Below are 72,089 nucleotides of genomic sequence, written 5' to 3'. Positions count from 1 at the left end.
AAGAAGGCAGCATGTCGAAGAGGTGAGAAGAGTACTTTAAGTCATTCAATGCAAGACGTTTTTTCACATTGGGAGAGCCAGCATATTTTTGCCATTTTGACCCATTTTTGAAGGCCTGCAGAAAACTTTGTTCTTTTTACCTATATAGGCATACAACATATCAAAGGAAAGGTTAGACCTTAATCTTTCAGTTAAAAAAAAGTTACGCTTCTAGCTTTTACCATTGTTTAGTAAACAACAGTTTAACATTGCTGAGTTTCTTAAAAGAAATACTGAGAAAGAAGAGAGAAGGGGAATGAATGTTAGGTGGAGTTGAGTGTTTCCTTGACTCTCGGAACCTCCCACTAGAAGTATATGGAGTCGGCATATAGATAAATAGATATACTTGTGATATTTTCACTATATAAACAGTGTTTTCTATAAACACAAGGGCAGTTTGCTTGCAAAAGAACATTTTATTGCAAGAACACTGAACTGCTGCATAAACAATGCATGGACTTTCTTCATAGCGATGACATTTCCTCCGGCAACTTTGCTGCAGACGTGCATATAACGTCTTCCCGCTCTGACCAGACGATGATGATGGGACTTTGTTATCTTTTTTTTAAATGAATCATCTCTGTTGAAGAGTTCACTGCCTATTACTAGTTGACTTGCCACTCTCACCACACTGCTGAACTACTCGACATAAGGGGGATACAGGAAGCAGCATTAGGAAGTTGGGCTTTCTCGATGTGTGGACAAAGATCTAAACAAAGCCACCCCTGGCATCCAATGGTGATTTATTATGCTGGAAATCATTTCCAGAGGCTTGATACTTACCGATGAGCAAAATATATTCGTTATAAAATATAAAACAAGAAAAACTTATTTTCACATTTTGTCACTCAGGAACAATACTTCTAAAGAGATATTTATACGTTAAATGAGTTAAGCATTGCACATATCCGATATACAAAGTAATGTAAGTTAAGATGTATTATGTTTACATTTATTGGGATCCACAACGGTCACCGAAATGAGGACAAACCAAACCTCGAAGGCTGCTAAACGGATTTAAGCATAAAACAACTGCATATGCCTCTCCTTAGTGAGTGCTGCAATTAGAATCTGAAGGTCTGTCTGAAGGACACTTTGATCCTCTCCGGGGAAAGAAGAGGTCGACTAGGTAACCTGCCAAGTATGAAATGGCCACTCAACCTCTAGAGCCACGCCGCTCATTAAGCTCTCCGCCGGAGTCGCCCCCTGCCGGGCAAAAACTCAAGATTGAGACCCCCTTTCCCCTAGCTATCCTTTAGTGATGTCTTGGGCTAATTCCGTTGGCCTCATTAGCAGCGTTAATAAGTCATTAGGCTTTCCGTCTCCCAGTTCCGTTACCTTTGAATCTTCGGCAATATAAGGGGTGCTAATTGGTTTCCTCTCTGCGTAATTCCCTAAATCCCTGCCCTCCCCCTTTCTAAAATTGCCGGACACATTGTCACTGACACGAGAGGCTAAACGCAAGTACTAAACGCAGGCCAGGGTGATGATAGGGGCAGTAATGACTGCCACGATAAAACACTGCCTCCCCACCTAACAGCGCCTGATTTCCCAGTCGGGTAGCGTGGGGCTGGGTAGGGGTTGGCGTCGGGGTTACTCATCCATGTGAGGATGACCTTTAATCTCACAACAAGCTAGCACACGCCACTCTCCCCGCAAGCCCTCATTAGTTCCCGAAGCCGGTAGCTGACGTGAAATTCGGCACGGCTGCTGGCTAGGAACGTTTGCAAGGTCAATTACCTTGGACAGGTTTGAGGAATTTGGAATTTAGAAGAAGTCATCCAACTCGCAACAAACTATGAGAATGTGGGTGAGTGGGTATAGTTAAGTACGGTGGTTCTTAACTGGTCTAACTTGAGGACCCACTCTTCAACCTTGGACAATCTGCGACCCAAATCAAGAAAACAGTTTCGCTTCTCAAATTGATCCAATAAAATAATTGTGCAATTTAAAGCAGATACGGTGAAGTGTATTCACCTGTTTTCAAAAAAACAAAATGATCAGCAAAACCAAAACGACTTAAAGTACTGGATATACTCGCATGTAAGCCTACATTGTATACAAGCTACCCAGTAAAACTGCTTTAAAATAGCCACCAATAACAAGAAATTCAAAATATTTTTAAAACATAGAACTAAACATCAATAATTATTGATACGTTTTCAATAAATAAATGAATTAAATGACTTTATTGTCACTATACAAGTATAATGGAATTGGAGGGCTTCTCATTTCAGTGCAATATATATATATATATATATATATAAGGCTGTGCAAAAGGATAAAAATTAATTTTAAAAACTGTGTTGATGATATATGATAAATAGATTAATATGTTGGTAAAAAAAATATAACATTTTTAAACTTTTTTGTATCTTCTAGCAGCGCTTTATTAGCAGACACTCATACACCATTTTCATATTTTTAATGATTTCCTTCTTTGACACGATCGTTGTCATGTTTTCAACTTAACTTCCCCCTTATCACTAACTTTCTTAGGACCTAATATTATTGGCAGAAAAGGGCAATAAAAACCAACAAAATCACAATAAAATGAGATGTGGTCCCTTTCAAACACACCGATTGACTGAAGAGGAAAAACAGATTGAGAAGGGCATGGTTGCCATGAGTGCTATTTGTAAGAGAAATTTTGGTCTAAATGTGCCTATTATACTTTATTCTATACACTTATACCCAATATATACTTTTTATACTCTTACTTGTATTTGTCTATATTGCGATAGCGTTCAATAAGTGTGTGGATTTACGATGGTGTACAGAGGCATGCACCTCCAAGGTCAAAAGATGGTTTTGACTCCCACATTCCGTCTTTCCTACAGAGATGCTTTTTGCGGTTTTGGGAGAGTTTGCTTCCCACTTTCCAAGTCTGCTCGAGAGGCACACTAAGACGCATTGTGTTTACAAAGTTTCACTATCCTTATTACTCATTTATTATACTCTAGCGACCAACATTATACACTGCATTTAAATATGTGATTCCTGTCTAAACCAACCAGATTCATTTCCTGTGTTCATATAAACCAATCATATTTGTAGTTTCCTTCTCGTGTTTTACAATAAATGAGCCTCGGGAAAAAAGAGGAGCGTGTTTTTCCTTGAGCCGATCCTGGAAGCACGCACCTCCAATGAAAGGGGCTATCAAAAACCTTAGTTTCCGACTAAGAATATGTTATTTTCTTCTTTCTACTACAATCTCAAGTTTTAACCTATTGACCCTCCTTTTTTTCTGTGGGTGGCGGGCATTTGCCACAGAAAATGGATCCACGACCCAATTTTGAGTCCCGACCTACCCGTTGAGAAACATTAGTTTAGTAGACAGTCAAGATAAGGAGAAAAGATATAAATGGATTTTGAACTTGCATACTTGTTAACGTCAGCCAATTGCTCCCCGTATTAATGGTTGCAATTCCCCTTTTTAAGCTGTAATAAACCTTACAAACACTAGCTGGCACCTATTTACTCACATACCCCGAACAATATTAGCAATCTAGGATGATGTGGTCATCTGCTACCAGTGACAGAGACTATCCAGATGAGAGCCAAAATGGGCAAGATAAGATCTGTAAGAAATATTTTTTTTTCTCGTTGAAAAGCTATTATACGGACACAATAATAATAATAATAATAATATGAACCTATCAAAAAATGGAAAAAATATTTGCTAGGTATGAACTTGCAAGGAGAATAGAAGAAGACCAAACCTACGATACGAATTTCAAACCTGTTTTAAAAGCCCTTTCCAGAGCTTTTTCTTTTTTTATCAAACTCCCAGGTTGCAAAGCAAATCCACCCTAAAGGATTTGGGTAACAAGGAGTTGCTGAATTGGCCAACAGTGACAGTTTATACTAGTCTAAACAACAAACAACAGTCAGCTATAATAGTCAAAATAATGAGCTGGAATCCTATACAGTCTCATTTGCAGGTACAATATTAAAAATAGAATAATCTTATTAGTGGTAATCAATATGTGTTAGAGTCTGAGACACCACTTACCACCAGAGGGCCCCAACCCTTGTTTGAACTAGGCACAGTTACTGTCTTTGTATCCGCATTCATGTCAGGTGAGTTTGTTTGTTTCCAGTTACTTTGTTCCCTGTGTTAATTAATCAAATTCCTATTTTGGTGTTTCTAGTTTTGGCATTTGATTTTGTTTCTGATTTCTTGTTTGAAAATTTCAGGTGGCTTGCGCCCACTTGTTTGTTGCTTTGTTACTGATATGATCATGAATCTTGTGTCACCTTAAAAAAAATACATCTTTATCGTATTTAGCTGACCAATCTTTGTGAGTATTCTGCGATGGGAAAATGCCTTCTCTTTTTGCCTTTCCTATCCTCTCCTGGGAAAACTCAATAACCTCCAAACAATAGGACTCAGATAAGAAAAGAGCAAGACCCCGATACAGTGAGGATTTGTGATATTTGTTGTGGGACACGTGAGTCAGCCCTGATAAAAATTCCATGGTAGGTGCAAGTATCGACGGAACTGGTTCAATGGCGAATGGCTGTTCAAATCCGCTGTTTGCAGCCGCCCCGGGTAACCGTCAGTTGTGGCGGAGGAACACGGAAATGACTCAGATAAGCGAGGTCTACGAGGCCAAGAAGAATTTTAATCACTTAAGAACATGTGTTTTGGTGATACTGTCATGTTCCCGCAGCAGAGCTAGTTAGCGTAACAGCAAAATTGTGCAAGGACTCCGCGGGGAGGCCTATACAAATAGGAGTGTTGTTTATTCATGAGCTCGTCCAAGAAAAGGATATCCATTGCTAATATCTTCGCAGTCTGGCGCACTGCCGGACAGTATTTGCACGCGTTTTCTGTTTTTGACAATGCTGCCAGTCAATCAAATCTCTCTTGGCCTATTTATTATTCAAGATACAGCTGCTACGAGGAGCGTTGTCAATGGTAAACAGAGCTAGCAAAAAGTTAGGTTGCTAACTGCCGACCTGAAGAGGAATTTTTTATATCGCTAATGCTGACACGAATAGTGAAGGGCATCGGCACACAATAGGCACTCATTATAAACAATTCTTTCTCGGGGTTTTACAATTTAACAGGGTTCTTCAGTGCTTAAAATCCTTGAAAATGTTTATACTTCAATGTGTGTTCAAGGATTGAAAAGTGCATGTCTTTTTAAATTAAGTAATTGTAAACGCTTGAAATTGTTGTCATGCCGAAACTGCTCTCTGGTGGCTTCAATTTGTTATTCTATCTTTTAATCCCTCGTATAAACGGCAGCTGCCATTAGTTTGTACGGTATTGTCCTATTAAGCGCCATCAGCCCCTACAGATCCTGCCCAAGAGGACGAGTGCATGCTTCACCTAAAAAAGGGCACTGTTGTGTATTAGTGCAAGGATTACGTATCAATTATGGATATTTATTATGAGCAATGTAAAAAATAAATGTAGCATTTTCACACTGATATTATAAAGGGATGAACTTCCTGCAACTGAAAATGTAAGCTACATATTACATTTTTATCCAACACCCATATAGGGAGAGATTTGTCTCAAAAACAAATATATTTGCAGTTTAATTAACATCACCAAACCGTATGCCTTCATAAATGCACATGCAAGATGAATAAATCCATATCGCATGCTGGTTTAAGATCAGGTAACTGTGCAATTGTGTAATTGTAATCCTGTGCAGTCCTTTGAGACATTTTTGTGATTAAGCCCTATATAAATAAATGTGACTTGACTTGAATACATACTTATGGCTTTGAAAAAAACATGATTCACACTAGGCGCATGTGTGTCAAATATCCATACACCTGTCTCAAATCATCCCCACCTTACATAAGGATATTTTAGACAGCATATGAGGTCAGGGCAGTTTTCATTTCCACCACCACGTCAGGTTTAAGTATAGTCAATTCGTGTTTATTTGTGACGCCCTTAATCACAAAGAGTCTCAAAGGGCTGCACAGAGCACAGATTATTGCAAACCACAGACTATCATGACACCATCCCCTGATCTAAGACCTACATGAGGGCAAAGAAAAACTCAAAAACCTCAACGTGAGGAAAATGAAGAAACTTTGACATGGGATGACCAGGCTGCAATGGATGTTGCAATAACAAATAATATACATATATTGTCAACAAAAAGTATAGGTTATTCATATGCTATAGAATAGAAGGGTGTTTTAAGCCTAGAGTTAAACATTTCAACTGAGGTTGTAGATCGAATCTCAGGGGGAAAAGCATTCCACTGCACCGGGGCCCGAATGGAGAACGCTCTCGAACCTGTGGATCTCTTCTTGGCTCTTGGGATCACTAGTAGACCAGAATTTTTAGAGCCAAGGCTCCGGACTGGAACATAGGGGGAAATTAAATCTGAAAGATATGAGGGAGCAGGTCCATGCATTATTTTGTATACTACCAACAGGCTTGTTTGTGTTTGTTTCTGGTTTCGTTGTTACTTTGCTTCTTGCATTTTCTATTTCTTGTTTCGTTCTTTGTTTCTGATTTAAACTTTGTCAGGTTTGGTTTCGTAGGGACAATCCGTTGTTTTGTTTGTTTGTCACTTTGTACCTTGTTTCGTCATTAAATGCTAAACCTAGCTTTGAGCACCCCTGCTTTAGTTCCATGGGTCTATATCCCCCACTAAACTTACCAATATTTGCATAATTGTGGGAAGGAACATTACACGTTCTGTGCTTAAGGTTAAAAAAAAGTTTAAATCCCTAGGTGAACCAGTTTTTTGCCAAGTGATGCCTTCTAAATGTCGGACTGTAGTGTTAAGTATCCGATGGTGAAGTTTGAAATGCAAGTGAAACTTCTTCTTCAACTCTTGAGAAATCCTATCCCAGGTTATCATAAAACGGTTACAGCCTCCCTTGTGTCTCACATCAATGGCCTTTGAGCTCAAAAATATTTATTGTCACTTCTTCAATGTCTTTTCTTTGCGTTTTGAATTGACAAGAAACTCAGGTACTGGTCCTTCTCCTCCCCGAAGACCTCATCTATCACCACAGAGACAGGAAATAGATAGAAACCAGGTTGGGATGAATGACAGACAAGTATGCTGGGTAATCTGACATTGTCATAGGCGTACGAGTCCCTCAAAGTCACTTCGGCTTGTTTTGTTCGCCGCAACGCTGGCGCTTAATGCTGTAATTACCATCTCGTATGAATCTATTTGTCTCTCCATTAAGAGGAGGTGGGGGAGGACGCTCTGAGAAAACAGACTGGATAATGAGAGCGGAGACCATTAAAAAGCTTGAGGCTCCGAACATGATGAATTATACAGCCGGAGTAAGACGTACTTAAAATCTGGCTGCTGCCCGCTCATTACTACTGGTACACTTCGGCGTGTAATGCATGCTTAATGGGAGGTTTGGGACTGTCTTGAGTTAATGTGTGCGCGCGTGTGTTTTCACATTTGAAAGTAACCTCTTTGAAAGAACAAAAAAAAACATATTTGGATGTAAATGCTCTTAGCGCAGCGAGCCAAGTGGCCCAGGGTTCATTTATCATCGGGAACACATGGCAGAATATCAATTTGCGGAGGAGCAAAAGGGACGCTCGGCTCAGGCGACGGCTCGCCTTGTTCCGATACCACCAAACAAATGAAGAGAAATGAGCCTCTCATCAAATATTATCAGCCACTCCGAGGAGAAACGTACCAATTGCCGACGCGTAGGGCGCACCTTTAGCGTAGCCGATGCCGGTTCAATATCTCATTAGGTTGAGCGCAAAGTAGCTCGAGCGCAGACGCGTCCGGGCGAACGTACCGGGGTTGACGCGAGTCAAAAGACCGGCCGCTTCTTCTCAATATTAAGTATCGATTGCGGAGGATGGTTCCAAACCGGGCCTTATTAAAAGTGCATCAGGGAGCCAGACAAAGAGAGAATCAAAATTAGGAAGGGATAATGAAACAAAAGCTGTAGATACTGTACATACCTCGACATGTGTGAAACAGGGTTGGGAGGGTTGCTGTAAAAATATAATCTGATACAGTTGCTGGTTACCTCTTTTAAATTAGTTATGTAATCTGTGTACCAGGTAAGGAAACAGGAATTAGAACCCAATCGCGTAATGTTACTCTCAGTTTATTGGGGAGAGGAGAAATGAGCGCATACTCGATCCGGGGATCGATGGTCGCGGAAGTAGCTTGAAATCAGAACTAAGGAGTGGTCAAAATCAAACAGATCGGGCCGAAAATAAAACAGGATCAAACACAGGCAAAAAAGGAGGACTTGGCATATCACACAGAGTCTAGGAGGAGTTTTGGAGACGCTCCGACCCCAGGCAACTCGCAAGACCGCGTTTAAGTAGTCCAGCAGCAATCTGTCAACGCGTTTCAGCTGGTGTCAGTGGGCGGGGCCAATTGGGCGCCGTGGCAACCGTGACCGAACCTGGCGCCACACGGCGGGGACCAATTGGGCGCCATGGCATCCATGACAATCTGAATACTATTATATGTGACCTGATCTACCAAAATGAGTCCCTGTGAGGAAAATATCAAATTGGGGTTTGTTTGGTATCAATGGAAACTAGAGGTAAGCTCTTGGCCCTGGGCCAGATCCCAACCCAAACCTGGCTCGAAGTCTGGCCTTAAAATGTCAATCATTAAGTCTGGCTGGGTGGGTTTCTCGCCCTCTGTTTTTTCTTTTCTTTTTTTTTCTTCCCTTTGTGGACGATCCACACAGCATGCACTCATTTTTACTCAAGTATTTTTTCAGGTAAAGAAAACGCTTATTTAAGTTACTTAGTTTAACTCAAAGTCACTACATCCAAATCCTCCTTTGTGTTGAGATAAAAGACGCACGGCTTCCTCCCTCCACCTCTCTCACGTCAGACGCCATTTTTGCTTCTTACAAATCGCTTAGAAGCTTTACAAACTTTCTACTTTTTGGCCAAATGTTTCACTATTTTCAGCAGGTAATATGCTGAATTAGATTTTCTTTTCGATGTCGTTTTCTTCAGTTTCACTTTCGTTTGGCGCCAAACCATTCATATAGGCGCTGCGCTTGCAGTGCACACTTGATTTGAGGGACCCTGCCCCAAGCAAACCCCAAGCTGAGCAGTTCAGCCGAAAAGCAGAATCGGGTGGTGAAATACGCATGGCTGGAGTAAAGCTTCGTGTTTACGTTAGCAGCAAATTAAAGCTTCGGGATTATTTCGGCCTTGTTTATCTAACCAAGTTAATCCGACGGGTTTGGGTTTATATAAGCGCGACTCGGGTTGGGTCGGACTGTATTATTTAAGCCAGATCTTACCTCTAAGGGAAAGTAAAATAAATAGAGCTTTAAAGTGATACCATCGTCAAAGCTTTATGATCGACTATTTTAAAGATATGGCTATTTGATTTGCGGTCTTCCATCCAGCCTTTTCTGGTCAAAAAACTGAGAAAATTAGGTTTAAAGTTGTCATTCGAATATTTTTACAGTTAAAGGGCAAGTCTGATTTTAGAGTTTAATTTTATCAAAGGCATTTGTAAACATTAAAAAAGAATTAGACCGGACTGAAAGACATTTTTAGCACATATTTATTTGAATACACATTAAGAATATTTATTTTGTTTTATAAAGTATTGATTGCTAATCACTGTTTTTTTTACCCTTTTTATGTGTATTATTAATGGAATAATGGTAAATACATTTATTATTCCTTTACTACAATGTTAGAATTAGAAGTGGAATTATAATTGTCGTAACTATATAGGATTCCTACAGTTGAGTAAAATGCTGCAAAGTGTTTTATCACCTTGTGAACCACTCAACCATTCGCCTGAGAAAAGAAGCTACTGCATTGAAGGAGAAATAAAATACAAACAAAAAGAAAAGTGCTTTTACCACTGTGCGACAGACATGTAATCAGTACCACTTGCGCAAAAGATGCAGACGTTACTACTATCATGGTGTTTAAGCTTCATCTCTCTCTGTCTCTCTAGTGTCAATGATTGATATTATGCCAGACACAATTCGTCTATCATCGAATTATGTATTTGTGTATTTACTTTTAAATATAACTGTAATTTGATCACTTCTTTGTTCTGTAACTGTAACAGAATACGATTACAATGTGTTATATCCCAATCACGTAACGCCGTTACATGTATTACGTTCCCCCCAGGCTTGGAGACAATCTGACGGGGGCAAAGGGTTGGGATTTTTCTTTTTACTCCGTTGGTAAGAAGAAAGAAGAAATTGGAGAAGGAAAGTGAGCCGTGATGCGGAAAGGAGGTGACACTAATTGGGCTTGTTGGCAGGTGGAAAAGGGGCCTCGTGTTTTTGTAGAGCACACAATTGAGGCGGATGTTGCAAGCGTTTGCCTGTTCTTAAGGTTCGTCATATTTTTCCCGGGCCAAAGGCTATTTGTATCGAGTAGGAATTGAAATATTATTCCATGGATGGTATTTTCCCCTTTGCTGATAAACAAATATTTATTTCAACTTGTGTTTGGTATTTTTAGTATTGTGATCGGCCTCTGACTTCATGCTGCCCCTTACATGTCAGGATCACAGGGCTTGTATGGTTCTTTATAATCCTTGAAAATGCTTGAATTTTAATATTTTGTTTTAAAACAAAAAAGTGATTGATTTTTGAGTCAAGTGCTTGTAAATAGTTTCATTTTTTACCTTGCTTATCAACACGTGTGCTTACAAATGACACTGACACTGCTTTGTGGTGCTTTGCTTTTCCATCGTATTTCCTCTTCCCTCGTGATTAACGGCAGCCGGCATTAGTTTGCATGGTATTGTCCTATGAAGCATCATCGCCCCCTGCAGGTCATTTCTAAAGGACAAGTAAAACCTGATCTGATTGTATAATGTATATATTTGTTTTGCAAGATTGGAGACCAATTTTAATGACATATTCATTATTTATTTCTGAAAATTCTAACATACAGCTGTCACGAGACGTGGTGGCGTGGAAGGTGACCGGACCAGAACGGAGGCAGGAGGCATGAAGGGAGAACTCAAATGCGTTGACGATCCATAGGTTTTATTTAATAAAATAAAAGTCGCCCAATACTCCGAGGCAAAACAGAACAATACAGAGTTCCTCCGGCACGAACTCAACAGGACAAGGCATAACAGACTAAAACAGGACAAGGCATAACAGACCGGGATTGTGAATAATGAGTAATGAACCAGCACCCGCCAAACCCAAAATCCAGCCTTAAATAGCAGAACAGCAATCAGCTGATCTGCTTCAGCTTGAGTTCGGGGGCGTGGCATACTGGTCGTCATGGCGACCGTGACAACAGCTTTGGTGGGATGTCTTTTGGTGACATCTGTCATATTTAATATATACTCTGCTGTCAAAGTAAATATGAAATAAAGTCTTGTTGCCAATCAGTACAAGCATAAGGTCTGTTCTTATACATTTTGATGTTCTTGGCTTCCATCGTTACCCTCAAACCTATTACTGAATTTAACAAAAATAAAGCGCACCATTCTAAAAGGCGCAGTCTCTGTTGCGTGTGGGATTTCTGTATTTAGTGCAGTGGTTACCACGTTTGCCTAATCCTTTTGAAGAGAACCTTCTTGGGCGTCACCACAAAAACTACGCAGAGTGGAGATATGGCAAAAAGGGAACGCTCCTTATTGCATTCGAGACACGCTCATAATTTCACGTTCAAAGTTCATCTTCTCAGCATTGGGCTTTATACTGTGCTCTATACAACTCGTGATAGTCGCCTGCCCCGGCTCGCTCAGTCGACAGCTTGTAACTTCCTGCAACATCATCATCCCATGACTTCCACCAGATGTCTGAACACAATGGGCTATTGTCAGCTCCAAGACTGTTTTCTTCAAGTTAATTTCAGGTTCAACTTTCCTCATTATCTGTCATTATCTACTTTCCACAATAATTCGAGAATGGGTGGAAACATGTCAGCCTGGAGAGGGATGGGTGCCACCAGGCTGTACTTGCCCGAGACACACCACAGGAAATGGTTCCCCTATGACCCTAGTGGTTAAGGCATCCAGCCAACCAACCATAAGTCACACACCCCCACTTACCGCTTTAAAGTTCCCAAAGTGTCCTCTACTATGTCCACCTAACATCATCAACAACACACACACAAGCGCTGCACATTGAAAAAAAAATCTAATACTTTTAAGTGTGCCCTATAGTCGTAGAAATATGGTGTGGCATATTTAGGGGTCAATAAATTATTTTAATAAGTAATTAATTGCCAAACTGACCTAAAGAGATGGTGATAATCGGCCGACCCAAGAATAGGTCGACCTCTACTCGTTATCTGTAGTTTCTTGTCTTCTTCTTGGCTCTAGTGTCTCCATTTCCTTTAACTTTTTTTAATTCTCATTTTTGTCTTTTTATATACTTAAACTTCACTTGTTCTTCTGTCCTTCCTTTGTCTACTATTCTTACATGTTTTCCGTCCTTCTCAATGTGTGCAGCTTATCGTCCTATACTTTGCTCCAGTGCATCTTTCATTCCTTTGACATGTACTCCTGACTTGGATCTTTTTTGTTGTTGTCTTTTTTATACTGTTTTTCCAATCTGCTCCTGAGTTATTCTCATTTTCTTCCATGTCTTCTTTCCTTCTTTTTTATGTGTCCATCATCTGTAGCTTCTCGTTTTCTTCTCGGCTCCAGTGCCTCCTTCATTTCCTTTAACTGGTGATTTTATTATTTCCATAAGTCATGTCTCGCCTTTTTGGAGCATAGTTTTTAGGTGTGTTAATCAGGGAAATGGATAAAAAAAAACTCGTAATCAACCTCCATACCTTAAGAGTGGCTAGAAGGCAACTTTAATATCAGAGATAACATCTGACTTAAATTTCACCTAGTTTCAGAATAAAAACATGCTTGCACTTTGAGTTGCATTTCAGTATCTGAGTGCTTTATGAATAGATTTGGATTTGGATTCAATTATTTGTAACCGTTGAGTTATATAATGACAGTACACAATTTGTAATACAAATCTTGTTGCATCTTGCATCATTTTGACATCAAACAGACATTATTGTCTACAATAAGAGTGGTTCATGTCTGTTTACCCCAAAACCCCTTAAAAAAACTTGAGGCCGTGCAAACTTGTTGTATCCCTTACAACACTATTAGAAGTTTCCGTGAGGCGGGGCGCAAAACAATTTTCATTGGAAATATTGAAAATATGCAAACGTTGCCACCCTGTTGCCACAAAAAACCTTTATGAAAACCAAGCTATAGTTACAACTTTTAGCAGATCATACTTTCGTGAATAACCATAAATGACAGCACGTATTCAACACATACATATCTCCCATGCTTTGAGCAACAAGGCTCTGGTAAAGCTGCCATGATGAGCATTATGTTAAAAGCAGTCCTGGCTACGCCAGAAGACAAATGGAGGGGCTTTGAATGTGTTTTGGCCACCGGACCACCTGGCTAATATTATTATTCATGAAATGCAGACAGATGCCAATGTGGTCCCTGAAGCAAATCCGCAAATGTGAGCGGGACGCTCGCAGCTTTCACAGGTAATAGAAACGACAAAGAAATTGAGATATTTTTTCACGCTTGGTCATGTATCTGAAGGCAACATTTTCACTTGTCTGTTTGTGTGTATCGTTTTTCCTTTTTTTATGCTAATACATGCTGGTGCGAAGCGGTGGTGCATCTCCGCATGCGGATGATCCATGGAAGAGTTTTGTATGAGCTCCGACGAGGGGGCAGCCTTGGGGGAACGGACCCCGATACTTAGGTCAGGACGGCTGTGTGATCGGAATGGAAAGCATTAATATTTCAACACATGCTCCTAGGGGAGACTGTAAATGATTCATGATTTATTCCGCTCGATGTAAAGTATCACGCCGTCCGAGGCCGCGTACGTCCACATGGTCCTCTCTCGGGCGTCTGTCCTCTCTCGGACAATCTCCAAGGGTAATTTCTACTTCAGTGGTTTTGTACCATTCCATTTATTCTCCCCTTTGCACCTAAGCGTCCCCTCATTCCATTTGACTTTTGGGTTCAACTTCCCAGTGTGACTCCCTCCTAGGTGATATCTTCATCGCTTGCTACATTTGATAGAATTAATGGAGATGTCAATTTTGCAAAGTGATGAATACAGATGCTCGTGTTCAGTGTGACTTCATGAGGTCTTATTGGCTGAGGAACAATGTTCAGTCAGCAGGTGAGCAAAATAAAACTCATGTGGGTTACATGTGGGTTACAAAATTGGCTTCATTACTGATATACTCGGATCAACCCCAAGCAAATTTTCTGGATTGTCTTGTAGAAAATTGTCTCCGTTTTATGGGTTGTTTCAAAAGGCTGTAGGATTTGTACAGTGCAAAGCAGGAGCTTTTGGTTTACAAATAACCCAAATTGGGTCAATAACAGAAAGACCCATACTTAAAACAAGTTGAAACCACTTCTATATTTTCTTGTGATAAATTGATTGTTATGGTCGTGTGTGATGAATCCAAGTGGAGACGTTCGTATCTGATTGGGTTTTTGATGGGGATGAGGGTTTCAACACAAGGCGCTCCGAAGAGAAACAAAAGAGAAAACTGGTCATGAAAAACACTTTCATAGTAGAAAAGCGCGGCTGGAAAAATGTAAAGTCTTACTTCAAAGCACAAGGCGTAGAGGAATTGTCTTGGACATTGTGGACGATCTGACATTGATAACCCAAATTGGTTCAAAACTGACTGATCCATTCTTGGATCAACTTTACTGTGCTATTTATCTTATTTCATCCCCTTTTATAAGCTAAACTGTAACATAAATTGATGGTTTTAGTGTACAGTGATCTGGGATGCTTTTCATCATACAAAGACATTTCTCTCACTGGCAAACAAACAATGCATCTTGATGATTAAATCGAGAAGTCCAAGGAGGAATGCGTCCTGTCTCTTGTATACTATTAATCAGCCTTGATGCATTTGATCATTATATTCTGTGCTTGTCGCTTTGTATTTATAAATAGCGACGCGGGCTTGTGGCCATAACCGAGAGCCGCCTGTCTGTTTACACGGAGAGACGAATGGGAAAAGATGGAGCCGCAGGAGGATAAGAGATGGAGACGCATTGACAAAGATGCGCAAAAGTGGCAGAAGTCATTCCTGACGGAGAATGATGGAAGAAAGCGGCCAAGATAGATGTAGTAGGAGGCCACTGGGAAGTGAATCAGCGACCAAAGGAAACGATGAGCAATAAGTGAAACTGAGAGTTTGACGATGAGATTGCGGAGTTGGTAGATTTTGCTTCAAATGTAACTGTTGCCAAGGTTATTGAAATTTCAGACATTATGTAGAATTTGGGGGAAACTAAATCGTACAAAAAAAGCAATAGTCACCATGAATCAATTTCAGAGAAACATAACTACTCACAAGAAAGTTTGTTCCAGGGTTTGTAAACCCTTTTCATGGACAAATTCAAGCACTCTAAAGGACTTTCAAAGCCATTTTTCCAATTCATTCAGTACCATTAAAAAAATTTACCATCCGTAATCATGGTAAATGCGAACTCACGACCAAATAAGATCATCGAGTGCTGGTGGAAAACATCGAAGCGCACAGGGAGCGCAGTTGCTGTGTTTTGCGGAAATGTGGCTCACGTTTAGCATTCCGGACGCTAACGTGTAGCCACCCGGAGCTACCCGGAGCTATCCGGCCTCAACGCCGCTAAACAGAGACACGAAAGCTGGGGGGAATCGGAGAGGAGGCGGACTTGCTAACACGAGGTGGTGTATCCCTGGATTTTCACAATTGCTAGAAGTGTGAATTTCCCTACGGGGATGAATAAAGTATCTATCTATCTATCTATCTATCTATCTATCTATCTATCTAACTATAAACAGGTTCAAACAAGTGTAAACAATGATCTGGCAAAGGGCAGTTCCAAAAGGCACGTTTAAGTACACATAGGAGTAATCAGGAAAATGCAGGTCAGCCGGTGTCAAGGGGCGGGGCCAGCTGGGCGCCATGACAACCGTGCAGGACATGACATGTGCATTCATCAAGATATACTATTTTTAGACCTGAATCGTGTTTTGGAGACAAATCTCTCCCTATTTAGGTCTTTGGTAAAATGACTAAGTAATATGTGGCTGACATTATCAGTTGCAGTTCTTTCCATTACAATTTACCACTGGGAAACACTACTGTTTTTGGCATAGTCTATAATAAATAACTGATACGTAATTCTTTAACTAATACACATTTCATAGTTCCCTGCTTAGGGGGCAATACACAGATATTGTCAATATGAAATATAGGTTATTCATATGCTATAGAATAGAAGTGTGTTTTAATCTTAGATTTAAACATTTCCACTGAAGTTGTATATCAAATCTCAGGGGTAAGAGCATTCCACATCACTGGGGCCCGAATAGAGAACGCTCTCGAACCTGCGGATCTCTTCTTGGCTCGAGGGATCACTAGTAGACCACCATTTTCAGAGTGGAGGCTCTGTGCAGGAACATAGGGGGAAATCAAATCTGAGAGATAAAAGGGCGCAAGTCCATGCAAACATTTGTATGATAATGAGAGAACATTAAAGTTACTTATTAAGTGGACTGGGAGCCAGTGCAAGTTGGCCAATACAGGAGTAATATGCTCAAACTTGTTTGTCTTAGTCAGAGTTTCACTGCTGTATTCTTGGCCAGATGCAAACTTTTGAACTACGGACTATTATTACACCATCCCCTGATCTAAAACATACAAGAGGGCATGGAAAAACTCAAAAACCTCAACATAAGCAGTGTTCATTTTACATCTGAAAAGTGATGGGTCCCAGGGACTCGCATGCTTAAAAATGTATGGGTCCCAACAGAGATCTATGGGTCCCCAAAATTTTGTGTTATCGGGGTTGAAATTGTAAATCGGCGACAACTATATAATATAAATCTATATATTCATTCAGTTTTAATCATCGCAGTTTATTGGTAATACAAATCAGTTATCACTTCAAGATTGTTCAGTTCACAACAATATTGTACATTATACAAAATATTATTCCTGAAATAATTATATTAATCTATATTTTCATTCAGTTTTAATCATCACAGTTATTTGGTAATATAAAGCAGTTATCACCTCAAATTTTTCAGTTCATATATTCTTTGTGGTTTACTCTCCTGCCATAGTTGTATTGCCTTCTCAAGGTCCAATCCATTATCATCCTCCTCATAGCGTAACCAGGAATATAATTTAGTCAGTTTTGGCAGAAAAGTCCTTTTCATGTTAGTATTCTTTTGTTTATTTTCTTTCATCGAATTGTTCGCTTCAAAACACGTGTTTTACTTGCCTTCGCGGTCTTCTGAAGGATTTCTCCGCCGTTTTTTCGTGCCGGAATTATTGCCGTTGTTATCACTTTCTGCAATATGTTTCGAGGTTAGTTCAAGCTGCGCTTAATCAGTAAGCCCGGATTTCTTGATTCCACTTCTGTGCAATACGCTCTCTGGGCAACTCTGTGCCGACTCAGTGCAGCACAGTCTGGTTGCTATTGTAACGATGTCCACGTGCCAAGAAATTAATGATACAAACTCACCAAGAAAATCAATAAAGTGTTGTCGAGTTGAAGTTCTCGGTGCAGGAGTTTTATAAACTGCAATGATTGATCTTAGCAATTAACATCCTTCTATTTCTTTTTTCAATGGAATCTAAGTATCATGATGTATGGGCTGCAGTTGACCATTCTCCAACCTGATTGGCTAGGAACACAGAAACGTCGTTGTATTTATCCGTTGCTGTCTCTTCCATGGACATTGATCTTCGCTTTTAACTTAACAGTTGCACACAAGCAGCTCTTCAAACACCCAAGTCATTCTCTGAAAAATCCCACAACCCCCCTCCTGACCTCAAAATATTTTGCTCTCCAACATGAAACAGATAGTATTGGTTTCCATGGATATTCTGGACTTGCTCCCTCATATCATTCAGATTTAATTTCCCCCTATGTTCCCGTCCGCAGCTTTCACTCTGAAAATGCTGGTTTACTAGTGATCCCAAGAGCCAAGAAGAGTCAAGTCAAGTCAAGTCATGTTTATTTGTATAGCCCTTAAACATAAAGAGTCTCAAAGGGCAGGTTCGGGAGTGCTCTCCATTTGGGCCCCGGTGCTGTGGAATCTTCTGCCCCCAGAGATTTAACCTGTAACCTCAGTAAAACTGTTCAAATCCAGGCTTAAAACACACTTCCATTCCATAGTTTATGAATGACCTACATTTCATGTTGAAAATATCTGTGTTTTGTTCGTTATTGCAACATCCATTGCAGTCTGGTCATCCTGGAAGGGGGATCACCTCATGTGCAGTCCCTTCTCAAGGTTTCTTAATTTTCCTCATGTTGAGGTTTTTAGTTTTTCCTTGCCCTCAGGCAGGTTTTAGATCGAGGGATGGTAGAATAATAGTCTGTGGTTTTCAATAATCTGTGGTCTGTGCAGCCCTTTGAGACTCCATGTGACTAAGGGTTTTACAAATAAACATGAATTTACTTGGAGCTACACAATTCTCATAGGTCACCTTTTTTAATTTCATCACAGTGACTTTCTCCAAAATGTGACAGACTGTCCTGCCTGTTCCTACTTGTCCTCATGCTAAGGTTTTTTTCCTTTCCCTCACGTAGGTTTCAGACCAGAGAGAGTTTTAACGGTGCAACCCTTTGAGACTTATTGTGATTAAGGGCTATAAATATAAATGACTTGATTTGAGTACCACAAGGGGTGCTAGAGAACTGACAGCAAATTCCTTCCAACCTTGATGTTGTGATGGTGTCACATGAAAAGTGATGTGAAGGTTTCAAAATAACATCTTGACTTCCTGTGAACGTTGAACCATGAAAGTACGTAGCCTTCTCACGCTTGCCGTTATTTCCGATTTCGGTAACGGCGGATGGGCAATGTGACTCAGCGTGAGACTATCAGACGAGATTCGATTCTGGACTTTTTTCAGTGCCGCATCTTATAAATTAGACCGTCTGTGACACATGTGATGATATCCCTCTTGTGTGATTGTTTCACGCCAAGGTTTAGTTTTGATTTATTCGATTTAGAATAGAATAGAATAGAATATACCTTTATTGTCATTGTTACAACATGGGATATACTGTGACAACGAAATTGGACGTGGCACTCCAGTTCCACATTTTACAGTGAGGATATAAGGAAAACAAAGAGATAAAGGAACAAAGAAGTTGTTTGTACTGTCCTTGTTGTATAGGCTTTGTTTTCCTCCGGAGCAGGAGAGTATGAGGGGGTGAGGGACAGACAGAGATGGGCGGATCCAACTAGATGTTTGATCTTACTGTACACACGGTCCGGTGTTTTTTTCCCTGATTGCTCAGTCCACGTATTGAATGGATTTGGGAAGTACAGTCCATTAAACAGGTCCGATTAAAGTCGCCGGCGACGATAAGAGCTCCGTTGGGGTGTGCACGCTGCTGTTTATTGATAGCAGCGGGCACGAGATTTAGCACTATGCTAACGTTAGCATCCGGTGGAACGTTAGCATCCGGTGGAACGTAAACAGCAAGCACAATGACCACAGTTAGTCGGTAAATACAAGATAAAAACGTTTTTTTAAACATGCAGGTTATTTTTTTCTAATTCTTCCACAAATGATATCCAGTGTTACATACTATTTTTAACATTTTCAAACACAAAAGTCTTTGCGGGTGAGTCTTAAAAGGTTTTGCACACCTTGAAACGGAAATATTTGTCCATTTTTCCTTACAAAACAGCTCAGGTTTCCTGAGGTTTCATAGGAATCATTTGTCGGATATTTCCACAAATACTCTATAGGATTGAGATCTGGACTTTGGCTTAGTCATTCTGACACCAGGTTTTCTGTCAGAATGGCCATGTATTGGGCTCCATCCATCTTTGCATCAACACTAATGATCTTCCCATTACCGAAAAGCAACTCCAGAGCATAATCCTGGTACCACCATTTTTGACAGTGGGGATAATGCTTTCAGGGTGATGTGCAATATTACGCTCACGCCAAATCAACGCTATGTATTCAGCCCAAAAAGTTCAATATTGGTCTCATCTGACCAGAACACCTATTTCCACATGTTATTTGCGTCTTCCATGGGGCTTTTTCAAAAACGCAAAATGGGCCTTTTTATGGTATTCTTTTAGAAAGGAATTTCTTCTTGCTACTCTTCCATAAAGGGTAGATTTATGCAGCGTATAAATAAGAGTTGTCTTATGCAGATTGTCCCACTCCAGCCTGTATGCCTGCAGGTCATCCAATGTGATCACAAGCCTCCTGGTTGTTTCTCTGATTAGTTTTCTCCTTGTTTGGGCAAAGGGTTTAGGGGGGAACAGTCAGTTCTTTTGCGCAATCGCGCACTGCCCGCACATTCTCAGCGTACAAGAAAATCTATCCAGCGCAATGCTCCCTCTAAGCTGCGTGTGTGCGTAATTGCGCACTACCAAGAGCTTTTGCGCGCACAAGAAAGTCTAGCCAGCTCACAAAAATGAGGGCTCAAAATTGCTAATTAAGAGGCGAATTAAGTCAAAGTTAAAGTGCATGAAGGTAAAAATACACGGGTGCCCCTGACATTGTGTTCTAAATGCGGTATTTGGAAGTCAATGTCGAAGTAGAACGAAGTTGAGTAAAGTCAGTGGACTTTTTTGAGAACCGGCTTTTTCGGCTCGGCTCACTAAAAGGAACCGGCTCTTTCGGGTCCTAAACGGCTCTTCAGGCTGTTTTTGCTTCTTTACCCCTATATGACCCAAGAGTATGTAAAATTATGCACAAAATGACTTAAAGGGAGGGGGAATAGAACAAAAAAGAAAATACCAAAATGGAAAAGTAGTGAAAAGCTGAGGAAAAAAGAAACAGAAGCAAGAGAAAAAAGAAGGAAAAATTCAGAAAAAAACAGGAAAAAAGAAAAGAAAAAGAAACAAAGGAAAAAAAGTAAATAGAGAACAAAAAGAAAAAAGTAACAGATAGGAAAAAATAAACACAATGAGATTTTTTTTAAAGGAATTTAAAAAAATAGAAAAAAACAGGGAAAAAGAAGAAAAAGTTTGTGTTGCATTCAAATAATTTCCAATTATACCGAGTTAATCTTGTTGCTTACATTGTACTTCCAATAAAAAAATGTGATTAAATACAGTGTATCGTGCAACCAGCGAAATAAGCCCCCAAAAATGTTAGTATTATGCGACAAAAGATACCAGGAAAAAAAGAAATGAAACTCTTGTGAAAGAATTGTTGTAAAAACAAATGACGTTTGTGGGCCGTACAACCTTTGCAATAATACATTAGTCAATTCATTCAAAAGTGAAAAAATGTTTTGCATTGCCGGGAAATTCAGCAAAATGTAACATGATGTCAAGTTTTGGACATGTTTGATAATGGCTTAGTTCCCACACTTGGGATTGCTGTTGCTCACTGTTGTTTCAACAGACCCGTGGAAAATTAGAGGGAACATTGCATCTCATCTCATCAGCTACACCGCCTATCCTCAGTAGGGTCGCGGGGGTGCTGGAGCCCATCCCAGCAATCATCGGGCAGTGGGCAGGGGACACCCTGAACTGGTTGCCAGCCAATCGCAGGGCACACAGGGACAGACAACTCACTCGCTCATTCACACCTAGGGACAATTTGGACCGGCCATTTCACCTGAAATGCATGTTTTTTGGAATGTGGGAGGAAACCGGAGTGCCCGGAGGAAACCCACGCAAGCACGGGGAGAACATACAAACTCCGCACAGGAAGTCTTGAGCTGGATTTGAACCCATGCAACAAGACATGAACTGTGCCGCACATGCGCTAACCACTGCGCCGCCGTGCTGCCCCGGAACATTGCATATAACGGTAAAATAGTTTGGTTACACTTCACGATTTTGTCTCACATGTTGTTGATTCTTGGAAAATATTTTCAGTTTTCCAGCTTAAACTTTGAAGTCTGAAATGTGGCAATATGACAAAAAGTTTTCGGGGGGCTTATACTTTCACTAGGCACTCTCTCAGATACTCAACAAGCGAGAGCGTAGTTGACTGGTGTGGCTCGGAATCAACATCAAATGGTAATGATGAGAAAAACAAAAAAAACTCCAAACTAATGAGGGTGTTTTTTTTTTTTTAATACATTAAAGAACAGAGGTTGCGCATGTCAAAATACGAACAAGGAGAGTGCCGCAGTGATTTTCTGTGATCCGTCTACTTTCTTCACGGTCTCTTTATTTTCTCTACCGGAACACTTCCTAATTCAACTTTTCGAAACTTCTTTGTTCTTTCTTGCTTAACTTTCTTACATTTGCTGCGTGGAAAGCCGCTCATGATTTTCACCATTAAAATAATATGCTTCAGCAACTAATAAGCCCGGTGCCGGTTCTTTCCCTCCCGTTTCCTGACACCAGTGGGAGACCATCGCCGACATTTAATTTAAAGACTTGTACTAGTTCTATTCCCACCTCTTGTTGGAAAATAATATTTTATTTTACACAGAAAAAGACCCGTCACCGTGTCGGAGTAATGAAAACGTGTTGGTAAAACAGCATAGCAGAGTAAATGCTTTTTTCGATGTTATATTTATATCCTACATTTTTGATAGTCCATGCGGCATTCTCTCAGTAGAGGACTGTCTTGGATTTTGTTCATCATTTTACTGTTTCGTTAGATTTATATAACATGTTGGGCAGGGGTCTCAAACTCGCAACCCACAGGACTTTTCTGACACACGGCATTTAATGTTTAAGGCCCCCGCCTTAATATAAGTTATTGGGACTGTGGGTTTTCACTAGATGTGGCTGCATTATGTAATGCAACTGAAAAGGATTGCACAAAGCACAGGGTAGAATACAAACTATGGAGACTCAGAGTGACCTTAAAGCACAATTTTTCTTTTCATTTTTTTACCAAGCTTTTCACAAGGTGTTTGATTTCTAGGGTACTCGTAACAGCAAGATGGCGTTATGTCAGCTCCCTCTAGGTCAAGTGTGTTCAACTCATTTGAGCTCAGGAGCCACATAGTTGAAAAAAACTCTCACTGGGGCGGGAATAGTGGGTTAAAGAGAAAGAAAGAGAGGGAGAAACACGGAGGAAGAGAGGAAAAAGAGCAAGAGAGAGAAAGATGAAAAGAAAGAGAGAGAAACAAAGAGAGAGAAATACTGAGAGAGAAAGGGAGCAGTAAAAAGACAGGAAGATAAAAAGAGACCAAGAAAAAGAGGGAACAAAGAGAGCGATAGAGAAATAGAGGGAGAGTGAGAGAGAGGGAGAGAGAGAGGGAGAGAGTGAAAGAAAGAGAGAGAAAGTGAGAAAGATAGAGAAAGGGAGACAATGAGAGAGGAGAAAATAAGAGAGAGAAAGAGAGACAATGGGAGCAAAAGAAGGCAAGAGAGAAAAAGAAGAAAGAGAAAGAGAGACATGAAGAGAGAGAGAAAAAAAGAGAGAGAGAAAAAGAAAATGTAGACAACCCTAAATATGAAATTGTTCTATTTGCAAGCTATTGGAGTAAATAGCACTCAGCCTGATGTGCCAACCATGCGGCCCACAGGCCAGATCAGTCCCCTCAAGGGTTTTATTCTGGCCTGCAAGGTAATGCTGAGAGAAGCACAAGAGAAAAAACACTTGCAGTTTGAAATAATCCACTGGATGCCACCAAAGCTAGGTGCCACTCACAAAGCAAATGGAAGCTGTATTTGTTTCTTTCTCTCATTCTTTTCTTCTCACATTTTCTTTCTTTCTCTCTCTCTCTCTCTTTTCTCCCTCTCTCTTTTTGAGAGGCTGATGATGCATCGTCAAGTCTCAGAGAGGAAAAAAAATCCTACCCAGCTGTACTGCATATTAGCGCATGCACCTTCATGTCGACAGAAATAACACACGCCCAAGCAACGTGCAAATGAAAATGACACCTCCCGTCAACAGATTGCAACGTCACGAGTGAGACTTCTTAAGATAAGTAACATATTTGCATGTGACGCCGGGGCTGTTTCCAAAGCCCACGTTTTAAAATAAATACAAATAAAAATAAAAAGGGGGCCCCTGCCCTAAAAAGTTTGGCGCTCACGGGCTCTTTTGAGGCTTCAGCCCGCCGAGGTGATTAATGACTTTCTATGAATAGAGAGCTCCATTTCGAAGCTTTCATCGATGCTTTGAGGGTCACAGAGCGCCGCCGCTTTGGTTCTCTTTGAGGAAAATCAAAGGCGGTGGGGCGCTTGTACCAGCCAGGTGAGCCAAGATTACAAAAATTAATCATCGACCTTCTTCTTGGAGAAATTCTTCAGGATTGGCACAAGATTACAAAAACAAATGATGCAAGTGCTGCCGATGTAGATGCAGTGTCTTGCAAAAGTAATGACCCCTCCCAAGAACTTTTGACATATGTTCCCGTTTTCCAGGCTTTACACTTACAGTTGAAAACTTATTTTTTTTTAAATATACATAATGTGGAAACACAATTGTGAAAAGTAACCACATTTATTCAACATTTTATATTGTACTAGCAAATGAAATATTAAAAGAAAGTCGTTACAAAAATATCTGATTTATTTTTTTCGAAAAACTCCTTTTTGGATATTTCTCTATAAGTTTTGCAGATTTTGAAACAGAAATATTTGCCCATTCTTCTCTACAAGACCAATGAAGTTATTTAAGGTTTGATAGTGATTGGTTTTGTATAGAATTTTTTGAATGTTAAAAAGGATTGAGGTCTTGACTTTGGCTTGGCTTTTTTAACACATTTATATTGTTAGGTTGAAACAATTTCATTGAAGATTTTGCTTTATGTTAAGGGTCGTTGTCCTGCGCCCCCAGATCTCTTGCAGACTCCAACCGATTGTCTGTATTTGGCTCCATCCCTCTTACCATCAACTCTAATTATCTTCCCAGTCCCTGTTAAAATAAAAGCAACCCCAGAGCATCATGCTGCCACCACCATGTTTGACAGTGGTTATGGTGTTTTTAGGGTGAGGTGCAGTGGTATTTTTACTCCAAACGTAACACTTTAAAAGTTGTATTTGAGTTTTTCCTTTCGTTTCTTGTTGTGCCCTAACTCTCACAATTGTTTTATGTGCCCTGATGTCCCAGCTGACTTATCCACACCTACGTCGACTCCTTGTGTGTGTTCTGTGCTCGGCGGCATTCATAATAGATGGGCAGGGCAAGAGGGCGCTTTGCAGATCCTCCGCGCCGTCACCGAGAGCTTGACGAGGACATGAACACACCGACAGGAGGACACACAGCCCTACCGCCTCACTCTATCCATCTTCTGCATTCGACACACGTTCTGGCGCTTCTGGGACTGGCAGCCCAGCAAGATAGGCAAGGGAATGGAAATTGCAGTGAGAAAGTTGGAAATAAAGATGTGCTATGTATAGCCTAAAGATATAGAGCACCTTACTTTATTTGTCAGTGTGGATTTATAAAAAACTTTATAGTAAGTCGACTAGTTCGATCGACACAGGGAAAGGCTACAGACAACACATAATGAATTTAAGGTGGGGTGCACCGTTTGAGGTGAAAATATTTTCTCTTTCAAGTAAGTGTTGATCGAACCCCTATTAAAAAACAAAGTCCAAATAAATAGATACAATAATAATTGGAGATTTAAATACAATTATTAAAATATAATTATATGAGTGCCCTGTAACTGGCTGGCAACCAGTTCAGGGTGTCCCCTGCCCACTGCCCGAAGACAGCTGGGATGGGTTCCAGCACCCCTTCAACCCTACTGTGGATAAACGGTGCAAATCATGGATGGATGGAGAATACAAGTAGATAATTAAAATGTGTCACTGTGTCAAATTATTCATTTAAACATAAGTGATGCAATGCGTATTGTGATTTAAGATCTATTGTCATGACTGTATCGTCACACATACTCTACTGCCCGTCAATGCCAAAATCCAGCTAATCTCTGAAGAGCGGGATGACGCTTTACAACAAAACACGACTGCAACCAGATGATGAAGGTGCTGTATCTGAGTCAGATGAGGAGGCTTCTCCTGCTACTGGTATCCATGGAAACCAATACTACAGGGAGTGCAGAATTATTGGGCAAGTTGTATTTTTGAGGATTAATTTTATTATTGAACAACAACCATGTTCTTAATGAACCCAAAAGTCTCATTAATATCAAAGCTGAATATTTTGGAAGTTGGAGTGGGGCTTTTTTAGTTTTAGCTATTTTAGGAGGATATCTGTGTGTGCAGGTGACTATTACTGTGCATAATTATTAGGCAACTTAAAAAACAAATGTATACCCATTTCAATTATTTATTTTCATCAGGGAAACCAATATAACAGCTCAACATTCACAAATATACATTTCTGGCATTCAAAAACAAAACAAAAACAAATCAGTGACCAATATAGCCACCTTTCTTTGCAAGGACACTCAAAAGCCTGCCATCCATGGATTCTGTCAGTGCTTTGATCTGTTCACGATCAACATTGCGTGCAGCAGCAACCACAGCCTCTCAGACACTGTTCAGAGATGTGTACTGTTTTCCCTCCTTGTAAATCTCACATTTGATGAGGGACCACAGGTTCTCTATGGGGTTCAGATCAGGTGAACAAAGAGGCCATGTCATTAGTTTTTCTTCTTTTAGACCCTTTCTTGCCAGCCACGCTGTGGAGTACTTGGATGCGTGTGATGGAGCGTTGTCCTGCATGAAAATCATGTTTTTCTTGGAGGATGCGGACTTCTTCCTGTACCACTGCTTGAAGAAGGTGTCTTCCAGAAACTGGCAGTAGGACTGGGAGTTGAGCTTGAGTCCATCCTCAACCCGAAAAGGCCCCACAAGCTCATCTTTGATGATACCAGCCCATACCAGTACCCCACCTCCACCTTGCTGGCGTCTGAGGCGGACTGGAGCTCTCTGCCCTTTACCGATCCAGCCACGGGCCCATCCATCTGGCCCATCAAGACTTGTTCAGTGGTGGTCGTTTTTCAGCCTTTCTTACCTTGGCCATGTCTCTGAGTATTGCACACCTTGTGCTTTTGGGCACTCCAGTGATGTTGCAGCTCTGAAATATGGCAAAACTGGTGGCAAGTGGCATCTTGGCAGCTGTACGCTTGACTTTTCTCAGTTCACGGGCAGTTATTTTGCGCTTTGGTTTTTCTACACGCTTCTTGCGACCCTGTTGACTATTTTGAATGTAACGCTTGATTGTTCGATGATCACGCTTCAGAAGCTTGGCAATTTTAAGAGTGCTGCATCCCTCTGCAAGATATCTCACTATTTTTGACTTTTCAGAGCCTGTCAAGTCCCTCTTCTGACCCATTTTGCCAAAGGAAAGGAAGTTGCCTAATAATTATGCACACCTGATATAGGGTGTTGATGTCATTAGACCACACCCCTTCTCATTACAGAGATGCACATCACCTGATATGCTTAATTGGTAGTAGGCTTTCGAGCCTATACAGCTTGGAGTAAGACAACATGCATAAAGAGGATGATGTGGTCAAAATACTCATTTGCCTAATAATTCTGCACTCCCTGTATATGTTTCATGTTGGAGAGCAAACACCTACCCAAAAAATGGGCTGGAGAGGGATGGACGCCGCCAGGCTGTACTTGCACAAGACAAACAGCAGGAAATGGTGACCCAACGATCCAGGTGGTCGAGAGATCCGTGAACCGTGAAATGCAACTTGTGTTTATCCACGTATTTGAATGAAGTATTCGCTTATTGAGTTCATGTCAATGCATTCTTTCATTCAGTAATTCTCACTTCTCCTGATTATTCTCCTATCTCACCTTTCTCTTTATTATTTAAACCCTCTGTTTCCTCAGCTCGGCGCTAGTTTGTTGCCTTTTTATCACGTTCCAAGCCTTACTGTCACAGCCTTGTTAGTTTCCAGTGTACCGAACCCTTGCCTCCTCTTCTGACCACAAGTACCGCGTGCCAAAGATTTTGGACTTTCACCTTTGCTGACGTGTTTACTGGGTCGCCAAACCTTCAACTGCCTCTTGGACCACGACTGCTGCCTATGGTGATTTTGATACTGTTGTCTTGGTTTGTGACACCCTGTGTACCAAATCCTGTACGAATTAAAGGTCCATTGGCGCACAAATCCGTGTTTCTGCACTGTGCTTCCACGCCACCCCAAGCAGGTTCTTGATATCCTGTCCTTCAGCCCTTTTTTGGAAAGTTATTTCCGCTCTATTGAAGCCAGAAAGCAGATTGCACTTTGTAATTTGAAACGGGACAGTACAAAATGTTAAAGTATGGTCCGTAGCAAAATCTAACTGGGGAAATCAAAATGATCAGCCAACCACGGACGCGAGCGGCCACAATCAGCGCCTCCGGTGCATCTCACACATTCAATAACAAGAATAGATAATGGGAAAAGAAAGAATCCCGAAAATGTATGCGCCCAAAAAAATAGGAAGACATTTCTCATTGGTGTCCATTTACAATGAGCCCAACATGTTTTTGGGGACATATTGGGGGTGGAGGTTGAACATATAGAGAACATTGTGGGCAGCGAATGCAAACCCCGCTCTGACTGCGAAATATGTGCATGAAACACCCCAAAACACCAAGCATTCATTTAACTTTAGTACAATGGAGTCCAGATAATGGCCTGGGGGCTATTTGTGGCTTAGGTTCGTGTCTGGTGATGCGCACAAGGATTTATAATGAAATGAACCTAACGTACATCCTATTCATCTATTGCCGGGTAAGCAAGAAAACATTTTGATACATGTATCCTCGATTTTTTTAAAATATATTTTTAACTTTAACTTTTAAATGAAGTCTATGCGATGCTTGGATAAAGGCATGAATAAGTAGGTCATCGTCTATGTAACGAGAAAAAAATTAGTGGATGGCTTCATTTGCTGGTATCACTCTATTTTTTGGGGCTGAGGTGTGCGCCAAACCAGAATCATTTGGTCTCACTATCGCCCTCTGCCATGAGGCAAGAGAATTGCGTGCCTCACTCAGCACAGTGATACATTACATACTAATTGTATTAATGACATTTAATAAATAATGTGAAAATTCTGTGATTTTGAAAAAGAAAATCCCAAAATTGAAAAAAAGGAAACGAAAACGAACCTTAACACTGAATAAATATACCCATGTAATATATTTTTTATTTTATATAACCATGAAGAAGAGGCTGTGCCTCCCCTGCCTCCCCTGACTGCACGTCACTGTTAAAGTGTAGTAAACTGCTACAAGGAAATATACAGTAGTTTCATGTGCTTTTGTGTTTTAATAAAAATTCAAAACCGTAAAGGAGTTATTTGTGTCCCAGACGCCATTTTCATGAGTTCCGTATTATTATAAACAAACGTAAATCCCCCAAATTACAAAAAAACTTTAAATTAAACCTACCGGTGATGCAACCTCAAAATGAAAGGATTTGCGACAACTCAGACGGTAGAAAATGGCGTGTTGTCAGTCTTCTGTCACGTACCTACTGAAAACCTAACCCTGTTGTTTTTTCAATATGATCACACAAAGAATTGCAGTGACCTAAAGGCACCTCTAGATAGTGCTGACAACATGTGATAAAGCCAAACCATAAATGATTTCACATATAAACACTGCAGGACAGAACACCTGTATTAAAAAAAAAGTACAAAAGTGGTACTTGAAATGGAAACACTGGGGTTAATCATGTTGAGATCCTTTAAACTTAAGAAAACAGCACTCGCTTCTGGGAGGCTTTGTTACGGTTGCCTTCTGCTCACACAAGGCTCAAACCGCAGTGTCTTGCAATTACACAACTGTAAGTCACATCGCGATATTGATTAGAATTTGGTTCATCGTGACGCCCTAGTAACAAAGATGTAAAAAAAATGGATGATGTAGTATGGTTTAAGTGTATTTTACAGCTGATTTAATAACTAACACGTGGGGTGTTACCTAAGAGGCTAACACAAGAAGCTGTTGGGCCGCATGTGGCCTGCGGGCCGTAGTTTGCCCAGCCCTTCTCAAGAAAGAACTTCCGTATCTTATTTGTTGTTGTTTTTTCATTCTAAAAGTGCAGGGTATGAATTTGACTCGACCTAGAAAAAAAACAATCACTGACCAGTGCAGCCAAAACACATACACTTGCACTCAAATCAACAAGATCCAAGTCTGCATGGGCACAAACAGCAAGCAGCCGGTCATCAATCTCTTTTTAGATGAACCCTCATCAAAACAGGCCTGAAGTGACTGACATAAAAGCTGCTCTGTGATGTTTTATTGATCACAAAAACCTTATTAAATATTTTCCAGCATGATTCATATCTGATGGGACTTGAGTAAGCCTACCAACAGCAACCTGGCCTGTCTGACTTTAAGAGAGAAATGGGAAAAAAACAAGAATTTTAACCCTTGTAAAGCCGATGAAAAGTCTGCCCGATAAACAAACACGCCCTCCGGGCATGAGGGGGAGCGCTATGGAGCGTCTAAAGATTGCAAAGTCGACATGAATATTATATGGTGCATTAATTTACTTTGGGGTTTACTCATTTTTGTTGCCATTGCAGCCTGTATCTTACCTTGTTTGGGGGTGAAATATGCGCCAAGTCACATTTTTTTTTCTCTCACTATCGCCTCCTGCCATGAGGTAAGGGAATTGCATGCCTTATTCTGCATATGCAGACGTTCAGTGTGGTAATATGTAACATACTAATTGCATTAATAATACCGTAATCCCTTGTTTAAGTAGAAACATCTTATCTCATCTCATTAGCTTCACCGCTTATCCTCAGTAGGGTCACGGGAGTGCTGGAGCCCATCCCAGCAATCATCGGGCAGTGGGCAGGGGACACCCTGAACTGGTTGTCAGCCAATCGCAGGGTACACAGGGACAGACAACTCGCTCGCTCATTCACACCCAGGGACTATTTGGACCGGCCAATCCACCTGAAATGCATGTCTTTGGAATGTGGGAGGAAACCGGAGTGCCCGGAGGAAACCCATGCAAGCACGGGGAGAACATACAAACTCCGCACAGGAAGCCCGGTAGGTGGATTTGAACCCACACAGGAGGTTCCGCTGGCTGCCCCCAAGTCGAAACCTGAATTTATTTATTTATTATTTACTCTACAGAAAAAATCACAGGTTCAAGTGTTTGTTTAACAAATAAAAGTACCGTGCTTTATGAATATATTTTTAATATTCATTTTGAATGTCAAACTATTATATTAAAAACATTTTTGCTGTTCTATCACACAACTTTATAAAATGAGGACCCGATCAGCTTCACTTCACATTAAACTTTGCAGCCATCATCTGGACGTGATAGAAAAATGCATTTACCTTCCGTTTCTGAAAAAGTCAGAGAGCTCTGAGGGAGTGCCAAAGACCCACTTGTAACTCCTGAGCAGGTTCAGCGGGTGGAGAGGTCCAGGATTGTTGGTGATGGAAAGCATCTTTCTTTGTTTAGCCAATCAGAACGCAGAACACAATGCAAGTTGAGAATCTGCGAAGCAGTGGACCACTTATAACCAAAGCGTGAAGGAGAGAAGTGTCTGTGTATTCATAATATAATATAAAATGTTTGCAATTTTAAACAACGAATGTATTGTCTATGCATTTTGCTTCACTCTTTACATTCAGTTTTGTTTTTTTCAAGGTTTGAAAGAGTGTGAGACCGAACATTCAATGCAAAGGAGGGGAACATGTACTTAGAGCAGCGGCATGGACTCCAAGAGAGTCCGCATTCAAATCTGCTTGGTTAAAGATGTGACACGGAGTGCACTAATTCAAGCTGAAACGGGCACGCACACAAACTAGCTCGTGAAACGACAGAATTTGATTAATGACCGGAACCAGAACGAGCGATGTCGGAAATGTTTAAAGTTATGACACTTTAATGAAAACGCGCGCACACACTCAAAAGTTATGACTGGCTCACCAACAAAATTACAGACTACATAACGTGAATACTAATTACTCGGGTTTTCTTCTGTAGTATGCGAAAACATATCCCGCTTCTGATCAAAATAACCTTCAGTAAATTCTATTCGGTAACCTTCTTTGAGTAACTCAGCGTCGCCATTGCGAATGAGTGTGTGTTGAATATACAACAACACTTATGTTTTTTTTTTTTCTCTATAAAATCCCTTTTTAGGCCTGTCGCTCATGATCGTGTCAATCAATAACCTCAAATTACAAAAAGAATTTGATGAATTGACTCGACGGGCAGCAAATAGATTGCAGTGTGGGAAACTATTACGGGGAGCAGGGAAGCGAGTCCCTGTGGTTTACAGCAGGGGTGTCAAACTCATTTTAGCTCAGGGGCCACGTGCGAGAAAACGACTCTCGCAGGGGCCGGACTAGTAGATTAGAGAGAAAGGAAGAGAGGGAGGGAGAAAAGGAGTGAACAATATGAGAAAATGAGAGTGAGTGAGAGAGAGAGAGAGAGAGAGAGGGAGACAGAGACAGAGAACACAAAAGAGAAAGAAGGAGAGAGAGAAAGAAGGAGAAAAAAGAGAGAAAAAAACGCAGGAAAAAGACAGAAAAAGAGAGAGGGTACAAGAGTGAGAGAGAAAAAGAGTGGGAGAAAAAGAAAGGGAGAGAAAAGATAAAAAGACAGCAGGAAAAAGAAAAAGACAGCAAGAAAAAGAGAGAGACACAGAGAGAGGGACAAGAGTACAAGAGGGAGCACCAGGGAGAGAGAAAAAAAGACAAATCAGAGTTAAAACATAATGAGAGAAAGTAATAAAGAGAGTAAGAAAGTGAGAAAGAAAGAAAGGGACTAATACACAGAGAGAGAAAAAGAATGAGAGAAGAGGGGAAAAAAGGAGAGAAAGACCAATACAAGGAGAAAAAGAGAGAAAGACAAATCAAATAGAAAAAGAGAGTGAGAAATAGAGAAGACGATTAAAGAGGTACAGAGAAAAGGAGAGAGGAAAAGGGAAGAAAAAAATAAAAGTGAAAGAAAGTGATAATGAAGTGAGATGGAGAACAAAGGTGTGAAAAATGAAAGAGAGAGAGGAGAAATAAAAATAAGAGAGGAAAAACACACAATAAAGAAAGACAGCAAAGAAAAGAGAAAGATAGACAGATAAGGAAAGAGAGAAAAAGAGAGAAAAAGAAATAGAACAAAAAAGACAGAAAGAAAGTGCAAGAGAAAAAAAAGAGAGGGAGGGGGAAGATAACAAGAGAGCGAGCTTGAGAGAAAGAGAAAGTGTGAAAGAAAGAATAAAAGTATGAAAGAAAGAAAGGAAGTGTGAAAGAAAGTTTGAAAGAAAGTGAGAAAGAAAGAAAGAAAGAAAGAAAGAAAGAAAGAAAGAAAGAAAGAAAGAAAGAAAGAAAGAAAGAAGAAAGAAAGAAAAAAGAAAGAAAGGAAGAAAGAAAGAAAGGGGATGAGAAATCAAGAAAGAAAGATCAAAGTGTTGAGAGTGAGAAAAAGAGACAAAGCAATAATAAACAGAAAGAAAAGACAAAGACAGAAAATGGGAGCAAAAGAGAAAGGGAGAAAGAAGAAATGAGAGAAAAAGAGAGAGAAAGAGCGAGAGCGAGAGACAGAGAGAGAGAGAGAGAAAGAGAGAGAGAGAGAAAGAGAGAGAGAGAGAAAGAGAGAGAGAGAGAAAGAGAGACAGAGAGAGAGAGAGAGAGAGAGAGAGAGCGAGAGAGGGAGGGAGCTGTGTCTGACTTTAGCGACGTCTATTGGACTACAGCTCATTTATCTGTTGTTCTTCCCTCAGAGTTTTTAGATATAATCTGTTGGTGGGCCTGATCCAGCCCGCGGGCCGCATGATAATCAACCCTGGTTTAGTGAGTAGTGTATTTTTGAGTGGAGAATTCCTTTCTCTTTCTTTTATTTTCCTCTCTCTGTATTTTTCTTTCTCTTTCATTCTTTTTCTCACCTTTTCTCCTCTCTCTCTCTCCACAATGTAGATAAATGGCTACAACAATAGAAAGTGTCCCACTCATATACTTCGGCGGTGTGGGCATTTTTTGATATAAATATTATTTATATAGAGGCTATTTAAACTGAGTTGGGCATCGTTAACACATACTCAATAGAGACAATTTTCCATTCTCAGCTTTTTAAAAATACTTCAAAAGAAGCACCCCACATTTAAATATGATGTCCAGCAAACATTGGGATGGCATGCTCCCTATTTGCTGGATGCCCATGTTTACCTTCCATTAATATGGGCCCTCACCCGCTGAGGAATCGAACATGGCGCCCGGATTGATTCCTGGCAGCGACGCGCTTCTTCTCACAAATTCCTAGTTTTGGAAAATCCAGCCCGGGAAGCTTTCGCTAAGTCCTCGTACGGCATGGTTAAGGATGGTATAAACCCGCCGGAGAACGGTGAAACTAATGAGATCCAAAACACGAGCAGAATAATGAGTCCAGCCTGGATAGAGACGTGTGTGTCAGTCAGTTCACAAGATCATTGTAAAAATAGAACTTTGAGCCTTGAAGTGTACTAGCTTAGTGCTAACAAGGAATAGCAATCCATGCGTGAGTGTGTGTCCACCCCGCAGGCTCAATTGTCCTTATTTTTATTCAGAAAGTCATTTTGAGGTCACATTGCCAGAATTCTTGATGGTGGTTGTTCTCTGTCAGCACAGTAACAATGTCACAGGTGAGAAGCGCGGGACCTTTCCGTCGGGCTAAATTACCCAAAGGCTATGACAAAAGTCACCCGGGTCGCCTCGGCCCCACTGAAAATCTGTTCCCCCACTGGCGGATTTGCATTAAATGAGCCAAGAGGCGTGTTAAAGTTGGCTGTTACTGGAGTCTTTTAGTTGGTGTGTCATGTTAATCTTGTTAATTTTATGGACAAAGATCACATACGGTGCCTTGTGAAACTATGAACCCCACCCCTCCCTTAGCTAAATTACAGGAGTCTCTGATGGTTTCTGGAGGATCCAATGTCGATCTAAATGACTAACAATGACAGAGTTCATGTCTGTGAATACGTCACATAGAACAGACAGCAATATGAAAGCCAGTCTGAGAACAGAACAAAAAATACACTAGGCCAGAGGTGTCGAACTTGTTTTAGCTGGGGGCCAGAAACGCAATAAAAAAATCTCACAGGGGCCGGACTAGTAAGTTTTAGAGAAAAAGAGAGGGAGAAAAGGAGAGAGAAAGAGGGGGAATGAAAGAGAGAGTGATAAACAGATAGGGAGAACAAAGATAAATAAAAAAAGAAAGAAATGAAGATAGAAAGCAAAAGAGAAAGATAAAAAGAGTAAGAGAAGTGAAACGACAGAGAAAGAAAGGGTGTAAAAGAGTGAGCAGGGGAAAAAGAGAGACAAAGTGAGGTGAGAGAGAGATCAAACAAGGGGAAAGAAAGAGGGTGTGAGAAGGAAAAAGAAAAATAGAAGGAAAGAAAGACAATTACAGCGTAATAATCCTATTCATAATTCTTTTCTTTACCCTTTATTTATTTTTACACGTTCATGTTAGTGTAATCTTTCGTACGGAAGATTACGATAACGCGAACGTACGATTAGCCTGGGTTAGCTTCATGTTTACCTTTATGGTAAACATTCAGGGTGTTGGAATGGATTAAAACGATTTTACATTAATTTTAATGGGAAAAACGATTTTCAGTGATCGACCAAATCGGTTTTCGAACAGGGTTCTGGAACGGATTATGGTCGAGAACCGAGGTTCCACTGTAGTCCAAAGCAGGAATTGGATACAAGAAGATTTTGGAACATTTTCACATTTCTCAGACCACAGTGTGAGCAATAATATGTAAATAGAGGGAGCATAAAACCACCGCATTCCTAACAAAAACTGTCCGTCCCTCTAAAATTTCAGCCCAACAAGGAGAAAACTAATCAGAGATGCAACCTAGATTTCTTTTATCGCATTGGATGATCTGCAGGCATGTACAGCTGATAGTTCTTACATAGCCTAGCAGCAGTAGGCCGGACCCGCAGCTTTGCTATCGCTTGCTGTCCTGACGCTGCCCCAGTCCCTTCCCAGACTCAATAACAATCCACTGACCACCTGTTGGTGATCACCCTATCTTCGCTCTATTCTGACTTTTTTCGAAATCCGATTTAATTGATTGCATTTATTGTCAATGTAACAAAACACTCAAGGCTAGCTGGGCTAATTTGTTTTGGGTGGACCCATTGACTTGTGCGCACTTTCTGATCTTTGACTGACAGCATACACCGGCCTATCACAGTCGCACACACAGCCACATCCTCCCAACACATAAAGCCCTCCCCAACCTGCCCCATGTGACAGTATTTGCCGGGTGCTGTCCAGTGCAGAACACAACGCAGGATATCTCTGACAATAAAGACAATTCAAATAAAAATCCACAAAGCCGTGAACCAGTAGCACGGCAGCGCAGTGGTTAGCGCATGTGCGGCACAGTTCATGTCTTGGGAACCTCCTGCGTGGGTTCGAATCCAGCTCCAGACTTCCTGTGCGGAGTTTGTATGTTCTCCCCCTGCTTGCGTGGGTTTCCTCCGGGCACTCCGGTTTCCTCCCACATTCCAAAAACATGCATTTCAGGTGAATTGGTCGGTCCAAATTGTCCCTAGGTGTAAATGAGCGAGTGAGTTGTCTGTCCCCGTGTGCCCTGCAATTGGCTGGCAACCAGTTCAGGGTGTCCCTGCCTACTGCTGTGATGGGCTCCAGCACCCCCACGACCCTACTGAGGATAAGCGGTGTAGCTGATGAGATGAGATGAGACGTGAACCAGTGATAACCGAAGCACAAAGTACCGAGGGATGACTGTAAATACAAACTGTGCTAGGTGGGTATACACAGAATCCACACACCACTTTCAAAGTATTAAGAGAGTCTGCTACTTGGTCACTCCTTAAACGGCATTATTAAAGCCTCAAGCGCTCTCACAAATTAGCAGTTTAGCCGACTTTCTCACTATAGTGCCTTAACTCTATTTACTTGTCTTTAGGACTTTTAAAGGATGCTGTTCCCCAAAAAAGGTGGGTAAATTCAGCCTGTAAATGAGATCTTCCAGGGTGGAAATAATCCCTCAAGTTGAATTGTGTTTGCTGTTGAAGGGGTGAAAAAAGACACTGTGGTAAACAATTAGTGTAAAGTAGCCAATAAGTGACACAGGGGGTGCTTACTTGTCTATGAGTCGTGTGCCTTTTCTGGACTGGTCTGTGATCGTATAAGCTCCATTCTTTCATGGGAATACTTTGGAAAATGATTGTTTAAAGGGACATTGTGTATTGTTTAGCGCCTCCTAGTGGTAAAATAATTACTTTTTACGTTCGAAAAAACAAAATTGATTTGAGTAATGAAATTTTTATTAAATATCAGATAATCGTGCATTTATTTTAAAATCTAAATTTTATTTTCAAAGATCAATAATGTTTTTTTTTAATTGTACATAACACGAGGCTCACCTACAGAGAGTTGCTATGGGTAGCCTTACAAAACAAAAACCCTGTGAAAGTTTGGGCAAAAGAATTTTGGTTTTGTCAGATAGACCCAAACGCAGGACACAAAGAGTCCAAAAACTTAGTTGGAATCAAACCCCAACAGAGGACGTTTATTCAATAAAAATGTGAGACTCGCTACTGATAAGAAAGAGTGGGAGAGTGGAGGGGAATTCTAGGAGAGTAACTTGAAGAGTTTTTTATGGGGGTTTGTCTTGAAAAAAAAAACCTTCCTCAAACATCTTGAGGAAAATGTCATGAGAGGAAGATCTTGAGGAGTATAGCTTAAAAGGAATTTCTTGGGATGAAGAGCTTGTTGTCCTTGGGAGGGAATATGTTGAGAATAATGCAATGACAAACCAGCAACATGAAGTGAAAGCCCTGAGTATTTATAGCAGAAGGTGGTTAATGACGATTGAAAACACCTAGATCGGGGAGTGGAGCGAGAGAAATGGGAAAATAGGGCAATGGTGCCATCTCTTGGAGAAGGGGAGGGACTGCAGGCGCTGAACCATGACAATTTTGGTTACTTTGAGTCTCCGTAGTTTGTAATTTTCTTGTTATTTGTCACACTCATTTTCTATTGCACTACACAATACAGTGACTTCAAGTAGTCAAATATTACACAGTGTCCATTTAGGAGGATGTTAAAAAACAGGATAAACTGTAAGTCATTATTAAATACACTCTTAAAACAGAGGTGTAAAAAATGGAGTAAAAAGTGGACTAGTACAATAGTTTTGACCCACCTCCCTTGAAAAAGAAACTGATCAAATGCTTTGGCTCTTGCTTTCTGGTTTGTTTCGCACCACAAAATACATCTTGTGCTCATTTTATCTAAAGAAATCCCATCAGTTTCATCATTTTCCCTCTTTTAAAACCTTAACAATTTCATCATCTTTTTTAAAGGGACAATGTGTATTATATGGGCACTGGATGTTGCTAAGATGTGTGGTGCAACTGAAAACGAATGCTCAAAACCAAAGGAAGAAACAAACTACAGAGGCTCTAAGTGAAAAGACCACACTATTTTTCTTCTCATTATTTGGACCGTTTTGGGTTTTTTGGGTCGGACTATGATGTCAGCTTCCTCTAGGTAAAGCTTATGTATATAAAATAAATACTTTGTCTTAATACAAGTATTTTTGAAAATGCATGTTTAAGTGATACTTCATGTATTTTTTTGCATATTTTTTAGATACATATTGCTTTAATGAACAAAGGGGTTTTACCACTAGGAGGCGGTAAATATTACTTATTGTCCCTTTTAAAACCACAAGAAAGATTAAAACCAATCTGCGATTTTTATTATTGTAAAAATAACAATTCAGACACCCCCTCCTCCTAAAAATACTGATCATTTTGTATAGAGCAACCCAGAAAGTTTGTTCAATTTGATCAAAGTCTGCAATTGGAAAATATATAACCGAATGTCTTTGTTGTTGTATGGTGTTTTAGAGTGAGTGTTTGAAAATAAGTCAAGTCAAGTCATTTTTATTTGTATAACCCTTAATCACAAAGAGTCCCAAAGAGCTGCACCGACCACAGATTATTGCAAACCACAGACTATTATGACATCATCCCCTCATCTAAAACCTACATGAGGGCAAATACTACAAAGACATTGTCAACCTAAAATATAGGTTATTCATATGCTATACAATAGAGGTGTGTTTTAAGCCCAGATTTAAGCAGTTCCACTGAGGTTGCAGATCGAATCTCAGGGGGAAGAACATTCCACAGCACTGGTGCCCGAATTGAGAAGACTCTCGAACCTGGATCTCTTCTTGGCTCTTGGGATCACTAGCAGACCAGCATTTTCAGACCGAAGACTCCGGATCGAAACATAGGAGGAAATTAAATCTGAAAGAAATGAGGGAGCAAGTCCATGCTTGATTTTGCATACTACCAACAGAACCTTAAGATAACAGGGAGCCAATGCAGATTAGCTAAAATTGGGGTAATGTGATCAAACTTCTTATAGAGTGATCCATGCAAAGTAAACAGAATGTTGTGTTTTGGGAAAGGATGTTTGTTTTCTGTTTGTTTTGGACAGAAATCCGCTGGTAGTTGTATATGTATGTAAGTTTTTGAATAGCGAGTGATAGAAACAAAGAGACAGAGAGAGATGAAGGAATGGCGCAGTGGGCATCCAGAAATTGGTTTTTGAAAAGAAATTCACGGCTGAGCAAACTGTAATTCGTTTTGCAAGTGTTTGTGTTTCACACATTCAGTAATTCCAAGCGAGGTCCTGTCAACATACTTTACCGTTCCCAGCTAATAATCCCCGATGAGTTGATACTTGTATTGTGTATTATATTTGTTGAGATACAGAAATTGCAAACGTATTGGATATGTCTCTATTTTTAGCACATCTTGAAACAGAAATATTTTCCCATTCTTCCTTACAATCAGCTTAAGTTCCTTATTGTTTATCGGTGATCATTTGTACACAGCATTTTTTTAGATCTTTCCACAAATGCTCTATAGCATTGACTTCTGGACTTTGGCTTAGTCATTCGATACTTTTATATTGTAAGTTTTAAACCATTCCAATGTAGAAGTCTTTTTGATATGTTTTGATAAGTTTTGCACATCCTGAAGCAGAAATATTTGCCCATTCTTCCTTACGAAACAGCTAGAGTTCATTCAGGTTTGATGGTGATCATTTGTGCATAACATTTTTTGATGTTTACGGAAATTGCCTACTCGATTCAGGTACAGACTTTTGTTTGGCCATTCTAACATAATTACGTTGTCCGTTTTATACCATTCCATTGTAGATTTTTCTTTGTCCCGTTGGAACCTGTGCCCCATTCTGACATGTGTTGCATTTACTGCCGGAATTGCCCTGTATTTGGCTCCATTCATCTTCCCATCAATTCTAACTATCTTCCTAGTCCCTGCTGGAGAAAATAAACACATGTTTGAAAGTGGAGATGGTGTCTTCAGGAAGAAATTTTGTGTTACTTTTACGCTTTGCATTCAGTCCCAAAAGTTCAATTTTGGTCTTTTCAGACCCGAGCACCTTGTTCCACATGTTGTGCCCCTTTGTAGCTTCTTGCAAACCCCAAACGGGCCTTTCAATTGTTCTTCAGTGCCTCCATTCACAGATCTCTGAGCCCATCACAGAGCAGGTGCATTTTAACTTAGCCAAAATAACACACAGCTGCACTCTATGTGTTATTGTAAGTCATTTAGGTCCACATTGGATCAATCAGAAGTCATCAGGGAACTTCTAGGTTCAGTTGACTGAGCTAAGAGAAAAGGGAGCCAACATTTTTGTATTTACTTTTCAGTTGTTTTACTTAAATGTGATACAAAAATGCTAAATAAAAATAAGTTGGTTACACTTCCAAATAGTGTCTCACGTGTTGTTGATTCTTGAAGCCTGAAATGTGACAAAATGAAAAAATGTCCTTGGGCTGTCAGTACTTTCACTAGGCACTGTACATTAAATGGTTTTACACAGTAGTTTGAGTGAGTTTTCACTGTCTGGAAAGTGCTATACAAATAAATCTCGATTTAATTCATTTTCCAATCACCATTATAGTTGCTTTTTGCAGCTTAAGAGCAGTGGCGCTTCCAGATTTTTTTCTTAGGGCTGGCTAGGTAGGGGCCACTTAAAATCTTGGAGTGGGACACCAAAATTAAAAGTCATCCATTCAGGTTATTGAAGTAGGAAGATCAGGGGAAAACATAAAGACACCGCTACTGATAGCTGTATTGTGTGATATTTGTTGTTGGTAATGATTTAATGTACTAATGATTCAATGTGCATAGTCCACATTGCTTTCAGTTGAGAAGCAATGGCTTGCTGGCTGGGAGGGAATGCATAACTGATACTACAATAATCTAACATATACAATATACTGGCAAGAAGGATGGGGGGGACCCCTGGCCGCTTCTTTATTCGTTTTTTCTCATTATTCTAGTGGATTTTTTCTGACTGTATCTCCGTTTGCCATCACCACATGTAAGACTTCTCTTTTGTTCTCCGCGTCACATTCCTCCTTTCTGGCTCGACTGTCACAACGACATCTTGAGCTATTCTCCCCTTTTCCTGTGGCAGCTACAAAATGTTTTATTAAAGCTCATCCTTTCGGAAAATGTCAGGTCTCACTTCGAAGAGGGTAAAAAACAGGAAGCAAAGATGAGAGAGAACAGCGGCAGAAGCTGACGAGAAGTTCCCGATGTAATCTTTGCGAGGTTCGGAACGGGCTGATCAGTTGCTTGGATAGTCGACACGACGAGAGCGTTTCACGGTCTAGGGAAGGAAAATGTCCCAGTTGCAGGGCTCGATGGCACAGTAGATAAAACGGATGAAGATAAAATCTCATCCTCCAAAAAAGTGTTGTGTTCCAGAAGGAGATGTGTGGATCGGATAGCCACCAATTTTTTTTTCAAAGGGACACTGTGTAGTGCAACTGAAAAACAAGTGCTACGAAGCACAGTTAAGAATGCAAATGACGGAGACTCAAAGTGACCGAACTGTACTTTTATTCTTTTCATATTTTACCCATATTTTCACAAGGTTTTTTGTTTTTTAAGGGTTACCGTAACAGAAAATCGTGGACAGATACAGAGCCTTACAAAAGCATTGAGACAAAATTTTGAAGTGGAACCAAATTATTTCAATATTTTATGTTTATTTACAAGAGAAAAACTGAGAAGTACATATTTCTGAAATTTTAACACCCTGTTCTTTCAGCTCAGCCCACAGAGCCAAATTTCCCTCATGACTTCTTAGTACAAAAGGTAAGATTTAGACCGGTGGAATATACTGCCGAGGAAGACTGCAACTTCTTTCCGACACTGAAGAAGACGACTTTGATGGGTTCAGTTCTAAGGAGGAACATGAGGACAGTTCACCGTGATTTTTACAAGTACGGTATGTGTTTTTTTTACCAGACCCGTTTACTGTGTTGCGAGCGTGTTGCTAGCGTGTTGCTACCATTAACTGCCCTGTCACAGGCACGGTTTGGGATGAAAGTTATATTATTATCATTAAAGCTTTGAAAACTCTCTCGGTGTACCGTCTTTCTTTGTAAACATGTGTAACCCATGTATAATATGTATTTGCAACTATATATTTTTGTAATGTATTTATTTGTATTTATTTTAGACACTTATTCTGATATGTTTTGCACGGGCGAATGAAAAAGGAGGGGCGGAACAAACGGGGGTGACGGGAAGTGGGGTAAAGGTGAGGAACAGACAGACCTGTATGTGGACGTGGCGGACAATAGTGGATATATATTTTTCCCACACATACCTTTGGAAATTTACACTTTTTTCCTTGGATTACTTTCAACGGGCTCTGCAGGTCTGCATCAAGCCTTAAGTACCGGTATCATTTTCCGTTCATTTTGCCGGCTGTGATTTTTGGACTGTGTACTTTAATGAAGTACATTTAGTTTAAAGTCGAGTTTGGGTTCGCATGCGGCTTATATATAGGTGCGGCTTGTGTAAGTACAAAATCGGTTTTCCTCTTAAAATGTGATGGGTGCGGCTTATCCAGGTGCGCTCTATAGTCTGGATTTTACGGTAAGAGATCCATGATCACATTGAATGACTTGCACCGCTTATCCTCAGTAGTGTCGCAGGGTGAGATGGGACAATCTGTGCATAAGACAACTATTACCGTAGTTGTACCCCGCAAAAAACTGACCTTCTTGGAAGAAAGCCCTTTCTGAAGGAATGCGATAAAAAGGCATTTTTGGCACTTGCAAAAAGCCAAATGGGAGACACAACATGTGGAAATAGGTTACTCTGGGCAGATGAGACCTCAATTGAACTTTTTTGGCTGAATGCAAAGTGTTACGTTTTGCGTGAGAGGAACACTGCACATCACATGTCATCTCATCTCATCTCATTAGCTGCACCGCTAGGGTCGCGGGGGTGCTGGAGTCCATCCCAGCAATCATCGGGCAGTGGGCAGGGGACACCCTGAACTGGTTGCCAGCCAATCGCAGGGCACACAGGGACAGACAACTCGCTCGCTCATTCACACCTAGGGACAATGTGGACCGGCCAATCCACCTGAAATGCATGTCTTTGGAATGTGGGAGGAAACCAGGGGAAACCCACGCAAGCACGGGGAGAACATACAAACTCCGCACAGGAAGTCCGGTAGCTGGATTTGAACCCACACAGGAGGTTCCCGAGATCTTAGAACTGTGCCGCACACGCGCTAACCACGTGTGCTGCCCCACATCACCAATGTATTTTTGCTTATTGTTAAAATCAATATTCTGGGGTTTTTTCTATTAAATGAAATGAAATGAAATGAAATGATCTGCATTTATATAGCGCTTTTCAAGTCTTTTTTTATCACTAGGAGGCGCTAAGTAATACACACTGTCCCTTTAATTAAAAAAGGAAAATATTTTTTCAAATATTCTCAATTGAGTGCCTGAGATTCACTGTGACACTCTGGTGTCCCACTTTCTGAAAGGCACCAGATGTTTTGGCGACTCGGCACCAGAGGGAGATGGCAAGGAACGAGATCAAACTTCAAGCTGTCAATTATTTCCACGCAAGTTTTTTTTATTTATTTATTTATTTATTTTACTTTTTTGAAAAAATGATCCATCTGTCAACAAATCCATAAAAAATAGTTTAAAATGTAAAGCGTCTTTAATATAAGAGAGTTAACATTTCAAAGTATTTGTCTCCCCAAGGATGGAATTCTATTAGTTTGCAGGCTGGGTTCTGCTTCAGGGGAATTGAAGACACACATGCGAGCCTTTTGAGGTCTGGCCAGCGATTCTCTTTTATTGGCCTATTTAAAAGTCCAAAACAAGTTAACGTTTTACCATTCCTGCAAAAAGGGAACGGATAGAGTTGAAAGACGTATAATGCTGCCCGCCTACCAAAAGGTAAATTGAACGCTCAAATTATATTCAAGCTAAAAAAGCAAGATGGATTTTAACATGCTTTTTTATTTATAGTATTAAGTATTTGACTTTTTGTCATTTTGCCACATTTCAACATCAAACCTCAAGCTAAACAACTGAAAATGTTTTCTAAAAATCAACATGTGAGACACAATATCAACGTGAATATTATCCATCCAGCCATCCACTATCTGCACTGCTTATCCTCAGTAGGGTCGCGGGGGTGCTGGAGCTCATCCCTGAACTGGTTGCCAGCCAGTCGCGGGGCACACAGAGACAAACAACTCACTCGCTCACTCACACCTAGGGACAATTTGAACCAGCCAATTATCTGGACATGCATGTTTTTGGAATGTGGAAGGAAACCCACGCAAGCACAGGGAGAACATGCAAACTCCGCACAGGAAGGTTGGTAGCTGGATTTGAACCCATGACCTCAGAACTGTGCAGCAAACGCGCTAACCACTGCCCTGCCGTGCTGCCCACGTGAATATTACTTGTATTGTATTTACAACAACGAAACTGAAAAGTCGGTGTTGCAAAAAGATTGTCCGCCCTGTTCTCTCAGCTCAGCCAACTCACTCCAGAAGTTCCCTGATGACTTCTGAATGATCCAATGTCTACCTAAATGACTAACAATAGCAAACGGAGTGCGCCTGTGTGTGATTACATTTTAGTTTGATGCAACTGCTCTGAGATAGGCCCAGAGGTCTGTGAAAGTAAACACTGGAGAACTGGCAGCATTATGAAGACCAAAGAACACAGAAATGCTTAAACAATTTCAATTAGTGATAATGAAAATGTTTTGTTATACTAATATTTTACTCCTGAATACCTTACAATCTAATCGAGCCCATATCTGTCGTTCTCAGCTATTTGCTCCCCTTAATAATTGCAGTTACCATTGGGTTTTTGTAGTGTTCCTGTAGTATTATTGGATATTACTGTAGTTTGATTTTGTAAAATTTTGAATTATTTCTGTGTTTTTGTAGTATTTCCATCAGACCACTTTTAGTAGAACTCTGCTTAAATCTGCCCTTTATGGGAGATTGGCAAGAAGAAAGCTCTTTCTGGATACCATAGAGCAGCCCGATTGGTGTTTGCAAGAAGGTTAATGGGAAACACAAATAACATGAGGAACAAGGTGATCTCGTCAGAGGAAAAACTTAAAAACCTCAGCATGAGGAAAATAAGATACCTGGAGAACGGGCCACACAAGAGGTAATCCCTCTCTAAAGTTCTTCTCATTCACAACAAATGGTGAGTTCGTGTTACCCGAAGATAGTCCCATGTGGGGGTATTTAATGACAAGCTGGAGATGGGAAGTTTTGTGGAATAAAATCAGTTCTCATGTATGCATAATTAGATGCTTTTTCATCCTTATCACTTTTTCCATTCGACTCTTAATCAGACGCTCGTGCGCCTTTCCCACCTAATCAAAAAATCGGATTAATGAGATCACAAATCTGCTGCAAAGCGCACTACGATCGGCACATTCGTGGAGGTGAGCCCTGCGACGTGACAGGCGTGACTGCCCAAATATCACCCGGATAAAGACGTGTAGGGCGGCACCGTGACGGGCGACAGGATTGGCGGCCGGTTTGAAACCAGGATTGTTCCAACGGGGCCGAGAATTAGAAATTCAGAATGGAGTTGCTGGTTGATCCATATGTGAAGTGGGGAGATGGTACCTTCCTGTCATTGCCACTTGCTAATCTCTTGTCGTTATCTGAGGAACGACGGCTGTAACGAATCATCTCAGGTATACGTCAAAGAGGTATAATAATCCCTCGTAGGAACTCACACTGTTCGGGATTGTTTGAAGCAGACTTCGGCCTAGTGTGGTCCATCGACCAAATTCAATCATCATGAAACAGTATTTCCTCGACGGATTACTGAGTTCCTGTAAGGTTTGTACGACTCTCCCTTCTGCACGCTCTAAAAAAAATTGGGTTGAAGGCAAGTATCATATAAGTGCCAATACTTTAACTGAAATACATATGACCATACAAATATTTATAGAAAACAAATAATGTCAACACAAAAACCAATATAAAATACAGGGTGTTCCAAGTCTTGGGTACATTTGAAGTCCCCATAGCTCCATCAATGGTAGTAAGATAAAAGTTTTGCCATTTTTAGGATCATTACAATTATTTTTGTAAGGGTATAGATTTTCCTTATTTCATTTCTGACCCATTGATGGCATTCACTCAACCAGAGAACGTATTTTGTTTGCTTGAATTTGCAAAAACTCAATTGTTGTTCAGTGTGCATTCCGCAGAAGATTTGGAAAAGAGCGACCAGAGGGGAAGTAAATTCAGAAGAACGAGATGCCCCTCAAATTCAGAAGATGTGATGAAACAAGTTCAACCTGCTTTCCAGTGAAACCCCTAAACACCGATTAGAAAAGCCAGTAGGGAACTTCAATGTCCTACAATAACAATTTGGCGTGTCTCAAGAAGACGACTGTAGATAGATAGATAGATAGATAGATAGATAGATAGATAGATAGATAGATAGATAGATAGATAGATAGATAGATAGATAGATAGATAGATAGATAGATAGATAGATAGATAGATAGATAGATAGATAGATAGATAGATAGATAGATAGATAGATAGATAGATAGATAGATAGATAGATAGATAGATAGATAGATAGATAGATAGATAGATAGATAGATAGATAGATAGATAGATAGATAGATAGATAGATAGATAGATAGATAGATAGATAGATAGATAGATGGATGGACAGATGGATGGATGGATACTTTATTCATCCCCATAGGGAAATTTGCACTTCCAGCAGTCTCCTTTGTTGTTTATTAAGAGACCAACAGGATGCCCTCGGGGTGCTGTGTTGTAGTTTAGCAACGGCGGAGTGGATGATGTCACACGCTAGTCCAAATGTTCGACGTCGCTGCAACAGATGGAAATCTTTGTGCCCAGGGTTACACCACCTCGTATTCACGTAGATAGTGAGTCCACCTCCTCTCCGCTTCCCGCAGGCTTTCGTGTCTCTGTCCAACAGCGCTGAGGCCGGGTAGCTCCTGATAGCTCCGGGGAGCTCCGGGTAGCTCCGGGTAGCTCTGGGTAGCTCCGGGTAGCTCCGGGTAGCTACACTTTAGCGTCCGCAATGCTAGACGTGAGCCACGGTTCCGTAAAACACAGCAAACTGCACTTCCTGTACGCTTTGATGTTTTTCACCAGCACAGCCAGTTCGTCGGTCTTATTTGGTAGAGAGTTTACATTTACCATGATTACGGGCGTTACCGAAGACTTATAACGCCGCTAGCCACTTAGCTAGCTTCGGCTCTGCGTCCACGATAGGGCCCCCTCATCACGTCGGCACGAGAATTCTTCAGAGCAAGGAGTTGATTCCTCGAATAAACGTATTTTTGTGTGTTAAAACCCATAACGGTAGGATAGAAAGTAATCCAAAGTGTAGTTGTCAAACGGGACGAAAAACACCGAAGATAGAAGCAGATACTTAAAACATTAATTTTTAAAAAGTGCAAAATAACACAAAGCTGCTGGAAAGGCTGCCGCTCACGGCGGCGCCGCTTTGATGTAGGCCTTACATGGTGCCTTTACATGACGCCTTACAAGCTACAGTTAGTCCAACAGTTGAAGGACATTGATAAATCAGCCCGTCGTGACTTTTGCATTAAAATGCAGAAAAAGATGGAAAATGACAGATTTGAAGCAAGTGCTGTAATTGTTTTCCAATTCATAACACGTCTCCTTTTTTATGTCAGATGCAAGTCTGCACTGACTTTGACAGACTGGTGGCCTCTTTTTGCGCGGATCCGTAAATTATCTGTTGTTGGCGGGAGTGTTTTTGCACTAGGGGGGGGGGGGTCGCAGACGACACACATTCGTGACCCCCTTGCCGTGATTCAACCCAGAATGCACTACTTCTGTAGATAGCAGAAATGGAGATATTAGTAGGAAGCATTTATTTCTGGAGCGTTTTTCCCATCAGTTTGAAAATCAAACATCCTAACTGTATTTAACCTGAAGGAGTGTTACGAAAGAGAGGTACTGGACTTGATTAATTTTTGCTTAAGTAATCCCTAACTCATTCAATGCCATAAAATATAGACACGTTTACAAAACCATTTTCCTTTAGTTCCCAAACATATAAAAATGTTCCTATTGTTTTGTTTTTTTAAAGAGATTTTATAAAGGGTTTAGCACTGATCATCGGTAAGTATCAGGTCTCTGGGAATGATTTCAATATGATAACTCTCCATTAAATGGCAGGAGTGGCTTCAATCAGACATCAAGTAAGCCCACTTCCTATATCCGGCGAATGACTGTGTGTAGGCGGCCCAATATGGCGAAGAAGTGTAGCAAAGCGGTGACGTGATAGTCAAGAGACAAATACTGGCAGTTACCTCTTCAACAAGTCCCATCGTCAAAGACGTTAAATGCATGTCTTAATGTCAGGAACTTTAAGCGAAAGATCAAAGTTCAGCTTGATGTCAAGAAACCACTAGACCAAGGTGCAAGCAGAAAACTGAAGTTGTGGTTTTTGTTGCCCTATACAATGCCTCAAAAACGAACTGAAGACCGATGGCAATAGCGAACAGAAGTCTCGGTTTCCTGTTGACCTACACAACGCCTCAAAAAAAGTATGAGAATATTTCTTCAAAATGTCATACACCGACTATTGCTAATATTGTCAGATTGAAAACTTGTATTGCAGTGGTCTCCAGAATATTTTCTGCCGAGTGAAAGAGGCAGTTGATCTTCAGCCTCTTAATTTACCAACTTCTCCTCTCCTGATATTCAGCAAACATACCAAAGACAAGATCAGAATCCAAGAGCCTTCTTCAGTACCCATATGGTGAACAATATATATAGAAATATATATGGAAATTACACGCAGTAATGCAAAGTAAATGATGAAAAAATGATTCCCTTGTAAAAAAGTTCTGTGTTGTTTTTTTTTGTTTTTTTGTTTTTTTTTTTGCATTCTCTATTTATGCAGAGTATGACCCAACGATCTGACAGTAAATTTAACAGAAGTGCAAGTGGACTGCGGGGATAAAATGCCTTAAAAATATATATTTTTTTGCCCTAACAACTTACCTCTCTCAACGGTGTCTCTTCACATTGCCCACCAACACAACCTTCGAGTCAGCAGTTTTCAAAAACACTCCTGGGGCAGCGGACTTAAAAACATTGTCCTGCAATAAGAATAATTTCCTTTGTAGGCGACTTTGTACGAGATTGCCTGATCACATTTAAAACATTATTGTCTTTATTGTCATTTATTACAACGTAGTGAACATTGTATTAAACAACATTAGATGCTGCATCGCAGGTTAAAGGAGATAAACAGGCGATGACTTAAAAATTCATCAATCCGAAAGCTAATTTTAAAATGTAGACTCTTTGAAGAGACACTGTGTACTATTTGACCATTAGATGTTGCTGTAATGTGTAGTGCTGAGGTCTGCAAGGTGGTGCTCGCGGGCACCAGGGTGGCCCCTGAGAACAGTTTAGGTGCCTGCGGACCTGTTCTGAAAATAGCTCACCAGTACTGGGTCATTTTGATTATCTAGTAAATGATTTTTGTTATTGATTGACTGAGTCTATTTAACCCTACTTACAAAAATTAACGTGGTAATAATTTAGTACCAGCATCATAATAACATTATAAGTTGTTATTTTAGAAATGCAGATCGGATGGGGTGCCCTTTGAACTCATGAGTAAGTAAAAGTAGCTCTCAGCTTGAAAAGGGTTGGAGACCCCTGGTGTCAGAACCAGAGCAGATACTAGACCCAAATGCGTAACGTTTCACAACAAACCTTATTGCGGAAGCTGAAAAGTCAGGTACAGGAAAGCAAGCGCTGGCAATCCGGCGAAGGCTGGGCAGCAGGAGCGGAGAGCTCACGGGATCGGAGCGTGGCCATTGGGCAGATACGAGTTGAGTTGCCGGGACGCGAGATCAGAGCGTGGTCTGTGGGCAAACATGGGTCGAGTAGCTGGGGTGGGAGATCGGAGCGTCGTTGAAGGAAGGAAAAAGTCAGGGAGGAGGAGACGATCGGGAAGCCAGGGGCAGACGAGCAGGATACAGGACGGGTCGGGAACAGAACGGTAGCCAGAGTCAAATAGTGCTTGCCTTGCATGTGTGGAGGTTCGCTGATGGGCTGACAAGGAGAGAATGGAAGCATTGAGTTTGAATACGAGGGGAACCAATCAGGCAACGAGCAGCAGCTGCCGCCAAAGTAGTAGGCACAGGTGAGGGCAATGGGCAATCATGACACCTGGTGTTGTGCAAACAAAAACTAGTGCTACAAAGCACAAGGAAGAGTACAAAACACAGAGACTCAAAGTGACCAAACCGCTCCAGTTTTCATTTTATTTTATGGCTGTGGCTTTCTTTTGTAACCAGGCAGATAATCATGTCAGATCCCTCTAGGTTAGCTTCATATTATGTAAAATAATTACATATTTTTCGACCTATGAGTACAGAAGTTTCTAGGCTACAAAGCGCACCTAAAAACCCCAAATTGGCCAGAAATTTGAAATGATGCCTTATAAAGCCCCTCAATGCCATATTATACGGTGGATAAAAATGGAAATACATACAGTAACCGTTCTTCTTTTGAGAAAAATATACAGTAGTCTTTAAGTGTCCTCTTGTGGTTAATATTTTAATTCTTTGTTTCTAAAACGAAACAAACGAGAAGTGCAGAACTTCGACGCTCATTGCAAATCCTCTTTTGTTGTTGCTTTGGACAATTATTGACCGAAAGTATGAAAAGTATTGTGATTACTCAAATGAAGATTTCTGTTTATGATACCGTTTTGTACAAAATTCTGTACGCTTGTTTGAATTGTTGTTAAATGATACTGGATAAGGTAACTGTTCCGGCCTTGAGAAACAAAAGAGTGGTCTTTGAGTGCCCTCCTGTGGTTAACAAGTTATATGTTGGCTGCTCAAACTAGTTTTAATGGTAAAACCAGATGACACAATAGTAATTTATGTTCGATAAAATGCATGATTTTAATTTAAATGTATTGATTCGTTTTTATGCAACCCTCGCTATTACTGTAGTTTTAATTCCACGCGCCTTGCAGCCCAGGGCGCCTCATAGTCCATCCATTCCATCCATTATCTGCACCGCTTATCCTCAGTAGGGTCGCGGGGGTGCTGGAACCCATCCCAGCGATCTTTGTGCAGTGGGCAGGGGACATCCTGAACTGGTTTCCAGCCAGTCGCAGGGCACACAGAGACAGACAACTCATTGACACCTAGGGACCGGCAAAGTTTTTTGGTAATGTGGGAGGAAACCGGAGTGTCTGGAGGAAACCCACGCAGGCGCGGGAGAACATGCAGACTCCACACGGGGAGGCTGAAGTAGCTGGACCTGAACCCTGAACTTCTACACAGTGGGGCTGCCGTGCCGCCCCCAGTGGAAGTGCCGCCCCACAGCTGCCGTGCCGCTGCCTTATATTCCAACGCCTTATAGTGTGGAAAAAACGGTGTTTTTAAAAATGCCTGTTTAAATCAAGGTAACTGTGTCTTGGCTAAATACTGCAAAATGTCCCTTTAACTTTAAACCATGCTTGACGAGTTTTTGTAATTTTAATTGAAATACCTTACATTCCATTATCTTGACCATGTCATGTGTTTTAGATTAATACAGAGAAGCACCTTGCTTAAGGTCAAGTATTTGTGACCTTCCACAGAGTGCCTCATCGTCCTGTAAACATCATTGCATCAAGAAACCATATGGCCTCAAAATGATCCGACTGTGTTTGACTTTGAGATTCCCTCCAGAGGAATGACGGGTTGCAATGGAGAAGAATTCCCGTTTGAGGGGGGAAAATAATTGTAATTGCTCCCTAGATTCTGTCATTTCTACAGCTGCTATTGTGGGGTAGAAAAGGGCGTTCTAGCTTTGACAAAAGAGAGAGTTGAATTGGAGCCCGGGGGAATATCGGCGCTACGGTGTGGTGGGTAATACATCCCTAAATGAAATATAGCACATGTGCTGAGAGCTGGGGTAGCTAAAACGAAAAAAGAACAAGAAAGGCATTCTTTATTTGGAGAATGACTTTGCCCACAATATCTGCCTGATAGATAACCTGTCTGACAAAATTATACCATTAAAAAAAACTGGGATCAGTAAAATGATCCATTTCTAGCTCATGGATCATTTTAGATGGAAAAGAATAAATAAAAGCAGCACGATGATCCCTCCGAGGTGTAATTATATCAACGTATTGATGACAGAAAAGGAAAGGGGTTGTCAGGCAAGCATGTGATCTGCCCCTGGTTTGCCTAATCATTTACCTTCACAAGATGTAGTATCCCTGCCCACTGCCCGGAGATGGCTGGGATGGGCTCCAGCCCCCCCCCCCGCGACCCTAATGAGGATAAGCGGTACGGCTAATGAGATGAGATGAGATGTAGTATCACCAGTGGTAGACTGTGTGGGTCTGCCAGGCCTTTTCAGCTGGCCTTAAAATATCTGAATCATGTGATGTTAATTATATATTGTCCATCAATCACGGTTCGTGCATCCCTTAACCACGAGGATTGTAGGGACACCGCGTCCTTTCGTGTATCTTGGGTGGCACCTATCCCCCTCCGGAACATCAATACCTATTAAACAATTCAAAATTGTCTGTTGGCTTCTTTTCTTTGCTTTTGCTCTGGTTACACGTCCAGATCTGTGTGTCTATATTTAAACGATTAACCAGTGTCACTTTAGCCATTAGTAGCTGCTAGGCTCAGAAATCTTCCCGGAGGCCTTCAGAAGAAGATCTACAGGCCCTCATAAAACCTAATCAGTGATAATAAAACTGTTGGCTTACCCAATCAGGTTTTAAGTTGGCAACGTTTAGGCCTTCTTGCAGGCATGAGGGAAATGTCACCAAGGGGGCAGTAATGCACCAACCGATCAAGGCAACCACTATCAAACAAGGAAACACACTGTTTTATATACAATGTGTTGATTTTATAGCAAAAGGTCAGACAACTCCAAAGCGAGTGGAAAAAGGTTTTGTCCGCCACTTTAGGCCTCGAGGTAAGATCTAAAGCCCGAGCCCAACATGATCAGACTTTTGGGCGGGTCATGCGTAAAATGTCAAACATTACCTTCGAGTTGGACCGATAGTCTTATTATATTATATATATATATATATATATATATATATATATATATATATATATATATATATATATATATATATATATATATATATATATATATATATATATATATATATATATATATATATATTATTATTATTTTACTTAGATTTGATTAGATAAGAAAAGTTTTCGCAACAATAGACATCCCCTCGCCCCCTTCGCGCAGTCAAGCCGGCAGGTGGACTGCACCAGAGCGAGAGTGATTGCTGACTGTGCTCGTCAGCGATGCCATCCAGGTATGTTGGACCCAGTGAACCGGGCAGTTGGTAGGGGCCTGACTTGGTCCGTATCACTTTTACCTCACCCAAGTCATCACGAAAAACTTCCAAGAGCTGTCTCATAAACGACACATGACGAATTGAGACCGGAGTGAAGGCCCAAATGTAAATTCCATGGCATGCCACTGAGTTTCAGGACAGGGCCGCCCGTCAATCACAGTAAGTTGTCCCAGTCCTGGGGCAGCAAAGCAGCCCAAGACCATTTACTGTTTATAACTCCACCATAAGAAATACACTGGCCAAAAATAACTTCTGTGGGGGACTTCTCGGGAGACTGCTGTCACAAAAGAACACAAAAAGTTGTCTCTAACATTTGCCAAAAAGCATCTTGATTATCCTCAACAGAAACATTCTTTGAACTGACGATTCAAAAATGTAACTTTTTGGAAGGTTTTTAGCCTGTTACATCTGGTGTAAAAATTGCACAGTATTCAACAAGAATAACATGATGGCAACTTGTGGTGGCATTGTGATGGTCTGGGGCTTCTTTGCTGCTTCAGGACTAGGACAACTTGGGGTAGTTGACGGAATAATGAATTCTGGTGTTTACCAGAGGATCCTAAAGGAGAACATTAGTTATTTCCCCCAAACGCAAGCTCTTGGATCATTAGCAGGACATCGATCCAAAACACACCAGCAAGTCCACCTCTGAACAAAATGAAGGTTCTGGAGTGGCCAAGTCTAAGTCTGGATTTAAATCCAATTTAGATGCTATTGTGTGACCTCAAAGGGGCGGTTCATGGTAGAAACTGCAATATGGCATATTCAAACAAGTATTACAAGACTTTTTTAAACAAGAAGAGTGGTCTAAAATACCCTCACAGCGTTTTTAAAGACTCATTACCAATTATAGTAAACATTTGATATCTGTTACTGCTGCTTAAAGTGGCCCAACTCTTAGGTTAAGGGCCCGATTCCTTCTCTGTGTGATATTAAAATAGTTTGATGATCTGAAAGATTTTTGAGTGTGACATATGCAAAAAATATGGAAATCAGGAAGAAGACAAATAGTTTTTCATGGCATTGTAACAATGGCAACATCATGTGCCAAACATTCATGGTAAATTAAGGGCCATTTACTACAGTTTCCGTGTTGAGAATTCTAAGGATATGCTAACAAGCACAGCCAGAAAGCTTGTTTGCACCACAAAGCATTTAGGCAACCAGAGTCGATGAAGCCAGACAATCAATAAGTCGCCATTATTGTAAATGTGCCGTAATTGATGAACACAGGAGCTGATTGATTGACAATCAATACTCACGATCAACTCAAAACTCTTTTTACTTACCCCTGACACGTTTGTCTTTTCTGTTAAGCTTTGATTCTCCGTCAGGGTATTTTTTAATTATTATCTATGCGACACAGCCTTTGTGCTGCAAGTCTTATTTGTGCCCCTCAAGCACCAAAATGCTGCAGAGATGCCTTCAAATTATGTTTCTGCTTTTTCCGCGTGGGTCTCTGCACCCTGATGTGAGACAAGGGGGGCCGTAAAGGTGATGTGTATAGCGCCTAACTAGCTCGCTGTGGGCCTTTCAGTGCTTCCCTGCAGTGGTCATAAATCTCCCCCTCGTGATTGGACGGAGCTGGTAATGGGACGAGTGCACTGTGTAACTACACACACACATACACACACACATATATATATATATATATATATATATATATATATATATATATATATATATATATATATATATATATATATATATATATATATATATATATATATATATATATATATATATATATATATATATATATATATATATATATATATATATATATATATATGTCAATACTGACATCCTGCCATATTGAGTAGGGGGACTTATATTAACTAAATTAAGGATGTGTTATATTCCGAAGTCTTCAGAAACATACTTTTAAAAAGTGTGACTTTTCTATAATTTTGAGAAAGAAAAAGAAAAGAAAGAAAAATACAGGGGGCTTACATTCTAGTGCGATGCATAATAGCAAAAAATGTAACTGCCTAACAATTTCCCTATGTGACAAGGTACATAATAATACTATCCCTGTTGTGCAATGTTCCCCAAACTTACAAGGGGCACACTATTTACCTAGGTCTCTTGGTTACTTTAAAATCAAACAAAATTCATGGAAATATTACTTTAACCTTGCAATATTGTAAAATTACGTTTTTCTTTTTCAAAAAAGTGCTATAAATGTTTTTAGCTGTTAAATTTCTTCACATTAACATTGTTATTGGCTGCAATTATTCAGATGAATATTGATTCTGGGTTTGTATATGAGCCCGGCCCACAGGTGCAGAACTTTGACAATCTGCAATTATTTTGGAATTATGACTTGTGTTATTTCCTGTAACAAGCAATTAATCATGCAAGTGTTGTTTTTTAACTAATGGATATAGGTTTGCATCTATCTGTGATGATAATGAATACAAATAGCCCAAAGGAAATTCTGCTACTGTCTAGGTTCGGCGCCGGCAGTCCCTCCTCTTTTCCAAGAGAGGGCAGCATTGCTACATTTTCCAGTCACCCGCTAGGTGCTTCCAATCGTTATTAGCCACCCTCTGCTGTAAATACTCCAGTCTCCCACTCCATGTTGCTTAAGCATCTAAGTACCGTATTTTCTGCACTATAAGGCGCACCTAACAGTCTTAATTTTTTTCAAAAGCTGACCATACGCCTTATAATACAGTGCGCCTTATATATGGCTCGATATTAAATCGCAAGGTCTCGCAACCTACGCAACAGCCGCCGACTCGATTTTCCCCTGAATGTGGAGTAGTCCGCGGTGTATGCTGGGATTTATATACCGGCGTTTCATTGGCTAACCAATGTGTCAATCATCATTTGAATCGATCGCTATTGGCTAAAGTTATTCGGAGCCTCGGATATGCTAGAGGGCCGAAACAAACCCTGCAATCGGCCGAAAAAGATGTGTCAATCATCCGTCAAATCGATCGCTATTGGCTGAAGTTATTCTGAGCCTCGGATTGGCTTGAGGGCCAAAACAAACCCTGCAATTGGCCGAAAAAGATGTGTCAATCATCCGTTAAATCGATCGCTATTGGCTGAAGTTATTCGGAGCCTCGGATTGGCCAGAGGGCCAAAACAAACCCTGCAATTGGCCGAAAAAGATGTGTCAATCATCCGTTAAATCGATCGCTATTGGCTGAAGTTATTCGGAGCCTCTGATAGGCTAGAGGGCCGAAACAAACCCTGCAATTGGCCGAAAAAGATGACTGAATAGCAAGCTTGCTAAACTACGCCATAAAGAAACATGTTTCATTAGTCTGTTTTTGTAAATATTTTACTCTCCTGGATTTACTACACTCACGGTTGTAAGAAGACCATGATTGCGTATCATTATTGAACGTGAGAACTTAGGTGAGCTATACGGCTTTATATTTTCCCGGTATCTTGTTTTAGAACGATCTTGATGTTGCTGTGATGAGTTGAGTGAATTAAACTCAATTCCAAGTGTTTATTGTCATATGCACAGTAAAGTTGTGAGCGAAAAATAAAATAGAAACATAGAAATGTTTGGCTTTTCTTGAATCCCAAGACTTCAACCTTCCGAATGATGGAACGATGCATTTGAGTGACATCGTACGGACACCGCATCCGCACGTGTCTACGACACGTATTTGCTTCTTTGCAAGCTTTGGGAATGTTAAGGGGGTAATAAGTTGGACTGAACTATCTGACTGTTTTGTCGACGTTCCCATTGTAGCGTCTTATAATCCGGTGAGCCTTATCTATGGAAGATATAGGACCAAAAACTATTTTTGGGGGTGCGCCCTATTACCCGGTGCGCCCTATAGTGCGGAAAATATGGTACTCTTTCTCAAGATGTTCCTTTGCCAAGACGACACACTCCTTATCAAAAGGCTTTCATCTACAAGACTTTCACCCCCAACACACACCCTCCTCAGGTTTCTCTCGTTCTTCTCGGTCGTGAGTTTCATTTTGTCTGTTGAATAAACGACAGCTGTTGAGGTTTGATCACATCCATGTTTTTTCGACTCCTTGTGCCCTGCTTTTGGGTCTGTCTAACATCACAAAACCACTACCCTATTTCCCCAGTTTTGTAATTTTGAAATATTCTCAAAAAGCTTTCAAATATCTTTTTTTTACAAACACTTTATTTTTATTTTCAAAAGACTCCACCATCTATGTGGTTAGAAATGTTCATTTTATATTGTTAATATCTGGGTCTTACAGGGTTAAAGTGCTAAGTATATAACTGCGTTCAAAAACCCCTCACTCTTTATTTTCCATTGCGCACTCTTATCAGAGCTGTTTGGAACGGAATACATTAGGTTCTAGAAAAGCCAGGAGATGGCGGCAAAAGAGTAACACAATTTTAAATTCCTACAGCTCCTTTAAGGTTGGTTTTGGTTTTTTTTTACATTGACTTTGACCATGAATTTAATTATGAGCAAAAGCAAAAAACGGTGAATGATTTGATGTTTGATGTAATATGTTTCTTAATGTGATTATCAATACAAATAAATTGACTGTATTAATTTTTTCATCTCTTATTTTAAACGCCCGCAGTTCATGACAGTGGAATGACACCAAAGTCCCCAATAACCCCTATTGACAAGACCACACCTGCACACATATTCCTCAGTAAACAACACCAGTACTGGCTTTGACACTGGACACCATTGAAACCATTCCAGTAGGCCACCAGTAACTTGCTTTTTAAAGATAAATCGAAAAAAGGGGAGAAATAACCGACTGATGCATTGCCAGAAGGATTGAAGCGTTGAACTTAGAATCACTGCGATTGTTTCAAAACATTTTCTACGATGATCGTCTGAGACATTCACATTCTAAGTTGGCTGGCAGTAAAGAAGTCAAGTGTTTAATTACACTCTTCAAAGTTGAGTCAATAATGCACTCAGGGCAAATAGTGGGCCTGATTCACTACTTTATTCAAAGGGAAACTACAATATTTGACCACTACATGTCGTTGTATTGTGTAGTGCAACCGAAATGGACAAAGCACGAGAAAGAATATGAACTACAGTGACTCCAAGTGAACAAACCGCACCATTTTTTTGCACAGTCTTTAACAAGGTTTTGGTTATTTGGGGTACCCTTAACAGAAAGATAGCTGAAAATCATATCAGCTTCCTCCAGGTGAGCCTCATGTTAAGTACAATAAATACACATTTCTCTTACATGTCGAAGTGTTGGGTAAAACACTGAACCCCTAATACCCCTAATAAGCAGGTTAGCGCCTTACATGGCTGCACGGCCGCTATTGGGAAATGTGAAGCACACTGTAAAGCGCTTTGGGACGTCTTGACTTGAAAAGCGCTATGTAAATGCAGATCATTTCATTTCATTTAAATCTATAAGTATTTAAAAAATGCACATTTATCGAACTATACAATGGTAGGGTTGCTGTTTCCTTCTATTTTTTTTTAACTTTCCCTTTTACGCTATAGCAATAGATTTTTCTCTATTATCCCCACAGGTGAGAACAATTCATTTGTATTCACACGGCGCCTGAGGAACGATGGAATGATCCTCGGGAATATTTCGAAATCACCTCGTCAGCATCGTACTTATCTGCACCGCCACCCGGTAGATGTCACGCTACCAAGCAGCCCGACAGAGAGAAGGCCAGAACGGGAAGATCAGATTAAAAAGAGTGAGAAGGAAGCTCTGAATGAATTTTGAACGTTACATTATCAAAACATATCTCTGTCTTCACCTTTTTGTGACACCTTACTGGATGCGCCTACCGTTATCACATCGCCGTGCAGTGCCAAGGGAAAATATTGGTCTCCCAATAACTTTTAGTCATATTACCACAATTCAGGCTTAAAGCTAAAAAACTGAAAATATTTTAAAAGAATGAAAGAAATTTGATGCATAATTGTGAAGTGGAACCAAATTATTTAAACATTTGATATTATATTTACAACAAAAAAACTGAAAAGTATGTGTTGCCAAAATGTTGGCCCATGGTTCTATCACCTCAGTCAACGCACTCCAGAAGTTCCCTGATGACTTCTGAATGATCCAATGTCGACCTACACAACTAACAATGAGCCCCTGTGTATCATTAAGTCTCACTTTGAATGTACCTGCTCTGTGATGGACTCAGTGGTCTGTGAAAGGAAACACTGGAGAACAGACAGCATTATGAAGACCAAACAACACACTAGGCAGTTGGGGAAATGTTCAAAGCAGGAGTGGGATACACCATTTAAACTTCTCCTGGAGCACTGTGCAAGCAATAATATCAAATTGGAGAGAGCATAAAACCACAGCAAACCTACCAAGACCAGGCCATCTCTCTAAACTTTTGGCCCAAGGGGAAAACAAGAAAAAGGTCAATTTGCAAGAAGCCACAATAACCATGAGGAAGTAGGTGCTCTCGTCAAATGAGACAAAAATTTAACTTTTTGGGATGAATGCAAAGAGTTGCTTTCGGTGAAAGAATGACACGGCAAATTACCTTGAAAACAGCATCCGCACTGTCAAACATGGTGGTGGCAGCATCATGCTCTGGGCTTGCTTTTCTTCAGCAGGGACTGCGAAGATCATTAGAGGAAGATGGATAGAGCCAAACACAGGGAGATTCTGGCAGAAAATATGTTGTAGTCTGCAAGAGACCTGAGACTGAGCAGCAGCTTTACCTTCCAATAGGACTCTAACCATAAAGCAACATCTATATTGGAATGGTTTAAAACTAACAATATAAAGTTGTTAGAATGGCCAAACAAATGTCCAGACCTCAATTCCATAGAGCATTTGTGGAAAATCTGAAAAATGCTGTTCATAAACGATCAGCTTCAAACATTAAGAAACTGGAGCTGTTGTGTAGGGAAGAATGGGCAAACATTTCTGTTTCAGGATGTGCACATATAGACACATACCCAGAAAGACTTGTGGCTGTAATTGCAAAAAACGGAGGTTGTACAAAGTATTAACTCAAGGGGGGCAAATATTTGTGCGACTATTCAATTTCTATTTTTTAGCACCAAAAAATGTTAAAACTAATTGGTTTCTTTGTGTGTCTCACATGGTTTTGATTCATAAGAATATTTTGAGTTTTCAAGTTTTAAGCCTGAAATAATAAATCAATTTTCAAGGCACTGTATTTGTACAGCTAAATGCCACCTCACTGTTTCCTTTGAAGTGCGGGCTCCACCAATAAGCCCTTGATTTAACATTTAGGTGTTGTTTTTTTAAAGCTTGGTCGTTTTATAGAGTCATTAAGCTTAAGTGTTCAGCCGCTGTGAAAATACGTTCACGCTCAAACTAGCTTTATCATACTACGTATAATTGAATTAGGTGATATTTGAATTCAGTGAATTGCAGCAAACACAATCAAATCCAAGCAAATGTTAATTATAGACATTGTACTCTCTCTCGAAAAAATTGCGAGTTATTGAGCGTGAGTAGTTCCTCCTGCAGTTTGCAGACATTCTCCTTCGACTTTTAACCCCCTCTCTCACGGTGTCTGGCTCTATTTTATGTTTCAGCTTTAGCTGTGCCCACCTGCAGAGATCAATTACACACACTATTATGAGTGGCCTACCAGGGACATTATGCGAAAGGTCTCGGTGTGAGACCTCACAACCGCTGGGAGCAATCAAAACAATATTAATCATGCACAAAAAATGAGTACATCTTTACAAATACCACCGCCACAGTTTGGGAAAAATGTCTAATTAATGGCTAGGGTAAAACAAGTTCAGAAAGAATGCAGTCGATTGTGTTGCATGGAAATTTCTCTCTGTTTTTCTGAGCAGCAAAGAACTCAAGGAATGACAATTGGAACGGGCATATGGGGTGCCGCCTGGGTCATAATTCAGGATTGGCTCTCACACCTGAAATAATCTCATACCTATGAAGGAAAGGAAACTTATGTCAAAGGCTTACGTGCGTACTGGTCAAAGCTTTCAAACACACTAGTCAAACGTCTTCATAGGTCTAGCCTACTGCTAAGGCTAGGCTTACAACCACCCGTGCCGAGCCTTTACCTCACCAAAGCCTGATCCATTACCAATGAAACGGACGACCCGGAGCTACAACTCGTGGGAAATCGTTACATTTGTGACGTTTTGTATCATCATGGGGACCTAGCTCGACCCGGGTTTCCTCAACTCTGTCGTGCAGCTTGTCAGCCGCTCTCTACATCGCTTTTTAACACTGAAAGAAGAAGCCCTCGAATTTTGTCTTACCTTTATACCTAGATTTATAGTTGTTAATTTGTTACAGTAATCTATATACACTGTCAGTCCATAATAACGTCATCGTGAGGTAAATTTCACCCTTGGGGGCTTCTATGAAGAAATTACGCTAGGTGATTCGAGTCCCCATAAACCGCGATAACCGAGGGATCTCTGCATGGCCATATTTCGGGCTTCAAACTTTAGATAAAAAACTCCAAATATTTTTCCAAGAACCAATAAAATGTCAAATACAATGGTGAAAAGTAACCAAATTAATTCAACATTTTGTTTTGTACTGACAAATAATAAATTTAAAATTACCCATTCCAAAATATTGGCCCCCTTTGAGTAATTACTTTTTGCTGCTTTTACAGACACAAGTCTTTTTAGGTATGTCTCTATAGGTTTTGCTCATCTTGAAACAGAAATATGCCCATTTTTACATTAACAGCTCCTTAAGTTCCTTAAGGTTTGATGGTGATTGTTTGTGCACAGCATTTTTAACATCTCTCCACAAATGCTCTATAGGATTGAGGTCTGGTCTGGACTTTGGTTTTGTCATTATAATAATTTTATACTGTAAGTTTTAAACCACGCCATTGTAGATTTTGCTTTATCTTTGGGGTCATTGTCCTGTTGAAAGGTAAACCTGCGCCCCATTCTCGGGTCTTTTGCAGACTCTAACCGATTTTCTGCTGTATTTGGCTCTATTCATCTTCCCAGTGACTCGAACTAAGTTTTTCCTTGCCACTCTTCCATAAAGGGCAGATGAATGAAATGAAATGATCTGCATTTATATAGCGCTTTTCAAGTCAATGACTTCCCAAAGCGCTTTACATTGTGCTTCACATTTCCCAATAGCGGCCGTGATCTGTGCAGCCATGTAAGGCGCTAACCTGCTTATTGGGGGTAATTGGGGGTTCAATGTCTTACCCAAGGACACTTCGACATGTAACACGGACAAGCCGGGATTCGAACTGGGATCCCTTAATCCTAAAACGATCGCTCTACCTCCTGAGCTACTGCCGCCCCAGATTCATGCTAAGTACAACTAACAGTTGTATTTTGCACATATTATAACACCTCAGCTGTGTATGCCTGCAGGTCAGCCTATGTGATCATGGGACTCTTGGTTGCTTCTCTGATTAGTTTTCTTCTTGTTTAGGCTGAAGGTTTGGAAGGGAACTGGGTCTTGGTAGGTTTGCTATTGTTTTATGCTCTCTCCATTTTGATATTATTTCTCGCACAGCAGTCCGGGAGATGTGTGAATGTTGAAAAATCTTGTATTCCATTCCTGCTTTGAACTGTTGCTCAACTTTATCCCTGACCTGCCTGGTGTGTTCTTTGGTCTTCATATAGCTGTCTATTCTCCAGTGTCTTCTTTCATAGACCTCACATTTCATCACAGAGCAGTTACATTTAAACTGAGACGTATTGGACTCTGTTTGTCATTGTTAGTCATTTAGGTCGACATTGGATGATTCATACGACATCAGGTAACTTCTGAAGTTAGTTGGCTGAGCTGAGAGAACGGGGAGCCGACCTTTCGCAATACATATTTTTCAACTGTAAATATAATGTAGAATGTTGAAATAATTTTGTTCCACTTTATGATTTTGTCTAACATGTTGTTATTCTTGGGCAGCACGACGGCACAGTGGTTAGCCCGTGTGCGGCACAGTTCTGAGGTCGTGGGAACCTCCTGAGTGGGTTCAAATCCAGCTCCCGGCCTTACTGTGCGGAGTTTGTATGTTCTCCCCGTGCTTGCGTGGGTTTCCTCCGGGCACTCCGGTTTCCTCCCACATTCCAAAAACATGCATTTCAGGTGAATTGGCCAGTCCAAATTGTCCCTAGGTGTGACTGAGCGAGTGAGTTGTCTGTCCCCGTGTGCCCTGTGATTGGCTGGCAACCAGTTCAGGGTGTCCCCTGCCCACTGCCCGATGATTGCTGGGATGGGCTCCAGCATCCCCGCGACCCTACTGAGGATAAGCGGTGCAGCTGATGAGATAAGATGAGATGAGATGTTGTTATTCTTAGAAAATGCTTTCGGGTTTTTAGTTTGGAAATTGGAGCCTGAAATGTGGAAATATGACAAAACGTTCTTGAGGCGGGAAACACATATGCTTGGCACTGTAACAGGACTAAGATAGTGAGGTTGCAAGAAAGGAAGAAACCAGAACACTCGAGAGATTGGATAAATAACTTAATACTGGCATCGACACAGAACTTCAGTAAGTTAATTCAAAACAAAGAATGTCAATAAAAATAAACCCATCATGGTCAAAGTCAAGGGAATGTATTCAGAAGCCCATCCCCAATGTTATGATATTGAGCTAATCTGCATCATTTTTATGTGCTGAAAATGTGTGTGGGGTTTTAATATTCGGGGGTTGTCTAAAAAATGCAATTCGGTCCTTTTCAATATTGCTGACTCGGGATAGCCTAAACTCGTATACCAATAATGAGGTGTACAGGCAGGGTCCTTGTGTCTCCTAATTGCGTCCATCGCATGGAAGACAAAATGAGCAGATAACCCTCGGTAATGTTTACAAGAGGTTCAATTATTCATAATTCCAGAGAGTTTCTTTTCTGATGAGTAATAATCCAAACAACCATTTTTATTTTTAAAGGGTGGGAGGGAGTTGTGTTACAACAAATTGAAAAAAAAATTGTTTACAAGAAGACCACTGGGACACTTTATATAAGCTCGCCAACTTCAACAGTTACGCTCAAATTATTAAAAATTCCACGTTTTCTGTCATCATTTTGAAGTAAAATCTTCAATTTAACCTTGCCTTTATCAGAATATAGAAATGTGTCACTGCATATAGTCATAATTGTGTGTGTATTTCAGTTTTATCCTTTTCATTCTTTTAAATCATAATCATCAATATATTATTCATTTAAATTAATGCACTATAGATTCAAATGTACTTATTTATTTACCCATTTTGTTTGACCTAAGTTTTTACTTTATTTTTTATTGATCTTATTTATAATAAATCACTGTATCTATTTGTTATTCAGTCGCTACATTGTTCTATGTCGTGTCCTAATTTACTGTTGGGAGGGAAGCGTTTAGTTGGGTTGGGAGGTGGGAGTGTGACTTAAAATGATTGGTCGACCATAGGCCAACCCATCCATTGGGGACTTCAGTCACTTCCTGTAAGGACTGCTCTATGAGGAAAGTTGGCTGGGGTCATTATCTCTATCCAAATAAAACTCAAAAACTGAAATTTTCGTGTTTAGAGATACCACTGTATGTAAAATAACTTCACATATGTCAATTGCTTAGGTATATTGAATCATTGGGAATGAGTTCCTGGGGAATACTTTGTACTTCAAAGTGATTGGGGAAAGTACGTAAAAATAGTTCCGCTTCTCGTCTTCGCTCTTGTGACTCTGTCCCATGAGCGGTGGCATTGATTTATGCCTAACCTTTGCCGCTCAGCCAGAGTAGGATGTTCCTCAGCCAGCCTTGAAATGAGAAAAAGGCCAACACGTGGCAAAGCAGTCTATCCGTGCCAACACGCTAGTCGGGTATGGCTTGCAGCGCATCCATTGGCATACTCACCAACACCACCGCTTTCCTTCCTGTAGGAGCCAAAATGTATCAGTATCATTGACTGTTATTTTGGTTTATTCCATTGGGTGGCGCACATTAATTAGGATGTGTATAAAAGTAGGAACGTTTGTGTTATCAGACAGGTATGAAGGTTTTGACTGCTAGGCTACACAAAGCTACGCTACGTGTTACTGTCCATTTTGGCCTTTGTTTCTTCTGTAATCAGCGTTAAACGGAAGTCAAGTAGAATGAAGATGTTTGTTTTAGTTAACTTACAGACAGTTCCTAGCATCATTACTTCCAAAAAAAAAAAAAACAATACTTATCCCCAGTCACTTCCGGTGGCATTTAGTGCGTCAGGCTAACTCCATCCAGCATACAGATATCTCAGTAGTTCTGTATAAGGCAGAATTCCTTCTACACTCCCTAAGAACCACCGATTTTTTTTTTTATCTACTGCTTTTAAAATAGACAAAAAGCAAAAAGTCTTGACTTAGGAGTAGTATCTTGGTCTAGGGTTGCTTTATCTTGAAGCGAAACAAAGTGCGTAGATAAACCACTTCAAAAAAGAGATAAGTGATTTGGTAAAAGTTTGCCACTTCTGGGTTCAAACAAGCACATGTTAGTGCTTATTGTCCCCCAATATTGAATAGACTGATTATGTTTTGCGTGTAAAATGGAGTGTGCAATAAAATCTAATATTTTTTAGTGCATACCCATCAACCTTAGCCAATTGCTTCATTTATTAAAGATTGCAATTCCCCTTATTTGTCAGAACCAGAACAGATACGGGACCCAATCGCGTGATGTTCTCACACAAGCCTTTATTTAACGGGAAATGGGGAGTCATGCACGTTAGGTAGCCGGTCTGGCGTGGAAAGAACGGAAGCCAGAGACCGACGAGACTGATTCCAATTGCCCGAGTTGATACCGGACAGATGGGGTCGACACCGGACAAGAAGTAACAGACAGGATAGATAACCGGTCAGGATATCGAAAATTAAAAGGAGAAACTAGACGGGAATGAAAACTGGAGAAAATAATAAACAGGACAAAAACAGACGGAAACTAAACTGGAACCCAAAACTAAACAGGACGACAATAACCGGGAACAATACCGGACTGGAGATATCACAGGAAAACAGGACAGAGTCAGAACCCACGTCTCGTGGGGCAGAAGTTCGTTTGACGGGCTGACCCCGAAGCAAGAAAGCGCTGAGCTTTATATAAACAGAAAGTCAATCTCTCAATGAGCTGCAGCTGGCACCACACGGGCGGGGCCAATTGGGCACCTTGGCAACCGTGACACACACGGGCGGGGCCAATTGGGCACCATGGCAACCGTGACACCCATGGGCACGGCCAATTGAGTGTCATGGCGACCGTGACATTATTAAGTGATAATACACCTTACAAACATAATGGGTACCTATTTACTCAGAGCAAGACAGACTATGTAGAACAAAACCAAAGATCAAGCATGGGTGAAGCTCCAATCGCGCACAGCTATTCTTGTTTAAAAGTGTTTTTTTTGTGTGTGCGGCCAGCAGATATTATCGAGTACTTGGATCCGATCTATACTATTGTCTTGGTATCGATACAGTCTTCCCATTTGAACTATCACCATAATATACAGTAGTTGTCAGTAAAATTATACACATATACATACAAGTATATACATAGGGCATTTTTATTATCGTATTTTGAATGATTTTATGAAGCACTTTGAGTTGAAATGCTTGAAAAGTGCTATACAAATACAATTTGATTTGATTTGTGTAAATACTCTTATTTTACTTACCAAATAAACAACACAAACAATTTATTTCAGCATCTCCCTTTTCCCACTTGCAGAAAATTTTGTCTTTCTTACTATTTATAGCAGATTATTTTAAAAATAAATCCAATACAAAAGTATAAGGCACACCCGATTTGAAATGATCAAAAAATGTAAACTGATGCGTTGTTTAATATGTCCTTAAAAAGTTGAAAGTTAAATATTACCTATTGAGTATGTGTTAACATTGTTCGACAGTTGTTCGGCCCCTTCTCATTATTCCTTATCTTTCTCATGCTGACGTTTGAGTTTTTCCTTGCCCTCATGTATGTTTTAGATGAGGGGATGGTGTAATAAGAGTCTGTAAACTATAAAACCTTTTGGGACTTGTTGTGATTAAGGGTTATACAAATAAACATGACTTGACTAGACTTAACTGAGTTCAAAGAGCCCTTAAGCCCTTAGGGTCATACGAGCACCATTTCCTGGGGTGTGTCCTGGGCTATTATAGCCTGGTGGCACCCATCCCTGTCCAGGCCAACATATGTTTCCACCCGGTCTCAAACCAGGGATCTTTTGTGTGTTCAGGGAACGTGCTAACCACTGCTCTACAGAAACATGTATAACATATTTACTACAAAACTAAATATCAAATTTAGAGCTTAAAAACACTTTGTCTTCATTCTGATGATAAAAAAATACATTAGACATACGCCAAAATACGACTATAGTAAGACTATGATACAAAAATGCTTTTACAGAAACAATACAACAGAAATAGTACAAAAATAAAACTATAGTAATATTTTTAAAAAACCTTAGAAAATACTACAGATATACTTCTATGGAAATACTTCAAAATGCTTCTACAGAAATACTAGAAAAATACCATTACAGTAACACTATAATACAAAAATAATGCTACATAAATATTACGACAGAAATACTACAAAATGAAAATATTGGAAAAATACTACTGTAGAAATACTGCAAGTCAAGTCAAGTCACATGTATTTGTATAGCCCATAATCACAGAATGCCTCCAAGGACTGCACAGGTTAGAATCGCATTATTCCCTGATATTTAACCAACATGCAGGCAAGGAAATAACTCAAACCTCAGCACGAGAAAAATAAGAAACCTTGAAGAGGGGCCCCACTACAAAACAAAACAAAATAAAAGTACAGTACTACTATAAAATTGTACAGAAATGCTACAACAATCTGACTGCAGAGGTACTACAAAAACACCACTCATGCTATAATTTTTTGCAGGTGTTTTGGTTGAATTTAGAGGTGCTTAAGCACCACCAAGAACAGTCTGGTTACGCACATGGTCCTGGAGAACTACTGTATCTCACTCTTAAATTATCTGCACTTGAACCGCCGCCCTATAAACCGTTTCTAAAAAAATCGTGCACTTTTGCTGTTTAAATTGTGCAACATTGCCCCCTTGTGTCTAATTTGTTACAAAGCAGCTCCAGCCCTGCTAAATTCAGCCATTTTAGCAGCTGCATGCAAATGAACAAACCACGTGTGTTTGATTGGCTAAAAAAAAGGAGATTTTTCGAGCATAACTACTTCACGTTTTCACGTTTCATATGCATGCACCGAGGGCTAGGAAGGTATAGCACCTATGCTTTTAGGCAGAAGGAAGAGAAGCTACTGGAATAGGTCTATAGGTTTGGTGGGTGGTAAAAATGAAGAGGGAAAAACACCCAGAATCCAAATTACTTTGATCAAGAAGGGGCAATTTAATGAACAAGACAATAGACAACATTTAACATAGTTTTTGTAAAAGAACACTCTTATTTATTTTAAGCAGTTGTGTCGAACACATTTTGGCTCCGGGCAAGGGAGAGAGAAAGAAAGAGAAAGCAAGAGAGAAAGAAAGTCAAGTCAAGTCATTTTTATTTGTATAGCCCTTAATCACAAATAGTCTCAAAGGGCTTCACAAGTTATTACATATAAGAAGTTTAGGTTATTCGTATGCTATAGAGTAGAAGTGAGTTTTAAGCTTAGATTTAAACATTTCCACCGAGGTTGCAGATCGAATCTCAGGGGGAAGAGCATTCCACAACACCGGTGCCGGGATGGAGAACGCTCTCGAACCAGCGGAACACTTCTTGGCTCTTGGGATCACCAGGAGACCGGCGCTCTCGGAACGAAGGATTCGGGCCGGGACATAGGGGGAGATCAGATCTGAAAGATATGAGGGGGAAAGTCCATGTATGATTTTGTATAGTAATAGGAGAACCTTAAAATCGCATCTTAGGCTAACAGGGAGCCAATGCAGGTTAGCCAAAATTGGGGTGATGTGATCATACTTTTTTGTCCTAGTTAAAAGCCTCGCTGCAGCATTTTGTACCAGCTAAAGTCTCTTGAGTCTGGTCATTGGAAGACCGGAAAGTAGTGCATTACAGTAATCGAGACGGGAGGTAAAAAACGCGTGAATTATGATTTCCGCATCCGACTGAGAGAGTATAGGACGAATTTTAGCAATGTTACGGAGATGGAAGAAAGCGGTTCTAGTAATTTTCTTCACATGTGTTTGAAAGGACAGATCGGGGTCAAAAATGACACCTAAATTTTTAAGTGAGTCGCTCTGTGAGATGTGGCAATTGTCGATGTTCACAGCGGTTTTAGAGAATAAGTCACGGGACTTAGATGGACCAATAACTAACATTTCAGTCTTTTCAGAGTTAAGACGCAGGAAATTGAGTGACATCCACTCTTTTATCTCAGTGAGGCAGGCCTCCAAATTTCCACAGTTTAGTGTGGCAGATTCCTCCATCGGGAGATAGAGTTGAGTGTCATCTGCGTAGCAATGGAAACTGATATTATACTTGCGAATAATATCACCTAGTGGAAGCATAGAAATGCTGAAGAGAAGGGGGCCAAGCACTGAACCCTGCGGAATACCACAGGTAACACTAAATGGCTCAGATGTCAATTCGCCATATCTAACGCAGAGAGAGAGAGAGAGAGAGAGAGAGAGCGAGAGAGAGAGAGAGAGAGAGAGAGAGAGAGAGAGAGAGAGAGAGAGAGAGAGAGAGAGAGAGAGAGAATGGGGGAGGGAGGAGAGAGGATAATGTACACATTTCCTATATGGAAAATCTGCCTTATTCTCTTTTTCTGGGGATGTTTTTTTTCATCTACTGTCATATAAGGAAGTTTGGGCACCACTGATCATTCTTACCATTTTCCTTTCTAAATAATTGGTTGCACTGTATTATAATATAACCATTTTGGTTTTGCATGTTCCTATCTGAAGCCTTTACCCTGGTCCCATTTTTGATCCAAGGTCTGAATACTCGCCACATAGAGAATTGAAGCCAAGTGGCTGAATGATTAAGAAAAAAAAACATTACGTGCTAAAGTTTGTGGAATTGGCTTGTGACCTCCATTTTGGGATTTAACATTTGAATGTATGGCGTGACTCACGAGTTTTTGTACGCTAGCTAGTTAGAATAAAGGTCATACAGTTGCGAAGCTCGAGGTTAAAATTGGACTTTAGCCGTTTCATCGTCTATATAATTACAGTGTTCTGCCGAAACGTCCTACCTTGTGGAGACGTTCTTCCGTAGGCTAATCCGAATTTTCTTTTCTTTCTTACAAGTAAAACTAAAGAGAATGAACCTTCATTGCTAACAGAACTTTTACTCATGACACAAAACGAGGGTTGGCGCCGTAGTCAACAAACGCCATGCTAATAAAAAGCTTCCCCAAAAAAACACGGCAGGATTAAAAACTACGTCAGAAAACAAGATTTTGAAGCAAATAAGACTGATTGAAATAAGAATATTATAAGTACTCCCCCTAGGAAATCACAATCAGCGCACTAGGCATTGGTAAGAAGTCTCCCCAAGGTCCCACGTTTCTGCAGAATAACAGTACTGCATGACTTTAATAGCTGGTTAGCTGTATCATAGCTCTTATATGTGTAAATATGCAATCAAACCAGGGGGTTTTAACTCATTTAGCAGGGGCCACAGGCTGAAAAAAAACATCTCGCGAGGGCTAAACTAGCAGATTTAAGAAAAAGAGAGAAAGAAAAACAGAGAGAAAGAAAAAGAGGGAACGGGAGAGAGATACAGAGCGAGAGAGAGATAGGAAGAAGGAAAGAAAGGGTGAGAGAAAAAAGTAAGGATGAGACAGAGAGAGAGGAAAAGAGTGAAAAGGGATGAGAAAGAGGGAAGAGTAGGAGAGACGGAGAAAGAGGAAGAGAGGGTGAAAATGAGAGAGAGAGGGACAGAGAGAGAAAGGAGAGGGGGAGAGAGAACAGAAATCCAGAAAGACAGAGAAAATGAAATAGAGAGAGGGATATAGAGAGAGAGAGAGAGAGAGAGAGAGAGAGAGAGAGAGGGAGAGAGGAAGAGAGAAATTAAGGGCGGGTGAAAAAAAGTAAGGAAGAGAGGAAGAAAAAGCAAGAGAGAGAGAGAGAGAGAGAGAGAGAGAGGGGAGTCAAGTCAAGTCAAGTCATTTTTATTTGTATAGCCCTTAATCAAGAGTGGCCTGGCCTAGCTTTGCCGACATCCAATGGATATATTTAGTGACATCCAGTGGACATGTTTAAAACTGCAGCCCTTTTTTTTACTTCTCAAGCCGGATTCAAACTGTTGGCAGGCCTGGTCCGGCCCGTGGGCTGCACGATTGACATCCCTGATTAAAGATGTCAGATGAGAAATAAGTCTAAGTAAACTTTGTCAACCAACCCTATTTTGTACTTAAAAATGTACCTCTGCACCAACATTTCGAACAAAATAAACCCGTTTTAACAATTAACACATTTAAGATTGTTTTTAAAATATAAAATTGTATTAAGTGGGCAGCACGGCGGCGCAGTGGTTAGCGCTTGTGCAGCACAGTTCATGTCTCGGGAACCTGTCGTGGGTTCAAATCCAGCTCCAGAC

The sequence above is a fragment of the Urocampus carinirostris genome, chromosome 2 (assembly GCF_059441175.1).
Source record: "Urocampus carinirostris isolate Australia breed hairy pipefish chromosome 2, RoL_Ucar_1.0, whole genome shotgun sequence".
In the NCBI taxonomy this organism is placed as follows: Eukaryota; Metazoa; Chordata; class Actinopteri; order Syngnathiformes; family Syngnathidae; genus Urocampus; species Urocampus carinirostris.
This window is presented reverse-complemented; position numbering follows the sequence as displayed.